We start from the raw sequence: 56806 nt of genomic DNA, 5'->3' as shown, positions 1-56806 counted from the left end.
CCTAATTACCATCCTAATTATGGATTTTAGTGACAGTTGTTACAATGGCCGCTGGCCCGAAACCCAACACGGCGGAACCCTACACTTCATCGTGAGCGCCGTAGATTAAAAAGATACTATGGCAACTATGGAGGCTCGAAGGAGGCCAAAAACACAAATTTTGAAACATGTCCGACAATGGCGGAGCAACACCTATTGCCCTGTTTCTCTCTCTCTATAATCACCCAATCCCCTCACTATTAGTTTCTCTCAATACATAAAGGACCATAGATCCCCTGTCGCATGGAACAATCGACGGTGGACAACCTTTGGATAAGAAAAGAATGAGAGCTTAAAGAGAGAAACAAAGGTTGAAGATGACAATGTGTATAAGGGTTTTAAAGCCCCGAAACAAACGTGTCTTCAAAATGAAAGACCACCACACACATTTGAATGCAAATGTGTCACCAAAAAAGAATCCTAACATAAATACAACCAATTTAGCACAACTAACAACCGATGTTGAGTAAAGTTACAAATTTAATGGCGGAGCAACACCTATTGCCCTGTTTCTCTCTCTCTATAATCACCCAATCCCCTCACTATTAGTTTCTCTCAATACATAAAGGACCATAGATCCCCTGTCGCATGGAACAATCGACGGTGGACAACCTTTGGATAAGAAAAGAATGAGAGCTTAAAGAGAGAAACAAAGGTTGAAGATGACAATGTGTATAAGGGTTTTAAAGCCCCGAAACAAACGTGTCTTCAAAATGAAAGACCACCACACACATTTGAATGCAAATGTGTCACCAAAAAAGAATCCTAACATAAATACAACCAATTTAGCACAACTAACAACCGATGTTGAGTAAAGTTACAAATTTATGGTCTATAAATTATACCCACTCCTTTATTTCACAAATAAAAATACATCCTTAAAGTTACAAATTTACAGTATATAAATTATACCCACTCCTTTATTTCACAAATAAAAATACATCATTATTGGTCACCATTATCAAGACAAAGAACATAGACATGGGTATTATATGATTTTAATAGTCCTTTTTTGTAAGGAGATTCAAACTTATAACTTATATAAACCCTAGAGTTCAGCTTTCATGACGATTGATTCGAGACCTGAACGAAGGTACATACCCTTGCATCCTGAAAGACTTTCCCAGGCCTACACAAATAACCTTTTTCGGGTGCACAATGAATGTCCTCTGAGCACACACACAAACCTTCAAGTGCACAACCCTCCGTTACAATGGTTAGACCTCCCTTGAGTCCTAAAACTTGATCTGTCCACTCACTTGAGAATAACCCTAATGGATCATATTTCTCTTTAACCTTCAAAAACTCAGTAGCATTTTTCTACTTCTTGATAGCCCCTTCAAATGCCACATTTCTATTCTTCCCCCAATGCGGTAAACCACCGTACTTAAACACCGCCATTTGTTCGATCTCTTCTAACACGTCTTCAAAAAGTCTTGGAGTTTTGGGATCTTTACTTCTATAATATGTGATGTCGAAATCTAACGAGTCCTCTTGTTCGCCTATGTATGCATTTGAGCCGGTAACATATCTCATAAGGATCCCATTGTATATATCTAAACCGCACAACGATTGTGGTGTGATACTTACAAGCTTTTGTATGTCTTGGATGAAATCTTTAGCTTTAGAAAGTGCAACGCTAATTGTGGTTTGGTGAAAGAATAAACCATTGACTCGAGGATCCCAAGGACATGCAGTTATTTCAGCATCTATCAGGCCTGTAAGGCAACCTCCTGAAGCCTGAAGTCGATTCTGGTATCCAATCACCGGGTATCCCGTGAAGAGAAGACCTACGTGATTAAAAACAGGATTGTCAAATAGTTTTTTCTTTGTAATTATACAATAAAAAGAATAATGATAATGTTAAATGATAATGATGATAAAACATAAATAAATATATAGTCCCATTATGGTTATATACTTTTTTAACAGCCAACAAAAGGTGACCCCATACGTCTGCGATCATAGACAATAATGGGTTGCCTAAGCCCATCATCACCAGTTTGGGGAAAACTCACCGTCCAAAGGCCACTATGCGCGATAAAACCCAAATCTTAACTTCTCCACCAATGTTAATTGAGCTATTATAGCTCATTGGCACTAAATGGTTATTTTAAGACAGTTTTAAAGATTATATTACCATTATTGCTCAGCCCATATGCAGTATTTATTAGAATGTCTGTAGTAAGCTTTCCACCAATACACTTTCCAGTAATATCACCAGTAGCTTCTTGGAGTTCCTCTACGGTATCACCATTAAAAATATGAGTATATATATAACCTTTTACATTTTGCATGGACAACATATGTGCTTGACATCAATGTTTCTAGTTAGTCACCTGTCAATCGTAAGGCAATGAGTGCAAGTGAAGGGGTAGCTCGAAAACCAGGGTGATCCCAAAGTCCATTTCCAGATACATTGGAGGAAACTCGATCATCAATGCGATAAACAACTCGTTTTTGGCTTGGGTACCATATCATGTCCGCAAACTCATGTTGTCTCCCGAACGTAGCGACTTGATCCGATAAGTCCGAATCATTTTTTGTTAAGAAGGTTACAGATCTCTTGAACATGGGTTGTAACTTTAAAGTCACCTGTAGGTTATGAGTTCAAAACGGTTGTATTTAAGTATGTAAAAGGAACCTACATTAGTCACTATTAAAAAGAGGGGACTGAACCAGCTAATAATGTACCTGCGAAATGACTCCGAGTACTCCAAGAGAAACCTTAGCTGCCATCATCTCACCATCCAACTCACCATTTTCTTCTAGAGTTCTCACGGTAGCATAACCATCTTCCTGGCTTCCTGGTGTGACAATCCGCATTTGAACCACATGATCATGAATTGCGCTACCATCGGCCCAAAGGGTGCTACCATGTGCACCTGTGCCTAAAAGACCACCTATCGTCAAGCCCAACCAATAAGGAGTGTAAGGCAAAGCCAACCCACTTTTTGCAGCTTCATCAATGAGTTGCATCAATGTTACACCACTCTCTACGACAACAAGCATTTTTTCTTTATCTATGTTAACAATACGGTTTAGATTCTCCGTACTGATAATGAGTCCATCCTCACCGTCGGGACAAACCAACTTTGGTATACTGTGCGAGTAACGTGTAGCTACTCTCATCTTTCTTTTTTCTCTTGTAGCGTTTGCAACTATGGAGACAATGTCTTCTTCAGATGAAGGGTATGCAGCTTCGGCTGCATGACAAGTGCTACGGTCAGGGAACGCACCATACGAGTTGGTAATGGTGCAGTTTGTAAAATTGTTGGAACATTTAACAGGCTCTTCGGGGGGGTTACCGTTTGCTAATATGGTTATCAGTAAGAACACCCATTTGAGTATCAAAACTGATCTTGATATCATGATGAAAACTCTGCAACGAGGTAGCAAAGGGTTAACAAAGGAGATTTATGCAAATGAAATGCTGCTTACAAGGGTAAAAATGTTTTTCAAGCTGAGGTATATGTATGTATGTCTCTCTATATTATCAACATGTTTTATAGCTAGCAATGTAAGGTTGAGTGCAAAAATCATAAACAGTTAATATAATAAATATAACCTAGTTGATCAGATAGTGATCAAATAAATGTGACTAAGAATATTTGACTAGCCGTAAACATTTCGTATACTTTCACCTAGTTATTTAAACATGCCTAACTTGTTGATTCATTGAACCGGTTGTATTACTAATGAACTTTTCTAAACATTTTTAACATGTTGTCAATTTAAAACACCCAAAAGTTAAAAACATTTTTTTAGTTTAATGCATAACGTATGGTCAGCGACGGATCATGAACTTTTAATCCCAAAACCGGCAATCTAACTAAATAAACTAAACGCAACTGGTTAACAAAAACTAATTGGTTAATAAAACAAGCTAACCGATGACTTCGGTTTACGATGATTACCAAACCATGACGCTGGCACCCTTTTAGTTATCATAAATGAGTTGATCATCTTATATGTTAATGCGTTTGATACCTTAATAAAAAAGGATTTGGGATATATTATATTGGGTATATAGTAGTTACGCCCAATGATGAGTACGAAGGCCAGGGGAGTTTTAAATAAAAAAAAAACCATAAAACCATTAATCTAACCGAATACACTTACACTGAACTAGTTAACAAAAAATCAATTTGTTAATAAAATAGATTAAGATGACTTCAGTTGAGGATAATTACCGAACCATGCCTTGACAGTGTCTGTGTTTCCCGCCGTAGCGCGCAAGTACCTTCTTGTGATGATAAATGAGTTGAACTAACATGTTAATCCATTTAATAGCTTAATAAAGAGGATTTGGGATATATTATATCGGGTATTTAGTAGTTATGCCCGATGATGAGTACTAAGGCCAGTTAAAGTGTTTACGAAATCGAAGAGAGGGCTTGCCAATATGAAAATGTACCCAGGAGGGCTATTTCAATAGTAGCATCTAAAATGCCTATACAAGCTCAATTCATCATTTGGGGACCAAAAAAATAAGCCTTAAAAATAGAGGGTGCAAGTTTCTTTTTTTAACAAAGAAAATATATTTTTTCTTCAACCTTTGTATTGTAAAAAAAACAGATAAAAGTGAGATGGTTCAACCTTAGACTCATTTGAATGTAGCATATTACAGCGGGGCTCAAGAATTAGAATTGATGTGTATTTGAATCATAGGAGGTAGCAGTCAATTATATGGTCATATTGGTGACGTTGTTTTTGTTGCGATAAAAGACACATTTTTGAACAAATAAAGTATATATTTTTTCTTTGACCTGTGTATTGTAAAAAAAACAGATAAAATGATATGGTTCAACCTTAGACTCATTTGAATGTAGCAGCTATAGCGAGGCTCAAGAATTGATATGTATTTGAATCATAGGAGCTAGCAATCATTGATATGCTCATATTGGTGACGCTATTGTTGTTGCGATAAAAGACTAATTTCCATACATGCCTCTAGAAAGGGGTCGTCCAAACATGCCTCTAGAAAGATCAAAAGTGGTCATAGATGTAATTGTCCGTACTTATAAAGAACTTAAACGTGACAAGGGTATGGTAATACGATATGTTGACAATGCTGCAATTGTGGTTCATCAAGAAGGAAAACCGGAACTCGAGTTTTTGGTGCGATTGCCAGATAATTGAGACAATTCAATTTTACTATAATAGTCTCATTTGTTCTTAAGGTATTATAAAATGAGACAACGATATGGTTATAGGTTATAGTATGGTATTTAAAACAGATTAAGATTAATTTAGTAGATTTTGTCATATTAATATTCATAAACACATATGTAAAAAAAACATGTGGATTTTATCCAAATTTGGAGGCACCATTCATTTTAATTAATCATGAGTGGTAATACTATCGCTGACATAATAACTTCTATACGAAATGTTGATATGTATAGAAAAGGCGTGGTTCAAATAGTATCTACTAATATTAATACTTTCACAAGAGATTTTATCGAAAATGTGAGAAAACAATGAAAAAACAACGAAGATCCTTTTTTTGTTTTAACCTTACGACATAGAAGGAATAGGAAAAGGACTTATCAAAATCTTTTAAATTTAAAATGGACTAGTTAGACGGGGTCTACGAATCTATTATAACTAACAAAGAATTCCTAGAATTTTAGGCGGAACGTAGGTTTTAATTCTTTCTACCTCTTAGGGTATAGTGACAGACTAAGAGGCTAGATTAAAATGAATAGGCTGAGAAATTTTGTGTTATATATGGTAATTTTTCTAATATCTTAATTGAATTAGGAAACTTTCTTTTGTGTGAAAAATAAAAGAGAAGGGGTGAGTTGTCTAATATAGGGCTCTTCTGTTATGGTTCAGATTCAGATCAAATAGCCAAAGAAAAAAGATTGAGAACTTGAGAGAATTAAGGAAGAAATACGATTCAATTCATCTGCATAAAACAAAAAGGAAACCTAAGGCCTATTTTATAGGCTTACATTATAACTACCAACCCCACTAAACCACTAAAACCAAAACATGGAAATAAACTGAAACAAACAGTACGTGGAGTATGGGCATCCCCTCTACTCCTTCATTTGTCACATGCACATAATAAGTAAACTACTCCTAAAACGTGGCTTAGCTTGCAAGAGTTACATGGTGCACACATCATTCCACCCCGCTTGAATTCACCTTGGCCTCAAGGTGAAGATCGGGATTGTACGTAGGGTCCGTGATCATCATAAGTTGTGGTTTTGAACATCGGTGACCCGGCTTATAAGTTTCATCACAGTAGTAGCATAACCCTTTAGCATGGCGGTCACGTAACTCGGCACTTGTGAGGCGACGAACCTGATTAGAAGCTGGAATCGGAACGGTTAATTATTGGGTTGGTTGTGGACCCAAAAGCCCGGTAGCAGATGAAGACGTTGTGTTTGTAACCGTTGACCCAATACCATCACTAATGTGGAGTTTTTCTTCAACTAATGTAACACCCTAATTACTATTTAACGGTTTTACATATAATTACCAACAATTAGTTGTGTAGATAAGACTACACATACTATAAAAATATGGGTTTATTAAAACTTTTACAAATCATAAGTCATTCGACATAACGTAATTGAATTTGTCGTTTAAAATTTACGACGGGACACTGTGCGGAAGCATGTATCTTTATCGTGTTCGGTTCCCCAATGAGCTTGATCGTCTTCCGGCATCCAAAATGTACCTACATTTCATAAACAAGAAATGCTTTAGTCTTACGGGGGTTATAAACGTGTCTAACGAGTTCTGGGAAACGAAACTGATTTAAATAAATTTTGTTACAGGGTCCCGTTAAATCTCGGGCCTTTTATATACTTTGCTTTCTCAAAGTATTTCTCATCCTTTTGACAAATATTAGATTTATTTATTTAAATCCTAAAATTTACCGGGTAAGTTTTACCACTAACTGTATTTTACCCGTCCTGTAGTATTAACGTGGTTTGATTACCAAACCCGTTTTCGGGGCGTTACAACTAAGCGGGCCAAACCAATTGCATCGGGCAGGGAACGAGGGGTTTTTAGCTTCACCTCCAACCGAACTTCATCTTTGAGTCCTCCCACAAAACACCCTATCAAGAAGGGTTCGGGTAAGTTATCTACATGGTGGGAAAGTCGCTCAAACTCTTCCTGGTAGGCAACCACAGTTGTGGTTTGTTTCAGACGGGACAGCGCTTCAGCGGGGTCCTCGTAATCTGTTGGTCCAAAACGAGCCTGTAAGGCCCGAGAGAACTCGACCCAAGTCATCGGTCCTTTGGATTTTGTGAGCCAACGGTGCCATTGCAGGGCGATACCGTCAAGGTGGAAAGATGCTAGATGTACCTTATCGCCGTCTTCAACGTGTTGGAACTCAAAGTATTGCTCCGCCTGATACAGCCATCCGGCTGGGTCATCTCCTCGGAAGCGGGGAAACAACAGTTTCAGGTAAGGTTTCGGGTTGCTGTTGGTGACCAGCCCACCGCCGCTGCTGGAGCTTGATCCTGACAACCCGTTAGGAGTTTGATTGCGCATAGCTTGGATAGAGACGTTGAGGCTTTGCATTTCTGTCAAGATCCTTTCAAACATAGCATCATGAGCTGCAAACTTCTGGTCGGTTTCGGCTTGGAATTTAGAGTTGGTACGCTTGCGGGTTTCCATCGGATCGGTGCTCTGATACCAAATGTTATGGTTCAGATTTAGATCAAATAGCCAAAGAAAAAAGGTTGAGAACTTGAGAGAATTAAGGAAGAAATACGATTCAATTCATCTGCATAAAACAAAAAGGAAACCTAAGGCCTATTTTATAGGCTTACATAATAACTACCAACCCCACTAAACCACTAAAACCAAAACATGGAAATAAACTGAAACAAACAGTACGTGGAGTATGGGCATCCCCTCTACTCCTTTATTTGTCACATTCACATAATAAGTAAACTACTCCTAAAACGTGGCTTAGCTTGCAAGAGTTACATGGTGCACACATCATCTTCCTCCACTAGTTAATACTTCAAGGAGGTTTTACCTGGAATGAAATAACAAAAATTGATCCATGAAGGTTTAATTACTGAATCACTTCCCAACGACATGTCCAAGGTTTGTTTAGATAACAAAAATATGATTCTAGGCTATGTTTTAGGAACGATAGTTTATACGAATGTTGCCCAGAGATAGAGTCAAATATGAAGTATATCGTAATAATTCAACCAGCGGTAGCATAATTTATCGACTCCGCAACAAAGATTCAAAAGATTAGGTATTTTTCAACTACACCATTTCTCTCGTATGAATAAAAAATTTCAATAAACTTACTTACTTCCAATAAATGGATTCCAAATTAAAGTAAGGAGTGGCAAATATGAAAATAAGAGCTTTTGTTCATAAAATTTGTGAAAATGTTGGTTAATTCATTGTTGGGAGTAATTATAGTAATTTGTTCCAACTCAAGACATAAACAAAGACAAGGATAATAAAACTTGTTAAAGGCCCAAAATATACAAATAAGAGGGGGGGGGGGTCTTTACCTAAACCCATACGTGTTTCAACTAGGCTTAATGTAACTTGTTTATCTGGAAATAAACATACCCATATTTTTCCACCGCGACGTGCATTTCATGTCATTACTCACCATCCTACTTATATTTGTCTAGATGTGTCTGAAGAGCATATTTACTAAAACAAATTGTATTACACCGATAAGATATTCCCTTCATTCTTTCTCTAAGTTGTTTATGGAATCTGGTTCTTTTGAGTTAAAGATCATAGTTTGTTTTGAATTCCATCTCTAATACAGAGCTAGGAGTGAGAGTTTTTTCTCTTCGTGCTCCTCACGAATAAAATCAATTCAAATTAAAATTTTAAATACAATTCAGATATAATATAATTTGAATTAAGATCTACACGTATTTAATTAGTAATAATATACTCAATCACTAATTTCATTTAATCTTAATCAAATCTGTTATTGATTTGTATATCTTGTTTTTATCTGTCTATTATAATAAAAGAAACTAACTTTGGGACATGTGTCACTCAATGAGGGCTCCTTTGATTAAATGGGTACTAGATGCGGATCTAAACCTTGGCCCATGAACAAACATCTGGATCCTATATAATCTCTTATAACCCGTTCCCAAGCCTTATTTTCCTTATTTTCCATCGCCTCATGTTTCCCTTTTCATTTTCTATGTGGAAACCCTAATGTCAAAATCGTCAATCGCACTATCATCCCTTTTCATCTTCTATGTGGAAACCTATCCCTTCAGGCCGTCACGCACCGTCACTCCATCCGGCAAAGTTTCAGGGTGTCGTTTCCAGTTGCTTAGAGGAAGATCCTGAGCTCTGTATGCGGAACGGTGTCGTTCAGTTCCTCTGGCAAAGTTTCAGGTAAGGTTTATTTCTTCTTCGTATAATGTTCAACTTAGGGTTTTATTATGGCCAGATTTGTTCATCTTTTGATGTTAAATTCCACTTCATCAATTTTTATTCATGGAAATTCCGCATATCGGTGGCCATCTGGATCCCTTTGGTCGAGAAAATGGCGTATGCGGAACGGTGTCGTTTCCAGTTGCTTAGGGGAAGATCCTGAGCTCGATGACTTTATGGTTTATATATGACCTTGAAACACTGTTTGTCATTATTTTCTATTTTTTATATTTATAATCATTCATTTAGTGACTTCAATATCATTAAGTGGTGAAGTCTTTAATTGTGTAGGAGACGTACAGTTTCAGGTTTTTAGCATTATTAATAATGAATTTTCATACTCATTTGCAAATATTGAAATACTGTAGATTGGACTGAAGATTATTAATTGCTACTCCCATAGTTCTGTTTGCAAATATTGAAGTATTGTAGATTGGATGGAAGACTGTTTATCGCTACACGACATAGTAAATAAATTATGTCATACATATTTTAAGCAATTGTTTTCAGTAGCCACATTACAGCCTTTCAGTTGATAACGTTATTATTATTACCATATCATGTATGTCTTTTTTCGAGGGCTGACTCAAAACTAATGGTGTAAATGGTTATTTTGTACTACCATAACATGATCTTACGTGTATTAAGTAGAAAATTAATTACAAGCATTAAATTGCTTTCAATATTCATAATCTCATGGACATATGTTTTGAGTGTTAAGAAGGGAATCGTTACTTGGAAACGCCTATTGTCTCAAATTTTGATGCTTATGATAAGTTGTGTTTTTGTTCTACTGGACTTATTTGTTTCATTTTTCCTGTGCTTGCATAGGGGGATACAAGCGTTTTGTCAAGCGGTCATTACTAGAAACTTCAGATTATCTCAAGGACGACTGCTTGAAGATTAATTGTACTGTCGGAGTCATGGTTTCCGTAGTAGATTGTCCTAGGTTATAACACTCGATCAATGTACCCGAGTCTGACCTCGGATCACATTTCGGTACGTTACTCGATAACATTGAAGGTTCGGACGTCGTCTTCCATTTGGCTGGAAAAAAGTTTCATGCCCATAAGTTGGTGTTAGCCGCTCGACCCCGTATTTTGGTCTGTATTCTTTACACAAGATGCACAGAAGCATCATGAGATTGGACTTACTTACATGGAACCAAAAGTTTTCAAGGTAGTATTGTAATAATATAGTTTTTGTATCAACTTTTAACTTTTTTGAATGTGGAACAAATTTATCTGGAAAGAAATCAGATTATTATAAATTTGAATCTTGAATTTATAAAATTCTAAATAAATCAAAATTTTAAAAATCATGATAATTTAAATTTTCTTTCTTTTTTTATTAATTCCAAAACAAAACTAAACTACACTCATTTGTTAAACCGTGTGTACAAGCGGGTTTTAACCTAGTAGATAACTAAATATATATATATATATATATATATATATATATAATAACTCTTTGTTCTTATATTTATATATATAAGAATATTAAAATATTAAAACAAATCTTTCTTTTGTTTAACTCTTTATCGTATTGACCCAATTTTATAATCCAAAAGAATAAAGTTTTCGCAGGTGAATATTTTATCTTTAACGTATGGTATATTTTATCATTCAATTTCATCTATATATATATATGGGTTTACGTAGGTATACTGTGCGAGTAATGTGTAGCTACTCTAATCTTTCTTTTTTTCTGGTGTAGCTTTTGCGACTAATGATACAATATCTTCTTCAGATGAAGGGTATGTAGCTTCGGCTGCATGGCAAGTTCTAGGGTCTGGGAACGCGCAATAGGAGTTGGTAATGATTTTCAGTAACTCACAAAGAACACTCATCTAAGTATCAAAATTGATCTTCATATCATGATAAAAACTCTTCAATTAGATACAAAAGGGTTAACAAAGGAGGCTTGTGCAAATGAAATGTTGCTTACAAGGGTAAAAATGTTTTCTCAAGCTGAGCTATATGTATGTATGTCTCTTTATCCATAATCTATAATACATTATTAATCATTTTAGCCGGATAACATAGTATATTCACAAAATTCTTCAAATGTCTGTTACAATGTTTGAAATATTGGGTACAAATGTTCTATGTAATAGTTTATGGTTTGCCCTTATTTAATACATATGAGATTATTTAATCTACTACATTAGCTATTATCTTACCTATAATACATTAAATTATATAAGATTTAGATTTACATTTAGTATTTGTATTTTCATAACTGAGTATTATTTAAAGAGTAAATTGCCAAAATTGTCCCTGAGGTTTAGGCATGTTTGCCAGTTTCATCCAAAATAATTTTTTTGTGCCAAACAACCCTTCACATTTGACATTTTTTTGTCATTTTATTCCAACTAACTTAGTTTACTTTTTATGTTAAGTTGAAGGATATTTGGATGAAACTGGCAAACGTAAAACCTCAGCGACAATTTGGGCAATTTATTCAAACTCTTTTTAATTTCTTTTATTTAATTAATTTTGTCACACGTATATAAAATGTCACACCCCGGCCGCGTGTAACGTGCAACCGCGGCAGAAACGCCGGGAAGTGTTGTGGACAGAATTAATTGTTTCATAACCATGGCATACAAAGTTGTATTTTATTTATAAACAAGAGTGTTATATTGTCTTAAACAGGAAAACAAAGAGTTCAAAACATAAATAAACTAGTCTATCTTCATTTTTAGTCTCTAAGGCACAGGTCCGCCCTAGTGTCATGATCGTCATCCTATGGAATAGCTCCTGAAAACAGATGTGAAAGTAGGTACGTCAGCATAAAAATGCCTGTGAGATACATAGGTTTTGTGAAAATGGGATTCATGACTTGAGTTTTAAAGAAATGTTTAATAACAGTCAGTCATGAACCTTGTAATTTGTCTTGCTTTGTAAACCATTTGAAAAACGATAAAACCAGATGATATGTATAGATAAGTGTAAGGTTAAACGAGTAACCAAGTAAAATGAGTCGAATAAGATAAGTTGTTTGTAAAAATAATGTCTTGTGAAGAGTATGTTATTTGTGTAAAATGAAATGTGTCTAAACTGAAATGACTTAGATAACGCTACGATATGTAATATTATACAAGCATTTATATATAGGAAGTACCAGCGGCGTATCCACCATGTTTGTATCATATTACATACGCCACGTTACTCCAACCATTTACCCAAACCAACCACCATGTAAATTGTTCATGTATAAATCAATTGTCAAGTGTTATTGTGTAAACCATATCGAAATGTCTATGCTCAATGTAAACCACCAAGTATGTATATCAATGTCAAAATGTTTATGTTTAATGTAGATCATGTAATGTGTACCCAAAATATATCTTGTATGGTAAGTGAGATGTATCAACTAAACCATATGTAAAATGCACAAAACAAGGTGTTGAAGTAAAACATAGTTTAAATCAACGTTATGTTTTGTGGAACAATGCATGCTCTACTGATATAAACATTTATGCGGTATTGTGAAATATGGATACATTCAAGCCTTGAGACTGTGGCGATAAACCCTTAAACAAATTAAAGGTTATCTAAGTTATGTATATCGAATTCGGTCATTCCTTCCAATCCAAACAAACCCAGGATTTCAGGAACGGGAGTTGTCAATTCCTATGGTACCACTACCTACTAACGAATGGCGTGATCAATGTTAATGAATGTATTGTTCCATGTTAAACAAACCAAATGTCATACCAAAATGAGGGCATGTGATGTAAACAATTGTACTAAGTATGCACACAATGGGCATAAATAGCATGAAATGTAATGTGAAACAATGTACTAAGTACGCACACAATGGGCATACATAGCATGTAATGTAATGTAAAGCAATGTACTAAGTACGCACACAATGGGCATACATAGCATGAAATGTAATGAAAAGCAATGTACTAAGTACGCACACAATGGGCATACATAGCATGAAATGTAATGTAAAGCAATGTACTAAGTACGCACACAATGGGCATACATAGCATAATGTAATGAAAAGCAATGTACTAAGTACGCGCACAATGGGCATACATAGCATGAAATGTAATGAAAACATGTACTATAATGTACTAACGAACATAGCAGGTATATGATGTGAAAACAGGGAAAGCATGAAAGTAACAAGTAGGCACATGTGTTTCACCCCAAAACAGTTTGGAAAACAGTAAAAGAGGGGTTCAATGTACTCACATGAACTCCTCGAAAACATGTAAAAGATGGGGTTCTATGTACTCACATGAACTCCTCGAAAACATGTAAAAGATGGGGTTCTATGTACTCACATGAACTCCTCGAAAACATGTAAAATATGGGGTTCTATGTACTCACCTGAGATTGCTTTGAATTCCTTGTGTAATAATCACACAAAGCTAGAGATCACGGGATATCAAACGGCACCTAATAGGTAGCTATATTAATATACCGGACCAAAATCGGAAGGATCGGATAGTATGCGGGTTCGTAAACCAAACGAGTATGGAGACTCGTGTAATATGGTTTAACAAAGCCTACATACTAAAATGAAACCTAAACTAAGTGCTTGCGACCCATTACGACCCGTTTAGGTAGCTTACGCTACCTTAACGTGTCGTTCGCGTAGAACGCGTTTGGAACGCCTAACATAGTGACCACAAGGTATAACCTCGGAAGGTTACAGCTATGGTCACCTAAAGGGTTTGGTCGGATCCTAATGATCGACCAAATGGGTCGGGTTCGAAAGTATAAGCGATGGTTTAGATCGCTTACCTTACGACCCTATATATGCATTATACTAAAGTGACGAGCTAAGCATGTTAGAACATGCTTAACTAAGTTTAGAAAACAGGTTTGGCATCAAAACAAATGGCTTTGATGCTCACGAGTAGTTTGGTTACAAAATACGCAAGAATGCACATTTTGGCCGAAACTACGACTCGCCACTGAGCCTAGATAACGTGGTAATCAGTAGGTATAGTCGCTACGGACTATAACCATCGTGATCACGCTCACGTTATGAAGTTCCATGAACTTCGTGTTGACCATAGGCTGGTCACATAGAAAGTCAAACAAAACTTTGACTTTCGGACTCGAAAAGTGAATAAAAGAACGAAAGAACACTTACGAAGGGTCCCCGAATGCTAATCTAGATCAAAATGGCTCAGGTATGAAACAAAGGTTCCAACTTAGAGCTTTTAGATCAGATTGTGTGAGTTTTTAGCAAAAGGGGGGGTATTTATAGGAAAAGCAAGACCGTTAGGATCGTTTCTTGAATATCGTGCCACGATCTAATCCGTACACTTGTCGCAAAGTTGTGGTGGCTTATCTTGCCCCCACCATAGGGTTTTGACAAGTGGCATTGGCCTTTGGAGAGTTGAAGGGCTGTTACAAGCTGTTTAAACATTGAATCTGGTCCAGAAGGGGCCTCGCGTGACGCCTAGACCCGTCGCGTCACGCCTAGCCCTTATTTCTGTAGAATTTGCAGAAATGGTCCCTGCACATGTTTCGTTGCGTAACGGCACTTCTAACACCCGTCAAACCCAATTTCAAGCTCCGCAATGATGTTAAGACATAGGGAACATGAAATATGCTTGAAAATATCCCGGATGTCGGTTCATTTGGCCGTACGGTTGCGATGTTCGCTTAATTACGACGGAATGCGCATAAGCGCGAAAAATGATCCAAATTGCGCGACGAATGGATTTTTCTCATGCCAAACCCTAAGGCATAATATAAGGATGCTTACATAAATTTTTGGATGTCCGGATGTATTCAGAACGTAAGTTATGCGTGAAAGTGCAAACTTGTGCACTTTTTGACACTTTTAGTCCCTGAATGATCCAAAAGTTTATTTTAGCATACCAAACCCCTCAAAGCCTATTTCTAAGCTATGTAAAGGATATTTATGGTATGTTTAACTTATGGACATGTTCCGGAATGTTCGTTACAGTTCAAATTGGCATACTTTCGCAGTTTGTCAAGTTTAGTCCCTGTAAGCGAATTAACTTGTTTTTGCCCTACCAAAGCCTTCAAAACTTATTTCTAAGTTATGTAAAGGTTATTTAAGGTATGTTGAGTATATGTTGATGTTCCGGAGTATTTGTCGCATTAAACTGAGTACGTTTACGCACCAGTTTGCGTTTAATTCTCCAGAAAGCGATGTAGAGTTTGGAATTGAACAAAAGTCAAAACATGAAAAATGTAAAACACAACCAAACAAACATTGGGATCAAATAACATTGTTTTATTGATAATTGAACTGTTCACAATGATACAAGCACAAATGTTACAGTCTCCCCTACTTGTGGAAATTTCGTCCCGAAATTTATTTAGAGGAAACTCGTGGAAAAAGATGTGGATACTTTGCCTTCATTTGATCTTCGTGTTCCCAAGTAAACTCGGGTCCACGCTTAGATTCCCAGCGAACCTTGACCAAAGGAATGCACTTGCGTTTAAGCCACTTGACTTCATGTCCCATGATTTCCACCGGTTTCTCAACGAATTTCAGTGTTTTATCAACACGAATTTCATCAAGTGGTATGTGGAGGTTCTCATCAGCTAAACACCTCTTGAGATTGGACACGTGAAAGGTTGGATGAACATTTCCAAGTTCAGGAGGTAACTCAAGTCTGTAGGCTACCTTACCGATTCTTTCGACGATCTTGAATGGTCCAACGTATCTAGGTGCAAGTTTTCCTTTCTTTCCGAATCTGATCACACCTTTCCAAGGTGAGACCTTAAGTAATACTCCATCACCGACTTGAAAATCCAAGGGCTTGCGTTTTAGGTCCGCGTAACTCTTTTGACGGCTTCTAGCTGTCTGAAGGTTATCACGTACTTTCTTAACCTTATCTGTTGTCTCTAAAATGAGGGCAGGTCCAGTAAGTTGAGCCTCGCCAATCTCATTCCAGCAGACTGGTGAACGGCATTTTCGACCATAGAGAGCCTCGAAAGGAGCCATGTTGATGCTGGAGTGATAACTGTTGTTGTAGGAGAACTCAATCAATGGAAGATGTGAATCCCAACTACCACCAAAATCGATCACACAAGCTCTAAGCATATCCTCCAGTGTCTTGATTGTTCTTTCAGATTGACCATCCGTTTGCGGATGATAAGCTGTGCTCAGATTAAGTTGGGACCCTATAGCAGATTGCATGGTTCTCCAAAAATGAGAAGTGAAACGAGCATCTCTGTCAGAAATGATGTTTAAAGGAACACCATGTCGAGCTACAATTTCATCCACGTAGATTTGAGCAAGTTTGTCAGCCGAAAAATCCTCACGGATTGCAAGAAATGCGCTGATTTAGTAAGACGATCAACAACTACCCAGATGGTATCGTGACCTTTCTTTGTGCGTGGGAGTTTAGTAATGAGATCCATAGTAATGTTTTCCCATTTCCAAACTGGGATCTCTGGTTGCTCCAATAAACCAGAAGGACGCTGATGTTCAGCCTTAACCTTAAGACAAGTAAGGCATTTGGATACGTATAAGGCAATGTCTTTCTTCATATCAGGCCACCAATACTGAATACGAAGATCCTTATACATCTTATCTGAGCCAGGATGAATAGAATAACGAGACTTATGGGCTTCATCCATAAGCAAGGTACGAAGATTATCTTGGCTCGGGATCCACAAACGGTCCATGAAGTAATACGATCCATTGTCCTTCAATTCTAGAGAAGATGTTATGTGATAAGGAAATTCCTTATCCATCACACCTTGTGATACACAAGCTTGCTGAGTCTGAGAAATACATGCTTAGACATCGGATTGAGCTTGAATAACAGATCGGACACGAACACAATGAAGCTTAGTACGTTCCTTGCGACTCAAAGCATCGGCTACGACATTCGCCTTACCAGGATGGTAGCGAATTTCGCAGTCATAGTCGTTTAGAAGTTCAACCCAACGTCGTTGCCTCATGTTGAGCTCTTTCTGATTGAAGATATGTTGAAGACTTTTGTGGTCTGTGAAAACCACACATTTTATACCGTACAAATAGTGTCTCCAGATCTTAAGAGCGAAGACAACTGCACCCAACTCAAGATCATGAGTGGTGTAGTTTTTCTCATGTATCTTCAACTGTCTTGATGCGTATACTATGACTTTGTTTCTTTGCATCAGGACGCAGCCAAGACCTAATTTAGATGCGTCGCAATAAACGACGAAATCATCATTGCCCTCGGGCAAAGTTAGGACAGGCGCGTCGCAAAGTTTTTGTTTCAAAGTCAGAAACGCTTCCTCTTGTTTGACTCCCCAATCAAATGGCTTGTTCTTCTGAGTTAGAGCAGTTAGAGGAACTGCAATCTTTGGGAAGTTCTCAATGAAGCGGCGGTAATAACCCGCTAGACCAAGAAAAGAACGAACTTCAGTAGGAGTAGTAGGCGTATCCCAATCCTTAATCGCGCTGATCTTGGAGGGATCCACATGAATACCTTGTTCGTTGACAATATGTCCTAAGAATTGAACTTCTTTAAGCCAGAATTCACACTTGGAGAATTTGGCGAAAAGTTGCTCTTTCTTTAGGAGTTCCAAAGTAAGACGGAGATGTTGCTCATGGTCGGCTCGCGTCTTAGAATATATCAAGATGTCATCAATGAAAACGATGATGAATTTATCCAAATAAGGCTTGCAGACCCTATTCATCAAGTCCATGAAAACAGCAGGAGCATTAGTCAAACCGAATGGCATGACTGTGAACTCATAATGTCCATAACGAGTACGGAAAGCCGTCTTGGGAATGTCTTCTTCATGCACTCGAAGCTGATGATATCCAGATCGTAGATCAATCTTTGAAAAATAAGAAGCGCCTTGCAATTGATCAAAGAGATCATCAATGCGAGGTAGGGGATATCGATTCTTGATGGTGAGCTTGTTGAGCTCACGATAATCGATACACATCCTAAAAGATCCATCCTTCTTCTTGACAAAAAGAACGGGAGCACCCCAAGGTGAAAAGCTAGGACGGATAAAGCTTTAGTCAGAGAGCTCCTGAAGCTGCTTAGATAATTCTTGCATCTCAGACGGTGCAAGACGGTATGGAGCTCTGGCAATGGGATTTGCACCAGGTACGAGATCAATACGGAACTCGACTTGGCGTGCTGGAGGTAGGCCAGGTAACTCTTCAGGGAAAACTTCAGAATAATCCCGAACGACAGGAAGATCTGAAATAGACTTACCCTTGCCTTTATCTGATGTAATATGTGTTAAGAAAGCCACATAGCTCTTCCGTAGATACTTCCGTGCTTTAAAACAAGACATGAGTTTGAGACCACCGGCAGGCTTCTTACCACGAACCTGTAGGATCTCGCTTGTCGATGGTGGCACACGAACAATCTTCTCAGAACAAACTATCTCTGCGCGATGCTTAGATAACCAATCCATACCCACAATAACGTCGAAGCTTCCAAGTTGCATTGGCATGAGGTCAATAGGAAAAATATGGTCGTTAAGGTTCAACTGGCAGTTGCGGAAAACAGAATCAATAACAATGGGTTCACCACTGGCAACCTCTACTGTCAAAGGTTTACCTAGTTTCGTTCTAGACACGCGAAGCATTGGCTCAAAAGACAATGACACAAAACTCTTGTCGGAACCCGAATCAAAAAGAACAGATGCAGGCTGATTATTAATAAAGAACGTACCGTTCACCACTTCATTGTCTGCTTGTGCCTCTTGAGCATTCATGTTGAAGACTCGCCCTCGAGCCTGAGCCTGATTCTGGTTTGCATTCTGGTTCTGGTTGGCTAGCCTTGGGCACCGATTTCTGTAGTGGGTCAGATCCCCACAATTATAACAAGCACCAGGTAGGTAGTTTGGTCGTGCAGCCTGACCCTGTTGCTGAGCAGGAGGCTGAGCAACTTGTTGAGCAGGGTTCTGAACTGCGCGATTTTGAGCAAACCGACAAACATCGGCAAGATGACCTGACTTCCCACAGTTAGTACAGAAACGGCACTGATGTTGCGGCTGATGGTGACTGTTGCATCGATTGCACAAAGGTGCACTTCCTGAATAGGGCTTCTTTGCTGGAGGCTGTTGGTTGGGAGCTGCCTGGTTAGCTTGGGCAGTGACAGCAAAATTTTGGGAAGCCTTACGCTTCCTTGACCCCCTTGAGGAACCAGAATCCTTTCCCTTCTTGTTTTGACCTTTCTTGCTATCTTCCTTGTCAGCCGACTGTTTCTTGCCCTTGTCACCCTTCCTGTGTAGTTTATTCTTCCGAATCTGCGACTCAATCAATGTCGCTGATAACTCGATTGCCTGACGGAGTGTGGTAGGGTTGCTACCAGTGATAATGTCTTGTACCGAGTCAGGCAGGCCGTCGATGTACCTTTCGATAGCCTTGTCGAGTGGGGCGACCATAGTCGGGCAAAGTAGACTCAACTCCTCAAACCTATCAGTATATGCCCTGTGCTCGCCACTATCTTGCTTCAGATCATCAAACTCTTTCTCCAACGCTCGTTGCTCATGACGAGGACAAAACTCCCTCATCATAAGAGCTCTTAGTTTAGCCCACGTCTGTGCTAGAGCAACTTCTGCACCACGGTCTCTCATTACCCCATTCCACCATGTAAGAGCCCTCTTCTGAAACACGCTTGAAGAAAGCTCGACCTTGCGATTATCCGGACACTGCACGTGGCGAAAAGTATTCTCGATGCTCTCGAACCATTGAAGAAGCCCAGTTGCTCCCTCAGAACCACTAAACTTGAGTGGTTTAGCGGAGTTAAAATTCTTGAAATTGCATGTACCATTGTTGTTGTTGTTGGCCTGGTTCCATTGAGCAAAGAGATTTGGGAATTGAGCAGCCATCTGCTGCGCAATAATTTCTGCCAGCTTGGCAGTTGCTATCTGGTGTTCGCGTCGAGGAGGCATTCTAAAAGAGGAAAACATGAAAGGAAACGAGTGAGATGATTGGATGAAGAGAATGAGGTGAAACAGAATCAACAAAAGCAATGATGGTGGTTACGCATCGCAAAGCAAACAAGCGACACGAAATGTCTAGTCAAAGTAAGTGGGTCAAAAATAATGTATCGCGAAGACATGTTCGCCTATAAGTGAACACTCACCCCAAGAGTTCCCAGGTAAGAGTGACTGGTCCGATTATGTGGATTATGTGGGTACAGGCATTCACTCTTCCAGTTCGCACGTGTTCACACTATTAAACCCGAAAACCTTGACGAGATTTTGAAAATTCAAAGGGGTTCAAAACCATATAACAGAGGGTTCAAAACCTAGTAATCAATCATCCTAGAACAGATGATAAATTTTCAAAGCGGATTCGGAATCGAGATTCTCGTTGTGGTTATCACCTAAGGATAGGTGATGTGCATGTTTTAAAATCTAAACACAAGATAACTTGTGTTAGGGTCCTAGAAAGTTATAGTCTAGGTCGAAGCATTACTAATAACCTAATTCCCTATAACCATTGGCTCTGATACCAACTCTTCTGTCACACCCCGGCCGCGTGTAACGTGCAACCGCGGCGGAAACGCCGGGGAGTGTTGTGGACAGAATTAATTGTTTCATAACCATGGCATACAAAATTTTGTATTTTATTTATAAACAAGAGTGTTATATTGTCTTAAACAGGAAAACAAAGAGTTCAAAACATAAATAAACTAGTCTATCTTCATTTTTAGTCTCTAAGGCACAGGTCCGCCCTAGTGTCATGATCATCATCCTATGGAATAGCTATTGAAAACACATGTGAAAGTAGGTACGTCAGCATAAAAATGCCTGTGAGATACATAGGTTTTGTGAAAATGGGATTCATGACTTGAGTTTTAAAGAAATGTTTAATAACAGTCAGTCATGAACCTTGTAATTTGTCTTGCTTTGTAAACCATTTGAAAAACGATAAAACCAGATGATATGTATAGATAAGTGTAAGGTTAAACGAGTAACCAAGTAAAATGAGTCGAATAAGATAAGTTGTTTGTAAAAATAATGTCTTGTGAAGAGTATGTTATTTGTGTAAAATGAAATGTGTCTAAACTGAAATGACTTAGATAACGCTACGATATGTAATATTATACAAGCATTTATATATAGGAAGTACCAGCGGCGTATCCACCATGATTGTATCATATTACATACGCCACGTTACTCCAACCATTTACCCAAACCAACCACCATGTAAATTGTTCATGTATAAATCAATTGTCAAGTGTTATTGTGTAAACCATATCGAAATGTCTATGTTCAATGTAAACCACCAAGTATGTATATCAATGTCAAAATGTTTATGTTTAATGTAGATCATGTAATGTGTACCCAAAATATATCTTGTATGGTAAGTGAGATGTATCAACTAAACCATATGTAAAATGCACAAAACAAGGTGTTGAAGTAAAACATAGTTTAAATCAACGTTATGTTTTGTGGAACAATGCATGCTCTACTGATATAAACATTTATGCGGTATTGTGAAATATGGATACATTCAAGCCTTGAGACTGTGGCGATAAACCCTTAAACAAATTAAACGTTATCTAAGTTATGTATATCGAATTCGGTCATTCCTTCCAATCCAAACAAAGCCAGGATTTCAGGAACGGGAGTTGTCAATTCCTATGGTACCACTACCTACTAACGAATGGCGTGATCAATGTTAATGAATGTATTGTTCCATGTTAAACAAACCAAATGTCATACCAAAATGAAGGCATGTGATGTAAACAATTGTACTAAGTATGCACACAATGGGCATAAATAGCATGAAATGTAATGTGAAACAATGTATTAAGTACGCACACAATGGGCATACATAGCATGTAATGTAATGTAAAGCAATGTACTAAGTACGCACACAATGGGCATACATAGCATGAAATGTAATGAAAAGCAATGTACTAAGTACGCACACAATGGGCATACATAGCATGAAATGTAATGTAAAGCAATGTACTAAGTACGCACACAATGGGCATACATAGCATAATGTAATGAAAAGCAATGTACTAAGTACGCACACAATGGGCATACATAGCATGAAATGTAATGAAAACATGTACTATAATGTACTAACGAACATAGCAGGTATATGATGTGAAAACAGGGAAAGCATGAAAGTAACAAGTAGGCACATGTGTTTCACCCCAAAACAGTTTGGAAAACAGTAAAAGAGGGGTTCAATGTACTCACATGAACTCCTCGAAAACATGTAAAAGATGGGGTTCTATGTACTCACATGAACTCCTCGAAAACATGTAAAAGATGGGGTTCTATGTACTCACCTGAGATTGCTTTGAATTCCTTGTGTAATAATCACACAATGCTAGAGATCACGGGATATTAAACGACACCTAATAGGTAGCTATATTAATATACCGGACCAAAATCGGAAGGATCGGATAGTATGCGGGTTCGTAAACCAAACGAGTATGGAGACTCGTGTAATATGGTTTAACAAAGCCTACATACTGAAATGAAACCTAAACTAAGTGCTTGCGACCCATTACGACCCGTTTAGGTAGCTTACGCTACCTTAACGTGTCGTTCGCGTAGAACGCGTTTGGAACGCCTAACATAGTGACCACAAGGTATAACCTCGGAAGGTTACAGCTATGGTCACCTAATGGGTTTGGTCAGGTCCTAATGATCGACCAAACGGGTCGGGTTCGAAAGTATAAGCGATGGTTTAGATCGCTTACCTTACGACCCTATATATGCACTATACTAAAAGTGACGAGCTAAGCATGTTAGAACATGCTTAACTAAGTTTAGAAAACAGGTTTGTCATCAAAACAAATGGCTTTGATGCTCACGAGTAGTTTGGTTACAAAATACGCAAGAATGCGCATTTTGGCCGAAACTACGACTCGTCATTGAGCCTAGATAACGTGGTAATCAGTAGGTATAGTCGCTACGGACTATAACCATCGTGATCACGCTCACGTTATGAAGTTCCATGAATTTCGTGTTGACCATAGGCTGGTCACACAGAAAGTCAAACAAAACTTTGACTTTCGGACTCGAAAAGCGAATATAAGAACGAAAGAACACTTACGAAGGGTCCCCGAATGCGAATCTAGATCAAAATGGCTCAGGTATGAAACAAAGGTTCCAACTTAGAGCTTTTAGATCAGATTGTGTGAGTTTTTAGCAAAAGGGGGGGGTATTTATAGGAAAAGCAAGACCGTTAGGATCGTTTCTTGAATATCGTGCCACGATCTAATCCGTACACTTGTCGCAAAGTTGTGGTGGCTTATCTTGCCCCCACCATAGGGTTTTGACAAGTGTCATTGGCCTTTGGAGAGTTGAAGGGCTGTTACAAGCTGTTTAAACATTGAATCTGGTCCAGAAGGGGCCTCGCGTGACGCCTAGACCCGTCGCGTCACGCCTAGCCCTTATTTCTGCAGAATTTGCAGAAATGGTCCCTTCACATGTTTCGTTGCGTAACGGCACTTCTAACACCCGTCAAACCCAATTTCAAGCTCCGAAATGATGTTAAGACATAGGGAACATGAAATATGCTTGAAAATATCCCGGATGTCGGTTCGTTTGGCCGTACGGTTGCGATGTTCGCTTAATTACGACGGAATGCGCATAAGCGCGAAAAATGATCCAAATTGCGCGACGAATGGATTTTTCTCATGCTAAACCCTAAGGCATAATATAAGGATGCTTACATAAATTTTTGGATGTCCGGATGTATTCAGAACGTAAGTTATGTGCGAAAGTGCAAACTTGTGCACTTTTTGACACTTTTAGTCCCTGAATGATCCAAAAGTTTATTTTAGCATACCAAACCCCTCAAAGCCTATTTCTAAGCTATGTAAAGGATATTTATGGTATGTTTAACTTATGGACATGTTCCGGAATGTTCGTTACAGTTCAAATTGGCATACTTTCGCAGTTTGTCAAGTTTAGTCCCTGTAAGCGAATTAACTTGTTTTTGCCATACCAAAGCCTTCAAAACTTATTTCTAAGTTATGTAAAGGTTATTTAAGGTATGTTGAGTATATGTTGATGTTCCAGAGTATTTTTCGCATTAAACTGAGTACGTTTACGCACCAGTTTGCGTATAATTCTCCAGAAAGCGATGTAGAGTTTGGAATTGAACAAAAGTCAAAACATGAAAAAGGTAAAACACAATCAAACAAACATTGGGATCAAATAACATTGTTTTATTGATAATTGAACTGTTCACAATGATTACAAGCACAAATGTTACATAAAACATAATATACATGCAGTTTTTACAAAAAAATAATAATAATAGTTTTGTCACATAATTTTTATAAATTTTCATCAAAACCACTAACTCAGTTTATTTTTTTATTAAGGTGAAGGATGTTTTAAACTTTATATAGATCAGTTTTATAAAGATAAAACGATATATAAAATAAATATCAATGATGTACAGCACATAACAATCGATTAGAACTTTTAGTATTTAATAAGTGTAGAGATAGAAAAAAAATGTAAAATGATACATATTTTTAAATTTGTTGAGCACCTGAGAGATATGTTGGCAGAAATAAAATATTTATCTAATTAAGATTATGAGGGTAATTAACTAATATTTATTTCAAGTGGTTTAAGTAAAGAAACTTTCGGTTCACGACATTATACTTACTATTTGGTGGATAATTTTAAGGTTTGATAACGATACATCATTTGATGGGGGGAGGGGGCAGTGGCTTCTGTTTTTTGTTAGGAGCGAATTTAAAAGAGTAGAAGATTAATTACAAACTTGGCACATATGATAATATTTGTTTATCTGACATTTTTCTATAAGGTCACTAGCATTTTTGTTTTATAAAATTTAGAGGTTAAAATAGATTTTATTTTTATAAAACTGATGTATATAAAAAATTGGAAATTAATTTTTGTCTTTATAAAATTTAAAAGATCCTTCACCTTAATAGAAAAAAATAACTGAGTTAGTGGTTGGATGAAAATTTATAAAAATTATGTGATAAAATTATTATTTTTTTTATAAAAACCACATGTATATTCTGTTTTATATGTATATATGTGTGACAAAATCAATTAATTAAATAAAGGAAATTAAAAAAATAAGTAAATTGCCAAAATCGTTCCTGAGGTTTTATATTTTACAGTTTCATCCAAATATCCTTCAACTTAACAGAAAAGTAAACAAAGTTAGTGGTTTACATGAAAATGATAAAAATGCCAAAGGTGAAAGGCTATTTGGCACAAAAAAAAGTCATTTTGGGTGAAACTGACAAACAGACCTAAACCTCAGAGGGACGATTGTGGCAATTACTCTTATTTAAATTAAGTATTATCTAACTTAAATACTTATGTATAAAATTACTAAATATAGTGATAATAATAATAATAATAATAATAATAATAATAATAATAATAATAATAATAATAATAATTAGAGTTAATTACATAGTTAGTCCATGTGGTTTACACAAACTAACAATATAAGGTACTAATAGTTTAAAATCACTTCCTAGGGTACTAACTTTCTATTTTTTAAAATATGGGGGTATTAATTACATAGTTAGTCCCTGTGGTTTACACAAACTAACAATCTAAGGTACTAATAGTTAACCAGAGAATTAACGTTAAGTGGAAGGTTCAAATGAGAAGAATTTTTTTGTAAGAAGAAAAAAGAAGAAGTTTCAACCAATAAGAATGCTTCATTTTACTTCATTTAATATTTGCATTTAATTTTAATATAAGGGTATATTGGTAAACTTACAAAAATCATTAGTTTGTATTTTTCCTCTTTCATAACTAACTAAATTAAATTTGTAACTACTTTTCAAAATATATACTTTTTTCCAAATTAAAAAAAACAACTTAATTTGAAGTGTAGAATAAATTACTAGTTGTGTAGGATAAATTGCGAGTTGTGTAGGATATATTTTCGAGATGTGTAGGATAAATTTCGACTGTGTAGGATAAAATTCTATAACGTGTAGGGTATATGTAAGAAAATTTTGATATGTGTAGGTTTTGTAGATTATATGTAGGATAATTAATGATTAATTGACTAATTAATTAAAGAGTTAAAAATTAATGATATGAGTTATAAATGAAATAGTATTTTACTAACATGTCCTTTTTCTTTTTCTTCTCACATTAAATTTCTTCTCAAATGAACCTTCCGCTTAACGTTAATACCCCCATATGTTAATGTAGGTCCCCCGGAGGTTGAGGTTAAACCTTATCCTTGTTATGTTTAACACACTAGCAAGTGCGGAATCCAAGCTAGAATGCAAACCGATAGTTTATATGAGAACACAAGCTACAAAGAGAAAGGTAGACACACGAGATATCAAAGTTTTCTCTTGTATTTCAGTGGACACGGTTACAGCCCTTGACCAAACTGAAAATACGCTCTCTACAAAACTAAGTTCACTCACACTCTCTCTCACTATGAAGTGAACACATTACATGAGTATATATATACCCATCACAGCTCGTCTGGTCGAAGGATCAGATAGACTGATCGAAGGATCATCTATCGATCTGAAACCTATCGAAGGATCCACATATACCTCGAAGGATGATATCCTTCGAGGTCCATCAATATCCATCGAAGGTTTATCTTTCGAGCTCATCGAAGGATCTAAACAATCCTTCGATGACTCATCCTTCGACACAAACATGTTACAACCATGTTCTAACTGTTTGGCCAAGTCAAACCAGGAGGATGGTTGACTTGGACAAACTTACATCAAACACACATATTAACAAGCCTAAGACGTAACCCAGACTAACAAAAGACATCGTTTTGTATCATGACAAAATACAGACAAAGTACAGACACAAGTGCACCAACAAACTCCCCCTTGGCTGTAGCTTTGTCTCGATCTTCGTGTCTTCAAGTCTCTGACGTCCTTTCAAGTCTTCAATGTCGGAGGATCTTCAAAGTCTTCACGTCTTGAAAGCAGAAAGTGTATCAACAAACTCCCCGTTTCATGTAGGAAGTGTGTTGACAAACTCCCCCTTAACATAAGCTCCCCCTTGAGTTATGCTCGTGAAAGACTTGATCCTTATAGCTTGAGATCCTTGTGGTGTTGATGATGGTCAGCGGCAACTCGATCATTTTCATCTTTTGAGGGCCTTCACGTCGTGTCTTCATTCCGAAGCTTGTCATCGACCAAGTTCTCCTTGCCTTTAGAATCTGCACATGCAAGAAATCTAAACGCGTAATGAGAACAACTGCTTGTAATATAGTTTATATAAACAAATGACACACGAATGACTATGTCACAATCAAACACCATCCGACAGTTTGAAAGTTTAGTAAATTTGTCAGTTTTAGTTTCTAACTTTCAAAACTTGCAAATTTTGACCGTTTATGAAGATTTAGTCAATTCGGTTTTCGTTCAGGTTTCAGGCAACGAAGACTCGAGTTCCAACATCGTACGATCGAAATAAAATAGAAATAAAATCTTTTTGGCTTTTATAAAGTTTATATTAAAACACACCTAAAATCTTTTTGGTATTTTTGAATTTTTCAAATGTAAAGACTGAAAGCAGTAAATAAATATATACAGACATTCTTTTTGCGAGTTTCGAGGGTAAGAGACTCATATCAGTGCACGGTCAAGCCAAAACACTCTCTTTGTTCAGTTAGTTAACATTAAGATAAGCATCCTATAACAATTATCGGTATTGTTGTCCACATAAGCTCAACTTATCAGATGTAATCATGGCGAGGGGATACGTTGAGGTATGATTTATACTTACCGACCGGTGTTCATCCACATCACGACACATTCCCGTATCAAGGTATGCACGAGGATTCATCTTACCGGTGAGTATACCGATTATCATCTGTTTGACCGTATATGATGTGAGATTCTCACTTATTTTGATTTGAAAACAAGCCCTATGTGATAGAATCACTTATTGATGAGGAACTTGATTTTCATATGCATGAGGGCACAGGAGCAAGTCCGTGAACAGGTCAGTACTTCCGTACAGCAGAGAGACGAACTTGACTCCCGGATAAATGTGATATTTTATCACTTATTTGTTTGGACATGTGATTGTTTATCACTTATTGAGGTCGAATGCAGTATGTACACGTATGTATAGTATCATGGAAGATCTAGACTTGCGTCCCCGTTATTTTTCGGTAAAAGATACAACCATGATACCCAGATGATAAGCAGCATAAAGACCGAATATCTCAGAACCTCGGCAATCTCTCAAACGAAATTTCGGTACTAAGACCATATGCCAATGAATGGTTCCCACCTGGTCTTCAGTCGATTTAAGATTTATATCACCCTGCACACTTTGAAATGATTGTGAGCCTACCGATACATCTTATATAGAGCTGCTTATCGTTTTTCATTTAAGGTTTAAAGAGGTTTGGATAGACCATTGATGTACTATCATTTTCTCTTGAATCCAGGAAACTCATTTTTGTTTTTCTATTGTTTTTGTGTTTTTGAAATTTTTCGATGTTTTTGGATTTTCAGATTTTTGGATTTACTCCCCCTAAAATCAATAAACTAAGATAAATTTAAAACACAAAGGTATTTACAAAAATGATTTTCCGATGCTGGATTACTCTTGCTTGACCTTAATGCCGTTTACCAATAATAAAAAGTCAAATCTTGATTTGTCAAACCACTACTACAAAAAGAGGCATTTGCTATGAAATTTTGCTACGGGAAAAAATGGTGGCAAATTTTGCTACGAGTTTGCTACGGATTAGCTACGAGCTCATTTTGCTACGAATTAGCTAGGGATTAGCTACGAACTTCCGTCGCAAATGAATTTCGTAGCAAAACTCATAGCAAATTCGTAGCAAAATTGATGAAATTAATATAAATCATATAATGTAGCAAAACCGGTAGCAAAATCCGCAGCAAAACCATGAAAATAAGTATTAAGAAATAAACTAAAAAAAGTAAAATAAAATTTGCAGCAAAATCGATAGCAAAATTGTGAAAATAAATTTAATATAAAACTTAGTAAAATTGGTAGCAAAGTCCATAGCTAAATCATAAAATTAAATATTTAAAAACTAACTAACTGAGGTTTAACAAGATTGGTAGCAAAAACAGTAAGTAAATAGAGTCGGCAGAGAAATTGGTAGCAAAATCTAGAAAAATTCATAAAAACTAACGTAGCAAAATCGGTAGCAAATCCATAGAAAAATTCATTGCAAAATAAGAAAAAGAAAGTATTCCAAAAATAATTTACTAATATCCATAGCAAAATACGTTACAAAAAAAAACAATTAAAATTAATTAATAATAGTGGTAGCAAAATCCATAACAAACAAATAAAATAAATATTTAAAAAACAATAAAAAAGACGCATAAAAAATCCATAAGAAAAAATGGACAAAAGAAATATTTAAAAATTTTTAATATTATATACTATAGAAAAATCAAAAGCAAAAATATTAATTACTTAAAAATAGTTAAAAAAAGGTCAATGTTACACGGACTGGTGTAAACATAAATACATTTAATATAGTTATCTCATACAAATAATACGTACCAAATTAAGCATAGGGATGAACGAATGGTGTTGGGTACCGGTACCGAATATATTTGGTACTGGCTTTTGACGTTTTTGGTACCGGTTTGGTACGGTACCGGTATTTATCGGTTTTACCACTCAAATACCGGTACGATACCAGGTATTTTTAGTACCGGTGCCCATTCTTGGGATTTTCAGTACAGTTGACACCGAACACATCTCTAGCTAAATATATTAGAACATTTAGTAATTGATTTCTATAACGTTTTCATATTATTTGCACTCATTTTATTTCTATAACGCTTTCTATAATGTTTTAATGTTATTTGCAAAACTTTGATAGTGTTTTGTTTTAATTGGTAGAGAAATATTTGGTCGAGCGCCCGCAACGTGGGCGGGGCATAAACTAGTACTACGAAGACCATGAAGGGGAACAGTGCCAAGCAGCTACCCGTCACTCCCACATTGGCCCAGACAAGTTACGATTTTACGTACAATTTAAAATTACGATTTCCCCCTTTTCAAAATTAAGATTTTGCCCCTAATTCTAATTTACATTCTTGCCACTGTTTTAGTTTTTGACAAATTATGATTTTACCCCAGTTAAAAATTATGATCTTGCTCCCAGTTCGAAATTACGGTCTTCCCATGGTTTTAGCTTTTTTTAGCAAAACTATGGTTGTGTTTTATTTTAATTGGTTTGTAATGTTAGTTAACATGTCATGTCATTGTTAACACTGTAGATGTTAAAGTACACCCCATGGCCTTATCATTAAATAAGTTTGGAAATATTTTTGTTCCTCACCTGTTGTAAATTAATTAAAAAAATAAAATTAAACTAATTTTAACACTTATAAACACATTACATGTTATAATTTAAACCCAATCACTTCAAAATAGTATTCTCTTCTCAAACTTTTAATATTCTTGAACTTCAAATTTTTAAAAATTATGATTTAAAGAGGTGATTATCGAGCCTCATTAGAGTTCGACTCATACGAATAATACAGGATCGACGGTTGGAATTTACCCGATAATATTAACTTACATTTGTTAATATATAAACTAACATAATAAATAATAAAAATAATAACAAGTAAAAATAATGATTACTTAATCATCAACCAACACCTAACCAAGCCCTTACCATTACACTCCTTCTGGTCATTTCTAAGTGAGAAAAAAGTGTGCTTAGACTATGGGGTATGGGGCGGGAGTTTGGGCGTGGGTTGGGGGAAAACGCCCAAGCCACCACCCCGGGTGGGCTTGGGTTGGGGCGTGGCCCTTGGGGCTTGGGTTTCAAGTCGGGCGTGAGGCGGTCTTGACATCCTAGTTGGCTTGCTTCCATTCGCTGACCCCGCCATGTCATAGCAGACCATGGGAAAAGTTTGAATTTTAAATTCAAACCGTTTGGCTTGGCCAAGCGGTCACCCCAACTTGTCACCCCAACCCAAACATCCCCTATAAAAACCCCAAACCCCACCGTGTGGTCCATCCCAAACCCCACCTTGTGGTCCATCCCAAACCATCGCTATCCCCCGCAACCCCAAGCCGAAGAACATGGCATCCTGGACCCACGAGGAAGAATTGACTCTCGTCACAAGCGTCGTTGACGCTATGAAGGGGCGGCCACCGGGCCAAACAAAATATTGGCCGGAAGCATTCACAACCTACCGACATAACGTCGGTAACGACCGCCACAACCTCTATGCGTGCCAACATAAATGGCGCGAGCTACGGCCCAAGCTCGACCGTTTCAAGGCTTACTACGAAGCCGTTCCGAGTGGCGAGTTAAGCCACGAGGACCGGGTGGCGGTGGCGAACATAGAGTTTCGAGGCAAGGAGCGAAAGGCGTTCGAAAAGATTGACCTTTTTGAAATTTATTTAGCGCTGTGGGTTTTTTATTTTGTAATTTTTAGAAATTATGTAATTTTTAGGAAATTATGTAATTAATAGGATTATGAAATTTTTAAAATTTTAATGAAGTTGTAGGTTTTTTTTATAAATGTTATGTGATTTTTATAAATTTTTCGTAATTTTTTTTTGAATATTCTACCACACGGTGCACCCAACCCACGCCCCGCCATACCCCAAGGACACGTAACTAGGCGTTGGGGGGGCTCCCATTCCACGTGTCAACAAATGCTCCAACCCAAGCTCAACCCAAGCCCCACCATACCCTACGGTCTTATGTGTCGCCTACATGGCAACACTTTTTTCTCACCCAAGCCTCCAACCATGCCCCCATAACACATAGCCTAACTAGCAAATTGGATTCATGTTTTAGATGATTTTGTTTCTGATTATACTTTTAATTTTAACGTATTCCAATTTTTTTTTTTTTATGATTTTAGCCATTTGTTTTTTTTATCATTAGTTGTGAACAGATTACACACCCAAAAGAAACACAAAGCTACCGAGTCAAAACAAACACAAACTCCCGATCCGAGTCACCTCCTTCCAACTAATCAAAACCCTTCATTTTAATCTCCACCAATCAGAATAAAGCACAAGAATCCACTATTTCTCATTCAAAAAACTCAACTTCCACGTATATATATAACCATGCATTATTTACCTGATTAGCCTTTTCGCAATCTGAAACCCTAGTTCCCAAATCCATCTATTCTCACCTTTTCCAGTAAGATTATTATGCATTTTCTTCTTTAATCGTTCATCAACAGTTCAAAATTGGTTGATTTTGTTCTGACTGTGTTTTTCTTTTGAAATTTATTAAGATTTGTTACTTTGATTCGCAATGGCTCGTACGAAGTAGACCGCTTGTAAGTCCACCGGTGGAAAGGGTCAAAGGAAGCAACTCGCTAGCAAGGTATTTGATTCTTTCAACGTTTTGTACAGTTTTCGTTTTGATTTTGTTACAAAACTGTTCATCGTTTATGATTGTTTTTTTTTTGTGACAATTTGTTTAGGCTGCTAGGAAATCTGCTCCAACAACCGGAGGAGTGAAGAAGCCTCATCGTTATCGTTCTGGAACTGTCGCACTACGGTGAATTGGCCAAACATGCTGTTTCCGAGGGTACTAAGGCTGTTACCAAGTTTACTAGCGCTTAGAGGAGATTGGTTTGTTGGGTTAGGTTTTGTTTGGTTTATGTAACTGGATTTTGGTAATTTAATGTAAAGCTAGTTAATGTTCATTTATTAGTTTGAGGTGCCTTGAAGTTGGACTGGAAGAAGACAACAAGTAGAGAAATATGCTATGACCGGAAGATTGAAGAAAGTTTGTTTATACACGTAAATGAAAGGGAGACTAGAATTGTTCAAAGATAATCTGCCACAAAATGTTCTTTAATGTTGAAATTAGGTGTATGGTTTTTGTGTAGTTTGGATTTTATTGTGTTATTTGAATAAGTAGATATTTTAATTTTATTGGTTTGTATATCAAGTCATGTTGGTTTTTTATATTTATTAAAGATTTAAGTATAATGATTGAACGAAAAATAATGAAAAAAATAATAAAATTTTAAAGTTTCTTAATATCAATTGTTAAATCCTTAGCAAAAAAAAAAAAAAAAAAACCTTACAAATTTGTAGCTAAAACCTTTCAAAATCTGTAGCTATATTCGTATCAAAAACCATAAAAAATTTGAAACAAATTTTTTCAATGGATTTGCACAAACTGTAGAAAATTTATATAGTCAAACTCGTAGCAAAATTCGTAGCCAAACTCGTAGCAAGTTCGTAGTTAAATTTTGAAGCAAAAACATTGCAAATTATCATAGCCAATCCATTCGTAGCAAAACTACTTCGTAGCTAAAAATAACCATAGCTAAAAACATCCGTAGCTAAAATTTTCCGTAGCTACACGTATCCGTAGCTAAAAACAATCGTTGCTTAAAGTTTCTGTAGCTAAAAACCCATAGCAAAATTTCGTAGCAACCTTCTTCATAGCAAATTCATGGCTAAAATACCGACGACATTTTTTGTAGCTAAATTCGTCGCAAACATAATTTCCGTAGCTAAAGTTCATAGCAAATAAATTCGCGACGGGACTTGTAGCTACGAATCAAATCCGTAGCAAATTCGTAGCAAAAAGGGTGTTTGCTATGGATTTGCTACGGATTTGGCCGTAGCAAATGCCTATTTCTGTAGTAGTGAACGCTTTGGTAAATAGGTCGGCACGTTGGTCATCGGTGTGGACCTTAACAACATCGATTAGCCTTTTATCAAAGCAATCACGTATGAAGTGATATTTGATATCGATGTGTTTGGTCTTTGAGTGCTGCACAGGATTTCTAGTGATCTGTAATGCAGCAGAATTATCAACGTAAATAGGAGTAGTTAGGAATTCAAAACCGTAGTCGCGTAATTGTTGTTGGATCCAAAGGACTTGGGAGCAACAACTTGAGGCAACAATGTATTCAGCTTCGCATGTTGAAGTAGCGACACACGTTTGCTTCTTGCACTGCCATGTGACTAGGCGATTTCCTAAAAACTGACATCCAGCCGTTGTGGATTTGCCGTCGATTTTGCATCCGCCAAAATCAGAATCACTGAAAGCGATCAAGTCAAAGTTATTATCCCTAGGGTACCATAGACCGGTGTCAGGGCAACCCTTCAAATAACGAAAAATCCTTTTTACAGCTGCAAGATGTGAGGCCTTCGGGTTAACTTGATATCTGGCAAGCAGGCACGTTGGGTACATTATATCTGGCCTTGATGCTGTGAGGTACATAAGAGATCCGATCATTGCGCGGTAATATGAGGGGTTAACAGCTTCACCCTTCAAGTCTGGAGTAATTCCGTGATTTTGTGGCAATGGGGTACCAATGGGCGTTGCATCAGACATCTGGAACCGGCTCAAGATGTCGCCAACATATTTAGTCTGATGAATGAATATCCCAGACTCCGTTTGTTGTACTTGTAGGCCCAAAAAGAAGGTCATTTCCCCCATAGCACTCATCTTGAATTTATCCTGCATAATGCGCTCGAAATTCCTACACAAGACATCATTAGTAGAACCAAAAATAATATCATCGACGTATACCTGTACCAGAAGAAGATCTCCATCTTGTTCTTTGATGAAAAGAGTACAGTCGATAAGACCCCTTCGAAAACCATTCTCCAGCAGATAATTAGATAAGGTTGCGTACCAAGCTCGCGGTGCTTGATGAAGACCATAGAGAGCTTTGTTGAGCAACCAAACCCGATCGGGATGGATAGGATCTTCAAAACCTGGAGGTTGTTCGACATACACCTCTTCTTCAACCACACCATGTAAGAATGCACTTTTCACGTCCATCTGATAAACCTTGAATCCTTTGAAGGACGCATAGGCTAGAAAGATTTTAATTGCTTCAAGACGTGCCACTGGTGCATACACTTCGTTGTAGTCGATTCCTTCTATCTGACGAAAACCTTGAACGACTAAACGTGCTTTGTTCCGGATAACAACTCCGCGGTCATCCTTTTTGCATTTGAACACCCAACGGGTACCAATCTTCTTGTATCCAGCAGGTTTCTCTACGAGCTTCCAGACACCAAGCTTCTGGAATTGTTGCAATTCTTCCTGCATTGCTTCCACCCATGAGTTAACTTTCATAGCTTCTTTCCAAGTTCTTGGTTCTTCCTATGAGACATAACACGCGAAAGACCAATCATTTTGCTGCCCGGATTCTCTAATAGCTGCATACAAGCCTGCATTGTTGTTGTTTCGCAACATGTTTCTCGTTTGAATGCCACTTTGCACATTTCCTATGATGTTTTGTTGAGGATGGGTATTATGAATCCTTGTTTCAGGATTATCTCGAACTGGAATATTTATACCCAGGTTGTTGAGATTGAGATCAACAACTAAATCAATGCCCGGAATTGACGAAGAGGATGATGCAGTAGCTTCAGCTGTTCTAGGGGCATCCACTGGAGGAGTACCCTCTGAAGTACCATGAACTGCTGTTGTTGGAACTTCTTGATCTGCATCTAGAAATTCATCATCCTCTGAAGATTCGTTCAATTCGGTAGCATCGTGAAAATCCTCATTTTCGAGAGTATTATTGTTCACCGAAGATGGTTCTTGATTGACAAGAATTGGACGAACCACCGGTGAAACTGTTGCATTGTCACTCTCGAAAAACATCCTTGCCGCAGCACTTTCTTCAACGGCTTCAACATTGATCGAATTGAAAAAGTCATCGTACTCAAACATCCATGGCTGACCAGGACATTTGACTGGCAATGTGTGCCTTTGTACTCTGACCTCAGACCATTCCTCGACCCTTTTAGTCTCTAGATTCCAGACTCTTAAGTTCGGGGTGGCATACCCAAGAAAGTATCCCTCAATTGCTTTTGCCCCAAACTTTCCATTAGGATCGATGATTGTACATGGAGCTCCAAACGGTTCAAGATAAGACAAATCTGGTTTCCGTTTGTGAAGAAGCTCAAAGCAGGTCTTGTTGTGCCTTTTGACTGTAAGGACTCGGTTCAATGTGTAACATGCAGAGGCCACAGCTTCAGTCCAGAATGGAATGGGCAACTGCGACTCTACCAACATTGTCCTAGCAGTCTCGATCAATGTGCGGTTCTTACATTCAGCGACGCCATTTTGTTGAGGAGTATAAGCTGCACTAAACTCATGAAGAATACCTTTTGAAGTGCAAAACTCCGCCATGGCATGATTCTTAAATTCAGTACCATTGTCGCTACGTATCCGCCTAACCTTTAACTTATACAAATTCTCAATCTGAATGATCAAGTTTTTGATAATACCAGAGGTTTCACTCTTGTGTTCCATGAACACCACCCAAGAAAATCTTGAATAATCATCAGTAATCACGAGGCAGTATTGATCATTCCGAATACTCTTGTGCTTGACAGGACCGAACAAACCCATGTGCAAACGTTCAAGAGGAACTGCCACCGTGTTGATCTTCTTTGTAGGGTGCTTTTTCTTCGTTTGTTTCCCTTTCTGGCACGAAACACAGACGTCTTGAAGATGAAAGTTTTTGAGAGGAACACCATTCACCAATTCATTTGATACCAAATGATTCATTTTGCGTAAGTGAATGTGACCCATACGTCTGTGCCAAGAGATCGAGTCTTTTTCTGTGGCTTTGGAAACGAAACATGTTGCTTGTGTAGACGTAGTAATAGCTTGGCTCATATCAAGGACGTACAAATCATTTATCCTTGGAGCTGACAAGAGAATCCATTCTTTTGGAATTTTGAAGCCGGGCTTCAGCACATAACATCCATTAGCATCAAAGTGTACTGAGAACTGCTTGTCACAGATTTGAGAAACGCTAAGGAGATTGTGATCCAACTGTTGCACATAATTGATTTTGTCAAAACTCACAACTCCATTTGAGATCATTCCCTCGCCGGTGATATACCCTCCTTTGTCTCCAGCAAACGCGACATATCCTCCTCTTATACTTCGCACATCGAAAAGAAGACGATAGTCGCCCGTCATGTGCCTGGAAGCCCCACTATCAACAATCCAATGACTATTAATAGTTCCTCCTAGAGCCGCCTGCACATGCAACTAACTTATCAGTTTGAGAGGGGGACCCAAGCCTTTGTGGACTTGGGTCGTCCTTGATCATCAAGGAAAGTGATTTCAATCACTTGATGATTAGGAAAAAGAACCTGTGGTGCCCCCCCTGATTGAATTACCTGCTTTTGCTTCCAAGCTGTTTGTCTTTTACCAGTATTTGAATTTATTGTTTTAGCATTTACTGGTTTTACAGTTTCAGGTTTTGCTTGTACAGGTTTTTCTTCTTTGACCTCTGATTTTAAGGCCTTTTCAATTACCTTTTGATTCTTTTGCTTTAACTTCTTTTCCCTTTCTTTCAAGACACGTGGGTCTTGTTTCGGGGAAACTGATCGTTTTTGGTAATCGATTTCTTGGGGAGCACTCGTTTTTGACTTCAGCTTTTGCACGTGTGGGCAATATCTTACAATATGCCCAACTGTGCCACATTCAAAACATGTTCTCCGCTCTACAAACTTCGGAGAAACATGTTGATAACCAGACGGAGAACCAGACAATGAACTTTGTGATCTAGACGTGCTTGGACCTAAATCACATCCGTTGGTGTGTTGGGTGTAATTATTCTGATCATTTCGTTTTAAAATTCTAACTTGTTTTACAAAATCAACGTTAGATTTATCCTGAAATGTTTCAAGTTTGTCTGAACCCGTGGATCCAACAAAGTTCATTTTCGGTTCTCGTTTCTTAACAGGAGCTCTTTTGTTTTGCACCTTTTGTTGTTGAACCTTAGGTTGCTCAACCTTTGATTGTTGAATTTTAGGTTGTGCAGCCTTAGGTTGAGTAGCCTTAGACTGTTCAACTTTAGGTTGTTGAACCTTTGGTTGTTCAGTCTTAGGCTGCTCAACTTTAGGTGCTTGAACATTCTTGTTCTGAGCCTTCTTTCCCTGTACCTTACCCTTTCCGGAGTTGACTTGTTGTTTTCGCTCAATTGGTAGTTTTTGGTTTCCGTATTGTTTTCTAATTTGTTCACACGGAATTGGATCACATTGAGTGACGGTAACTTTGCCACTTTTGTTCCCCAAAAACTTATCAGTGCATCCTTCAAAAATTTGCTCAATTAAATCTTGATTTACATTTTTAATTGGAAAATCTTTGTTAGAGTAGATTTTGCTATCTCCTTTGAGCGTGTACAACAAATTATTCCCTTCAAGGCTAGATACAAGGGACTCCATTGCTTTTGACATTTCAGTCTTACTCGGTTTCACTGGTGGATCACACAGGATGTGATTCTCGATTGGAATATCTGTTGTAACCGAGTTAGACTGTTGTTTCACAATTTCTTCAGATTCATCGTCCGAAGAATCAGCATCCTCAACAATGGGAGGACTCTGTTCCTTAACACACGATGAATCTGTCACATTCTCAGATTCTGATTGACCCGAGGATGATGTACCAGTTGTGAACCCGAGGCCTGCTGCAAAGTCATCTAGACCGAGTGGCACAGTAGGTTCAAAACGGGGCATATACTCGTCATCAGGCAATTTGGAGTAATTGTGATTCATTGGGGGAGGACATGATTTGAATCCAATACATTTTGCATCCCCCTTTTTCTTTTGAACGTCAATGATGTGATCCAATACATAGCGGGAATTGGAATAGCTTTCCAGTTTCTGCTTAATTGTCTCACATTCACATCGAGCTGTTGCTAACTCTACCATTTGCTTTTCAATTGTGTCAATAAGATTATTGTTAGCATGTTGTTTTCGCAAAACAGCCTTTTGTAATTCTGAAACATCATGTCTTAATGACGCAATTGTTGCTTTAAATTCCTTTTCATTTCTGGTTAAAAACAAGTTAGCTTCGGTTGCTTTAGAAAGATCTACAATCAATTCTTGATTGTGTTTGTGTGTGATTTCAAACTGACTTTCGTTTTCAGCATATTTTAAACACTTTGCACATTCAATAGGAACAGAAATAGAGTCAGAATTAGTATCACATACCTGAGAAGTCTGACCTTCTACATGAGCCATAAAGGCTGTATGAAAAGAAAAAGATCCATCTTTAGAGAAGAACTGAGCAAGCTTCTCGGAAGTTCCAGCAGATTTCTGGCAGAGAATAGATCTCCTCTTGCATAATGCTTCAGCTTCAGCCAAAAGCTCATCAACTTCCAAATCTAAAGCATCACTTGATAAATCACCAGCATCAAGTGATTCCCCATCCATGCTCCCACTATAACCCGAACTATCTTCATCTTCTGAAGATTCACCAGCAGACACGGGTTCTACTACCTTCTCAATCACTTTAGCATAACATGCTGTTCCACCATTTCCTCCTTCTCCAAGCTGAAGGTTCCAGTTGTAGATTTCATCAGCTTGAACAACCAATCCTCTGTGGGGATTAGTGTTTGTGGATCCAGATGCATTTCCTCCAACGGGAACTATTGATCTGACAGAATTGTTGTTCAGTTGCTGTTGTGGTTGTCCTTGATTCCTGAAGGGATTCTGATTTCCTTGCTTAGGTGGCTTCTGACACTCCCGCTTGAAGTGACCCTTTTCACCACAATTGAAGCAAGTGACAGCATTCTTATCAAAACTATACTTGGTGTTGTTGTTGCTATCCAAGTTGGTTCTCCCCGTCCTTTCCATAAACTCCTTTGCTCTTCGAATTGCACTAGCAAGAGCCCATTTGATATCCATCATTTCAAACTCTTCTCTATCCACTTGCTGATAATCTTCATTGGTTAGATTGATATTCCCAATCTGACCTGCGACCAATCCACAATAAGCACTAACCAAGGTGTTCAACATCTCCATATGCTCCTTGGCTATTTCGACACTGACTTTGGAAAAGTTGGAAGTGTCTAATCTGACTGTGTTCGGATTGGAAGTGGCTTGAAAGTTTGAAGAGCTTCCATAAAACCCTTGCTGTTGCGGTTGTTGCTGCTGAGCTCTGCTTGGGTCTAAGAAAGGCGGTGGTGTGAATTGCTGAGTTGTCGGTTGCACATACTGTTATTGAGAAGAAGAATCTGGTCTTGAATACATCATCGTGTATGCTGAAGGATCAAACTGATTTGTTGTGGAAAGTCCGGTGTTTGAGATGAAAGCTGTTTGAAGCTTCGCGTGTTGAGAGGCTGGTTTTTCTCCACTGATACCTCCTGCAATCCCATAGTACATCTCTGGATTTTGAGGAGTTAGTGTTCTTTTTGCCTTAAGCTTTTCTTCTACATCCTTGTTTTCCAATTTTTGAATTAACTCATAGACGGTGATTGTGTCTAGAACACCATTTTGTTTGAGAATTTCAAGAAAACTGCTCCACTTTGCTGGTAAGCTATCAGCGAATCTCTGCACCATTTCTTGTGGAGTGGCAGTGACTCTAAAAGCAAACATCTCGCTCAACAAGTGATGGAACCTTGTAGATAACTCTGCCAAAGTCTCATTCTCCATACACGTGAATCCTTCAAACTCTTTCTTCAGTAATTCTTGCTTGATCTTTCTAGATTGAGCATTTCCTTCACATCGTAACGTGAGCATATCCCACAAGCTTTTAGTAGTCGTGCAGTAAACAAACTGGTGGTAAATGTCTCTATGAAGAGCTTGTGTGAGAATCATGAATGCTCTCTTTTCTAACTCAAATTTCTTCTTATCATCATCCGACATAGTGCTGTAAGTTGTTGGATTAGATCCTGCAACTTCCAAATCATTGTCAAATGCGGTGAAGAAACACATCCATAGATCTTGACCTTGCCCCTGAACATAAGTTCTCGGCCTTTCCTTCCACTATCCCCAATCATTGATGTGATTTAGCTTTGGCGGTTTTGTGCTTGTACCAGTTTCACTGTCGTTCTGCATCATTGCTTGAATGCTGCTGCTTTGATTTGTGACCAATGCCCATTGATTTGCAGTTATCATTGCAGTTTGAGGTGGGGCAATAGCTCGCATCCATGCAGTTTTGTCGAAATCTGACGCAGATTGCGTAGCTGATGATTGTGGAGTCAAAGTTGTTTGAGTCCACGCGGTTGGATCCCACTGACCGTTTGTTCCCATTTTATAAAAATTAATATATTAAGTGAAAATTGATTTAAAATTTGAAAAACAAGTTTTCCCTTTTTAAAAATTTAATTTTCACAAACTATGTTAATATCTCGAATGAAAACAACCAGCCGAAGGATCCCTGATCGAAAGACCTGAAAAACACAAACTTGTTAAACTTAAACAGACTAGGATCGAAGGATCAATGCTTGTTCGAAGGATCAACAGTGTTCGAAAGATCACTGTTGAATTTCGAACAATGATTTCGAAAGATTCTCCAATCGAAAGCTCCTTATCTTTCGAATAAGAACTGTAGATCGAAAGATATATCCTTCGAAAAGATTTCTTGGATCGAAGGATAAGTCACAGACTTCGAAGGATGTTCGAAGGATGATTATCTATCGAACTTCCTTTGATCGAAAGATGATCTTTCGACTTCGAAGGATATCCTTCGATCTGTACTGACACAGTTGACAAAAAGTGACAGGTTGGTGAAAAGGTGATTGGTTGGTAGAAAGCTTTTGGCAGAAGGTATGTTCAGACCATACCTTTTACCAAACCAGATTTGACCCAATAAAATATTACTTAAAAAGGAAGGTTCTTATCCAGAAAACCGGTCACCGGAGTAAGCCGGAATTTGGCCGGAAATTACCAAACTTCTTAAAAACAAGTTTTTAAGTTACCCAACCCGTCCTTTAACACACCCGGTTAGTTTAGAACACGTTTTTACGTCTAGAAATGCGAGAAAAACACTAAAAACGGGTGCTAAACCATGTGAGTTTTGTTCAAACACTCCAAAGTCTTGTATAAACTCGGTTTTTAACAAGGAAAAGAGCCACGGCTCTGATACCACTTGTAGGTCCCCCGGAGGTTGAGGTTAAACCTTATCCTTGTTATGTTTAACACACTAGCAAGTGCGGAATCCAAGCTAGAATGCAAACCGGTAGTTTATATGAGAACACAAGCTACAAAGAGAAAGGTAGACACACGAGATATCAAAGTTTTCTCTTGTATTTCAGTGGACACGGTTACAGCCCTTGACCAAACTGAAAATACGCTCTCTACAAGACTAAGTTCACTCACACTCTCTCTCACTATGAAGTGAACACATTACATGAGTATATATATACCCATCACAGCTCGTCTGGTCGAAGGATCAGATAGACTGATCGAAGGATCATCTATCGATCTGAAACCTATCGAAGGATCCACATATACCTCGAAGGATGATATCCTTCGAGGTCCATCAATATCCATCGAAGGTTTATCTTTCGAGCTCATCGAAGGATCTAAACAATCCTTCGATGACTCATCCTTCGACACAAACATGTTACAACCATGTTCTAACTGTTTGGCCAAGTCAAACCAGGAGGATGGTTGACTTGGACAAACTTACATCAAACACACATATTAACAAGCCTAAGACGCAACCCAGACTAACAAAAGACATCGTTTTGTATCATGACAAAATACAGACAAAGTACAGACACAAGTGCACCAACAGTTAAAAAGTGGAAAGTTAGTACCCTAAGAAGTGATTTTAAACTATTAGTACCTTAGATTGTTAGTTTGTGTAAATCACAAGGACTAACTATGTAATCAACTCTAATAATAATAATAATAATTCTCATATACAATCAGTGTTTAAGGCAGGTCACAATAGATTACACTTTTCAAAAGAGCCTAGCCTCAGTGAGACCCGTCGGATCGCACGAGACATGCGAATAGGTTTAAATCAAGCATTATCTCATTTAAATACTTGAGTATATAATAATAATAATAATAATAATAATAATAATAATAATAATAAATTACTTTTTCAGTTCTTGTGTTTTAGTTGTTTTAACCGGTTCACTCCAAAATCAAAAAAGTTTAATGCCCTGAATCTGTAACCTCTCATTTTATAACGTTTTGAGTCCCTGTGTTTTAGTACTTTTAACCACTTGAGTCCAAAATAAAAAGTACAAGTGTTTAAATTGGACTCAAAACGTTATAAAATGAGTGGTTAGGGACACAAGTCGTTAAACTTTTTGATTTTGGACTCCAGTAGTCAAAACCATTAAAACACAGGGACTCAAAAGGTAATTTACTCTAATAATAATAATAATAATAATAATAATAATAATAATAATAATAATAATAATAACATAAACAGTGTTTAAGGCATGACGGATTAGATTGCGCTCTCTAAAGGGCTTTGGTGAAACCCACTAAATAATAATATACAGAGTAAATTACCAAAATCGTCCCTGGGGCTTGGGCATGTTTGACGATTTCATCCAAAACAACTTTTTTTTTTGTAACATATAGCCCTTTATTTTTGGGACTTTTTGCCATTTTCATCCAAACCTCTAATTTGCTTTATTTTTTATGTCAAATATTTGGATGAAAATGACAAAAAATTCTAAATCTCAGGGACGATTTTGACAAAAAAAATTAGACACTTAGATGAAAATGACAAAAATCTCAAAAGTGAAGGGTAATATGGTATAAAAAAAATTTATTTTGGATGAAACTTGTAAACACTCCCAAACCTCATAGCTGATTTTGGCTATTTACTCTAATATACAAGTATAATCGCTGTTTAAAGCATGTTGAGTTATATAATACTTTTCAAAAAAGCCTTGGTAACATTCGCCGCATCGGATAGACCAACGCACTAATATTGTCAACGTCTTGTATGGCTGGCTAGCAATGTAAGGTAAGGTTGGATAACATGTTAAAAGGGGTTAGATTGGAATAATCATAAACAATTATAAAATATGACCGAGTTGATCAAATAGTCGTTATTTAAAGATTTTGGGTAAGCCGTAATCATTTCATTTACTTTCACTTAGTTAATCACATGCCAACTTGTTCATCGAATCATTGACCCGGTTATTTTATTGATCAACTTCTCTAAACAATTTTAACATGTCATTTTAAAACACCAATATAAGATTATTATCATAAATGAGTTGAAATCATGGGATAATCGTAATCCCTTTAATAGCTTAATATATATAGGACTTGGGGTATATTATATTGGGGAAAATCCATTAAAAACGGGTTTTGTTTAAGTATTATAAGAGGAATTGTAGAAATGACATGTGACACTGCAAATAATTATATTTAAAATTAAGGTATTTTATTCTTAAAACATAAACTCTCACCCTTTTGTTTTCTCGAAATACAATACAAAAAAAATCTAATACAAAAAATTTAGCACAAAATATGTAATACAAAGAGCACAAAAATTCTGCACAAAGAATACAACACAAAAAAATGTAGCATAAAAACTCAATACAACAAATCTAATAAAAAATATGTAATACAAAGAGCACAAAAATTCTGCACACCTTTTTCGAAAAATATTGTATAAAAAATTATAAATGGGGGAGAATTTGAAAATAAATCAACATAAGTTGGCTGTTTCAAAAGTACCCTTATTCTGATTTTTTTCTTATATTTTCATCTTATTCATTGATTTGCAAAATGAAATATCAAAATATTTTCTTACCATACTTAGGCAAAATCAATTTTTTTATTTAACTCTACGTTTTTAATAGTTATGCCCGATGATTAGTACTGAGGGGTCGGCTGGGGTGTTTATGCAACCCAAGCTAAACCCCCACCCTATTTATAAAAGTGTATAAATCAAAATTTTATAATTACAAAAACCTGTAATTTTTTTAACACGAATTTCTTTAATTATGTTGTCTTGGAAGAGGCGATGTTTTTTGAGAGTGCTAATCTAAAATAAGTTTTGATCAATCGACATTCAATTAACCATTGCTATATGGGGTTCCCAAATCCGTTCAAGGTACAAAGTAACAAAACAACACACTACAAGTCTAGAATCGAAAATTTGTTTAATATTAGCTTCAATTCAAAAAATCCGATTGGCTTTAAATCTTCAATCAACATTCAACTAGGGTGAGCTGATTGTTAATCGGCTTGATTCTTATTCTGTTTCACATATTGTTCGTTAGTTCTTTATCGCTTATTTGATTAATTTGATTAATTAGAAAAGTTAAAAAAAAACAAAAATAATAAAGTCTAGGAAAACAAACTCAAGAAAGAAATAAAAAAGTTAATAGGATGAAAGCATTATTTACACAACTTTCAAATCGTAATTTACGTCAAAACATAGACCAGCAGAAAACGTACATAAAAATAAGTACGAAACTTATTATATTTCACCTGACATATTTCCGAAGAAAATTTACTCAAAACATAAACCAACTGAAAACTTACATAATAATATGCATAAGAAAATATTATATTTGATCCAACTAATTTTCAGGAAAAAATTGAGTTAAAACGTAAATCAACTTGAATTTATGCCTCTACTTATATAAAAATAAACACGTAAAACATGATTACAAAATCATTAGAAAGTTAAGGGGTTGTAATTGTCAATACTGAAAGTTAAAGGATAAAAGTATAAAAACAAAAAAGAAAAAAAGAAAAAAAAATCAAAAGATCAAATCACTATTTACAAACTTTGATGATTATATTATAGTTAATAGTTAATAATATAATAGATAAATAACATACATAAACAAGGATGCGACTCTATAACATGATACGAACCTAATAAGAGATTCAAGGATTTTAAGTCTTATCGGGTTTGCGCTCATTTTAGAGTTGAACCCTCGAACACGTTTCACTAAATGGTTGTGTGTGGGTCAGCCTACAGGGTTTGTTGGTTAATCCGGTTTTTATAGTTTCATAAAAAAATATGTTTTATGTTATAAACTAAACTCGTTGATTATTGTATAAGAGAAATAAACATCAATATTTTTTTAAATATGTATTTTAAAGTATAACTAGTATACAAAAATAAAGTATAATTTCCAGGTTCAAGAAGCCATGTTCATGCACACAAGATTTAATTATGAAAAGGTACGGTCCCAATTCCTTGCCTACATGGCAGGGATCACACCACTTTTTGAGCATACATGGCGCCTACATCAGCAAAGCAATCCAGAAGCTTCTAGAAACTTCTAGAAGATCTGCATGTGGCACCAAAGATGCTCCATCCGACAAAAATGACAACACGTGTCACCAGTCGCAGAACGCCACATAGGCCTGCGACAAATCAGGGGGCAGAGCTGACAACGCCAGTACAAGGTTTCCAGCATGGACAAACGTAAGCACGCCACGTGTACCACTACACCGGCTATGGCAGAGCAGACCAAGAGGATATTCCCCTTGGTCGGACAGCTGGCGCGCAATCACAGCTGGCACAGCTGCTCCTCCCTTTTTCACCCTCCGGCTATAAATAGGACCCTTCATCATTCAGGTTCAGCATCTTTGGCTCTCTATTCTCACACATTAAACACACACTGTTTATTCTCCCTCAAAACAGTACTTATTCTCATGCCGGAGCCTGGTTAAGAGGGAAACCCCCATATTCCCCTATTAACGAGACTAACGGTGTTGCTGTTTTGCAGGATCCAGGTCATTTCAGCGAGTAAGATAAGAGATTGAACCCACAGAAGAAATAACCCCACAGATTAACCTCCGTGTTAACCTGTGTTTCATCATTGGCGCCATCCGCTTTTTGCAAAACCAATTTCGTCTCTTTTTCTTTTTGAAAAACACTCGTAAAAAATGGCTGAACAAAACCCTTCACACCACATAGACGGAGAAGTTTCTTCCTTTGAACTCGTTTCGGACACAACACACGTCCAAAGGAACCAAAGGAACGAAACCATCCAAGAAGGGCAGACAAACAATGATTTTCCTAGTATTTTTGGAAGTGCATCCAGGGTTGTTAGTCAAACCACAACTGGACCCATTTTCCAAGCCCCCACTAGGATAATCACTCAGACCACAAACGGAGCCACTTTCCAACCTCCACCATGGATAGTCCAACAAACACCTCCACCAGTGCAGACATCAAGCCATGGAGCTGGCCCCTCAGCTCCATCGGAACAAGCACAGCTGAATTTCTCTGCACTTTTAGGGCTACCCGAAGGAAAAACTCTGGCTTCCTGGTACGCCGAGCAGATGGCATCAATAAACGTTGTTTATACACAACCTAGCGTGCAATAAGCTTTGCTCCAAGCACAAGCTAACCAGTCGGCACTCGTTACCCCACCGCAACGGTCTCTGAGTACGCACACGACTCAGCAGACCAACGCGTGGAATTTACGCCCGGAGAAAGGACCTCTGCCACACATCAGAAAACCAAGCGCGCACGACACGCGCGACACTTATGGCGAAACGGAAAGCAACTATGTCCATAATCCACAAAGAAAGCCAATTCAAAGCCGTCTGGGCCCGTGCAACATGAACACCGAATGGGAAGACGAAGAAGAAGACCCAACGTATAAAGGGGAAAGCACAGTGTTCAGCAGGCTACATCCAGAACACGAGTCTTACAAACCAACCAAGCGCGCAGGGTACAACCCAAAAGCAAAGCATGATTACACCTTGAGCTATCGTCCAGACGACATGGCTGAGAATTCAAAATTCATCAGAGAGATCGCCACAGCCGCTAATGACAAAACGAAACTGCCACATAACGTGGGCAAATACAATGGTTTGACGGACCCAGACGATCATCTCCAAGATTTTAATGGCGCAGGAGCAACAGGAGGATAGAATTTGCCAACTTGGTGTCATCTGTTTGCTCAAACATTCGTTGGCGCAGCGCGCATATGGTTTGACAGTTTGCCAGCAGGAAAAATTAAATCATGGGTCGACTTCCGAGAGAAGTTCCTCGCACACTTCTCTCAACAGCGAAGACATACCAGAGACCCGGCTGATTGTTTGAATATATGGCGCCGAGACCACGAAAGCGTGGAAGATTTCATCACAAGATATAATAAAGAATGCCAAGAAATCAGAGACGTGGGCGAAAAGATGATGCGCGCACATTTCATGAGGGCAGTCAAATGCGACGATCTAATCAAGCGCATGAAAGGAAGAGACGGAGGACCCAAAGATTGGGAAACGTTCATTGAAGCAGCGAAAACCATTGCGCAAACAGATAAACAGTTGACCGGTGACGATCACCGTCAGCGAGGGTATAGCTCTAATGACCGACATGGCAGAAAGGGCAGAAACCAACCATGAAAGGCGTCTGGTCATAGAGAGAGAAGCCCAGCAAGGGAAGATGCCCGCCACAGAATCAATCAAATAGCCCACCGAAAAGAAGTGAAAAGAGAAAACAAGGAGAAACAGTGGACACCACTGACAAAAACCCCTTCTGAAGTCTTGGCCACTGAAAATCACCAATTCAAACCACCCCTACAGATGCGCAACAAGAGGGGTCAAGATCCCAATCTCTTCTGTGACTTCCACAAAGACACAGGCCACCTAACGGACGACTGCTTCAGTCTAAAACAAGAAATAGAAAGGGCTTTAAGAGATGGAAAGCTCACACATTTGGTAAGGGCGGAAAGCGCAAATACCGCCAAATGCAAAGAAGAGAAGAAGAGCCGGATAACAAAAAACTCCGCATGTTAGAAACCCACATGGTTCAGGGAGGCCCACGAAGGCCAAAGAAAAATTACAACAAGCGCGCACAAGATGACTCGTGGCGCGAGAAGCAAGTTATTTTCCCAATTGTTAGAGGTGGCCTGAGAGAAAAAAGACCCATCGTCATTTCCGGGGTAATATATTGGTCACTACCAGACTGATTACATTTTTATCGACCCAGGGAGCACTACGGACATCATATACGAACAATGTTTCAACCAGTTTAACCAAGAAGACAAAGCGTGCTTAGAACCAGTTGATTATCCATTAATTGGTTTCTGCAACGAAGCCGTTTTCCCTCTTGGCTAAATATCATTCCCGGTGCTGCTCTTAGACGGAAGAAACTCAAGAACAGAAGAGGTCACATTCATGGTGCTGCCAGCACATTCAAGACATGACATCCTCTTAGGAAGGGAATCTCAAGGAGACTTCAGTATGATATGCTCTGCGCCACACTCAGCTGTTGGATTCCCAACAGAAACAGGCATAGCATTAATATACGCAAGCAAAGAGGTCTTAGCAACGGATGAGGTCAGACCCGCAAAAACAAGTAAACCAGCACCGCGCGCAGAGGCAGAAAAATGCGTACTGAACAGCGCATACCCAGAACAAACAGTTACCCTAAGACCTGCGATGTCCGATTTAACGCGCGCGATGCTCAAGAAGTTGTTGCACGAAAACATGGACGTGTTTGCCTGGACACCAGCCGATATGGTGGGTGTTCCACGGCACATAGCAGAACACCGGTTAAATGTCTCAGCAGAAGCAAAGCCAGTGGTACATGCCAAGCGCCACTTAGGAGATATAAAACACGATGCCATGAAAGAACAAGTAATGGAGCTGTTGAACGCGGGCATCATTAGAGAAGTCAGATACCAAACATGGGTGGCAAGCCCAGTGATGGTGAAGAAACCAAACGGTAGCTGGAGAATGTGCGTAGATTACAAAGATCTAAACAAGGCGTGTCCACGTGACTGTTACGCCTTACCAGACATAGACGAAAAGATCGACTCTCTAGCAACATTCAGGTGGAAGTGCTTCCTTGACTGCTACAAGGGGTACCACCAGGTCCAAATGGCCGTTCAAGGTGAGGACAAAACCGCATTCCGCACGCCGACAGGGCTATACTGTTACACCAAGATGCCTTTCGGCTTAAAGAATGCGGGCGCGACCTATCAGAGAATGATGAACGAAACGTTCAGCGATGCCATCGGCAAGTACATCGAAGTGTATATGGATGATTTGGTGATTATGAGCAAGGAAGAAAGCATGATGCTGGTGAACATCCAAAAGACTTTCAACACGCTGCGTAGCGTAAGTATTAAACTGAATCCAGCAAAATGCTCATTTGGCATGGAAGAAGGGAAATTCTTAGGTTTCATTGTCACAAAAGACGGCTTCAAGCTAAATCCAGAAAAAGTTCAAGCAATCGAAAGAATGCCTTCCCCATCAAACATCAAAGAGATGCAAAAATTAGCAGGACGGTTAGCAGCGCTCAATCGTTTCCTAGCTAATCACGCCGCAAAGTCCTTTCCGTTCATCAAAACATTGCGCAACTGTATGAAGAAAAGCCAGTTTTAGTGGACTCCGGAAGCAGAGAGTGCGTTCCGCGAGATGAAAGATTGCCTCATCAAATTGCCGACACTAACCGCACCAATCAAAGGAGAACCCTTGGTACTATATTTGTCAGCTTCTGATAGAGCAGTTGGAGCAGTGCTACTTGTCGATCATCAAGGTATCCAAACACCAGTCTACTATGTGTCACGAACCTTGACCGACCCAGAAACTCGGTACGCCATCATGGAGAAACTAGTCCTCGCGCTGATCCATGCATCAAGACGGCTGCGAAGGTATTTCGCTAACCATGTCATACATGTGTTAACAAACTACAACATCGGCAACATCCTGGCAAGGCCAGAAATCTCAGGAAGGCTAGCCAAATGGGCAATAGAACTTGGCGGCCACAACGTGGTCTACAGACCAAGACCAGCCATCAAAGGCCAAGTGTTGGCAGATTTCATGACAGAGGTACCTGACGATAAGGATCGAGAATGTAAAGCAATGGAAAAGGCCGAAAAGCAACAAGTAGAAGAACCGTGGTTGTTATACACAGATGGCGCGTCTAACGAAGACGGCGCAGGAGCAGGGCTTCGGCTGGTAAGCCCCGACAAGCATGAGTTCACGTACGCGATACGTCTAGACTTCAAGAGTACGAACAATGAAGCCGAATATGAAGCTTTTCTTGCGGGCTTAAGATTAGCAATCAAAATGGGAGTCAAACATATCGAAGCGCACGCAGATTCCATGTAAGTAGCCGGGCAAATCAACGGTCAGTACGAAGCCAAAGGAGATGTAATGGCGCTCTATCTGGGCCAATCAAAAACGTTGCTACAAACCTTCTATTCCTACAAGGTGCACCACAAAAATAGGAGCGAGAACAAACCAGCAGACGCGCTGAGTAAACTCGCATCTACAAGCTTTCAACACCTTGCAAAGGATGTGCGCATAGAAGTTTTAAGCAACCCATCTATCCCACTTCGGGAAGTATGCGTCATCCAGACGGGGACAACGTCTTGGATGACTCCAATAATCATGTACCTTCAATCCGGGATACTACCCGAGAACAAAGCCGAAGCGAGGAAAATCCAGTACAAGGCCGAGCATTATCAGATGGGTGACGAAATTTTATACCGAAAGTCATACCTCGGCCCACTGTTGAGATGTGTCGACACTGAAGACGCAAACTATTTGATCAGAGAAGTGCATGAAGGAATCTGTGGTATACATGCCGGCCCAAGAATGGTAGTGGCGAAAGTGATGAACGTCGGGTACTACTGGCCCGGGATGCATTTAGACGCGGTGAAAGAGCTGAGGAAATGCAGCGGATGCCAAACACATGCCCCCAAGATGATGCGCCCCAAAAACGAATTGGTACCAGTCACAACCGCGTGGCCTTTTCAGCAATGGGGAATAGACATGGTCGGCCCTTTCCCAGAAGCCCCAGGAGCGGTCAAATTCATAATAGTTGCGGTTGACTATTTTACCAAGTGGGTAGAGGCGAAGGCACTTGCATCAACCACGTCAACCGTCGTCAAGAGATTCGTATGGGAACAAATCATATGCCGTTTTGGCCTACGCTAAGAATCATCACTGACAACAGAACAAACTTCGCTGCAGACGACCTCGAACGATGGTTCAAAGAATTGCATATCGAACACACCTTCTCTTCGGTTGCGCACCCGCAAGGGAACGGTCAAGTAGAAGCAGTTAACAAAAGCATTGTCGATGGGATCAAGGCAAGGCTAGGCGAGAAAAGAAGGGGCTGGGTCGATGAGCTGCCCAGCATACCGTGGGCCCATAAAACAATGCCAAAAACAAGCAACGGCGAAACACCGTTCAGTCTAGTTTATGGGTCAGAAGCAGTAATACCAGCAGAAATCGGATTGCCGTCTCCATGAATGCTTTCCATGAACTTAATCGACAACGAAGAAGGAAGGAGGATCGACCTGGACCTCCTAGAAGAAAGAAGAGAGATGGCGGCAATCAACGAAGCAAAATACAAAACGAAGCTGGAGAAATATTATAACTCAAAAGTCCGAATCTGCACCTTCAACCCAGGGGAGTACGTCCTAAGAGACAACGAGGCTTCAAACGCCGAGAAACCTGGAAAACTGGCTCCCAAATGGGAAGGCCCATATGTCATAGACGCAGTGCTCGGAAAGGGTGCCTACAAGCTGCGCACCATCGACAACAAAGAGGTTCCACGAACTTGGAACGCTCAACAGCTAAGAAGGTGTTATATGTAAAACAGTCATGTAACTTTGGGCGAATTGCCAACACATTTATCGTAATACAAAAAGTGTTTGGCTATCTCTATTTTCATGCAAATTTCTTGTCACAACTGCATCTATTACTTTGGGCGTACACGAAAACATCAATTGCTCGACCATAGGAAACTTTGTAGACCTCCAAGGCTCGTCACAACCAAGTGCACAGCCGGGTCAGAAACACAACCAAAGCCTACAAAACGCCAAAACAAAACTTCGTGCCCACACAAACATGAAAACATCGATAGCAAGGTAAATAAACATTGTAATGCTCCCAAAGCTGAACACAGCTGAGCCCACACAATAACCTGCAACTCGATCACTTCGTAGTCACGAACCAACTCGCGCGCAAACACGACAGCATAAACGTTGTAGCTAACACAACATAACCTGTCAGCGCCATCATTCATTCGTGACACCTAATCAAAGTAATTCCACATGCACATATTATGACGATAACCAAATTCGCATAACAAAAGTCGCGTAAAAACATAAGCAAATATTAACATACCAAAGATCAAGTGATTAGTTGTTCACAAACATAACAAGCAAAGCAAAAATAAAATTGTTCACAGATCATCAAAAATTACAAGGCCGTTTAAGGCCATACGCGGCACACAGGCCGGAATCCTTCACTTAGGATGGCTAGTACCCATGCCTCCCGCCGCGCCTGCTTCATCCCCAAGAGCCTTTTTCAACAAGGCAACACCATCAACTTTCCTAGCTAGCTTCTCAGCAGCTTTAACAACGGCAAATTCCAAGGAGGAAAACTCTTTGCGTTTTGCAGCATACCTGCCATCACAATCCTCCACGTAAAGCTCAAAGTGATGGTCCTTCTCCTTATTAATAGCCGCAGCTTTACCCTCAGAGTAGCCGTACTTCCGACCACTATTGTATCCCGCCTGAGCCAATTCAAACATATACGTGGCAAGCTCAGGGGAATTCACAATACGGTCAGCAAGCTGCAAGCAAGAAAACAACAACATAAGAGGAATCATCAAAACATACCAAAAAAGAAACGAAAATGAGCGAAGGAAGTTACCAAAGGCACCGCGCGCGAAAGCAACCATCTGCAATCAGCAGATACCTTCTCAACAAGGCCATCAGAAGCTGCACATTCAGAAGTCTTTTCCTCGAGAAGCTTTCCAGTAGCTTCACACTCGGAAACTTTTTGCTTAACAAGGAGCTCCAGCTTGTCGATGCGAGCAACATATTCTTTCTCTCGCTTCTCAAACGCAGCACGCGCCTGATGCGCTTCATCAGCAAGCTCCTTCTTCTTACCAGACAACCGAACAATCGCATCACGCTGAGATTGCATCTCAGCATTAGTACGTTCACAAGCCGTTTCCCAGTCTTTCTGCTTTTGAACGTTAACTTGTTTCTGTTCCTCAAGCTTCTGCTCAGCATCAGCAAGCCTCCATTGCAAACCTTTCTTTTCAGCATTGAATTTTTCTCTCTCCTCAGCTAATGCCCTCTTCGCATCCTCAAACTCAGCCGTATCTTCCCCCATCAATCGCCATTCGCGCACAATCTCTAGATAAGTGGCGAAGAAATTTACTCCAGCACGAACATGATCGTCCAACAACTCGAAGCGATTGCGCCTTTTTTGGAACATTCTTTCTGCAGGCCGGAGAGACAAAGAGAAGAAATCATGACAATTACCCAAATCATTCATCCGGGAACCTTGAGTCAGATTCCATCGAGGAGCGTGCGGCAGGTCATCACACACAGGATTGTGAGTATCCCAGGAATCAGCATGAACATGCTCAAACTGCGGGCTACGAACAGCACCAGAAGTAGCACCATCACCACCTGGGGGGCGCTTGGTATAGATAGTCTGGTGCGGGGTGGCCTCACTGGATTCCACCTCGGTCTCCACACCCTTACCTCTATCACCAACACCACCTGTGCTACCACCGGCACCAGCAACACCTGCAACATCGCCACCACCTTCACCTACATTCTCCGCAACCACTTCATCTTCTTTCTTCTTCTCCCCAGCATCATCACGAGGAGGGGTCAAGCCAATCGTCCTTGACGGAGGAGACTGCGGAGGAGTGATTTGTGAAACATCCACTCTACGAGGCCCCTTGCCAGTCTTGACTCCTGTCATGGAGCACCCACAACAATCAAATATAACTCAAAGAAACATGCAAGAAGTATACAACTACAAAACCATTACCAGTAGGGGCAGAGGCAGCAAATATCTCCTCCAAGAGATTCCCGCGGCCTCCACTAAAAATATCCATATCAATCTCAGACTCAGAAGGAGCAGGAGGAGCTTCCTTATGAAGCTTAGCTTTTTTCGAAGCAAGAAGAGCAGCAGCCTGCTCGTCAAGTTTACGTTTTTTATCTTCGAGGGCTTTTTTCCTCAAATGCTCCGTCAAGGTAGCGCGATCATCTGGATCGGACCCGCGTGGTTTCTCTCCAGCTCCTAAACCAGACAACGTATCAGATACGACCACATAATCTAGAAAAGGAAGAGTAGAGGGTCGTTCACGAAAAGTACCAGTCATTTTGTCCTCAACCCTCTTCTCCCCTTTCTCAGGCTTATCAGCTTTTGTCTTCTTCCTTGTCTCCACCTGAGCAGAAGGAGCAACAGGAATCTCTGCATCATCACCAGCAACCTCATAAACAGGCTCGTTGCCAGCGGCCTGCGCGGTACCTGCATGCGGGCAACGCGAAATTAGACCTTCAAAGGATCTATCGGAACTTCCACTCGAGAGAACAACAACTTCCTCTCGAATAGGATCAATAGGGTCATCTTCATCATCTTCACCTAAGGCAACATTAGCATATCTAGTAAAACTCTCATCAGTTGGGTGCAAAAAACGGTCTCGAATTTGGTTTAACCAAGTCGGTTTCCCATCTTCTTGGATCGCCTCAACCATGGCACCCGCAGCCTTCGGGTCCAGAACATTTATTAGACTATATCCAACTGCAAAAAACAAAAGAATAAGGAAGAACGCACAAAAAACAAGATAATTCAAAAAAGTACTTCAAGAAAATCACATACATTTGCCTTGGTAGCCATAAACCGGAACACCCAAGGGATTCTTCGGTGCCCACAACAAACTCATTCCGGCACCGACTAAAGCCATCTCCTCCAACTGAGAAATCGCAGTTGCCTTCTCTGTTAGTTTCTTGTACCAACCTTCTTCAGCAAAACCAACCAAAACGTCCACCTTCGGGATCCCTTCACTCACCGACCGATAATGCATATCCACGGGAATCACACCGCGACGAATGTAGAAGAATTTTTGCTTCCAATCGTGCAAGCTCTTCAAGGGAACAGAGCAAACCGGAGAAACACCCGTCCGGGCGTTGAAAGAATAAAAGCCATTGGCATAGGTGACACTATAGAAGACGTTGAACATCTCAAACGTCGGATCAATACGGTGAGCTCTACAAACAAACTCAAAATGAGTAATACGCGGAAGCCCAATCGCGTTAATTTGAGAAATATGAAGCCCATAATTCCTCAACACCGAAGAAGTAAACTTGGTAATGGGAAGCCTAAAGTTACCCTCCCGGAAGAATGCAACATATAAGGTTAAGTAACCCGGAGGTGCATCCATGGCAGTAGACCCAGGAGTCGGATATTGGGCTCCCCACTCAGGGCGAAAACTCATCCCTTGCACAAGGTTGTGGAACTCTTCTTCTTTCCACCCAATAACTGCCTGGTCAGGGCCAGGAGGAGCTTTCCCTTTATGTTTCCTCTTCCTCTAAGAAGGATTTGCACCAGACATAAGGAAGATAATAAAAGGTTAAACGAAAGTATTCAAACAAAGAAGGAAGAAAAGATGAAAGAAATAGAGAGAACCAAACTTGGAAAAATTGAAAAGTGAAGAAGAAAGAAGAAACCACCTCCTATTTATACCCATCGCATTTAATGCGATGGGTAGTGGGCCGTCAGAATCCAGGAAAAGCAATCAATGAAGGAGAGACACGTCAAAAGAGAGAGAAGACGCCACCTCTTTTTTCGGGAGCATGGGTAATAGGGCCTGACAACGTGACAGAAAAGTAACTGACGGAAACTGAAAAGGCGCCTGTTCATCTCCGATAAGATAGGGACATCAGAAAGTCACATCAACATCTTCTCCAAGACAACAAAAATTCCATTAGAAGGAAACAATAAGTGCCATG

At 38.9% G+C, this 56806-nt stretch overlaps 1 protein-coding gene and 1 long non-coding RNA gene across 2 annotated transcripts; one reads left to right on the top strand and one right to left on the bottom strand.

Moving 5' to 3' along the window:
• Positions 1 to 1101: 1101 nt before the first annotated feature.
• On the bottom strand, positions 1102 to 3486 carry LOC110879630 (probable L-gulonolactone oxidase 6). The gene is given in 4 exon segments (XM_022128137.2): positions 1102 to 1829; positions 2180 to 2281; positions 2379 to 2634; positions 2734 to 3486. Coding segments are annotated over 4 exon segments (1764 nt in total). The 5' UTR covers positions 3412 to 3486.
• A 28883-nt stretch (positions 3487 to 32369) lies between these two features.
• On the top strand, positions 32370 to 33272 carry LOC110874961. The gene is made up of 3 exons (XR_002556385.2): positions 32370 to 32526; positions 32624 to 32715; positions 32816 to 33272. It is a non-coding gene; the product is annotated as an uncharacterized LOC110874961 (long non-coding RNA).
• The last annotated feature ends 23534 nt before the right edge of the window (positions 33273 to 56806 follow it).

The sequence above is a fragment of the Helianthus annuus genome, chromosome 16 (genome assembly GCF_002127325.2).
Source record: "Helianthus annuus cultivar XRQ/B chromosome 16, HanXRQr2.0-SUNRISE, whole genome shotgun sequence".
Taxonomy (NCBI): domain Eukaryota; kingdom Viridiplantae; phylum Streptophyta; class Magnoliopsida; order Asterales; family Asteraceae; genus Helianthus; species Helianthus annuus.
Note: the sequence above shows the minus strand (reverse complement) of the source record. Positions and strands in the feature narration are given on the sequence as shown.